At 44.6% G+C, this 72,089-nt stretch overlaps 1 protein-coding gene across 1 annotated transcript; it reads left to right on the top strand.

The window, feature by feature from the left end:
* The first annotated feature begins 12,884 nt into the window (after positions 1-12,884).
* Positions 12,885-65,024, top strand: DAGLA (diacylglycerol lipase alpha). Its single transcript, XM_066632775.1, has 19 exons — positions 12,885-12,979; positions 18,894-19,105; positions 21,230-21,331; positions 22,847-22,985; positions 28,705-28,792; positions 30,332-30,466; positions 34,439-34,516; positions 35,632-35,756; positions 38,864-39,020; positions 39,997-40,080; positions 40,231-40,308; positions 44,180-44,260; positions 46,772-46,914; positions 47,884-47,952; positions 51,438-51,510; positions 58,032-58,228; positions 60,944-61,073; positions 61,611-61,792; positions 62,009-65,024. Exons 1-19 carry the CDS (start codon positions 12,885-12,887, stop codon positions 62,934-62,936), a joined length of 3,096 nt encoding a protein of 1,031 aa, XP_066488872.1. The 3' UTR covers positions 62,937-65,024.
* Positions 65,025-72,089: the final 7,065 nt, after the last annotated feature.

The following is a 72,089-nucleotide window of genomic DNA, read 5'->3' as shown; positions in this document are numbered from 1 at the left end:
TCCTATGCTGCCTCCTCCCTCTTTAGGTATGACAGACATCTGTATGTGATCACCCCACTTTAGAAATAGATATTTCCAGTTCAGCATTTCCTCAAGACCCTTCCCACAAAGGACACATCAATTTAGGAAAAGCTGTAATAACCCATGAAGCAGTATGTGTCTTGGCTCTGCCACAGAGTTGAATAGCTTTTTGTGTTGCAACTCTTTTAAGCTTAAGTTTCCATTTGCATCAGGAGAAGAGTTTCATGCGGGCACTTTGGTTCCTCCTACAAATACCAGTAACAGCCACAGGCAAGGGAGTGATTGAGGCAACACACCACTTCATTTCACAGCTGCATCTCTTCAGAGTATATGCTGTGAGATTTGCCCAAGATTCAGAAAGAGAATCTTTTTTGTGAGCACCCATAGGCTAGAAAAACCCTCCCAAACAAACGGAAGGCATTTCCTAAAGATGAAATCACATCCTCTAAGGAAGAACAATCTCCAGATTGTGAAGATGCACATGGTGAGACAGAAAGAGCCCTATTCATAGGCTTTAAAATAGCAGCCTGAAGATTGACGATGTTTTGTACATATTCTAATTGCTGATTTCCGCTTGAGTTGGGTATAGTAGGTGCATGCCATCTGGTGTACTTGTGAATGCAGGCAAGAGTGCTGTGACTAGTCAGACTTTATAGTTGGCAGTGAGTATTTCTTATTTGACATGCTTGTGAGGTGGAACGAAGAGGGTTACAGAATGGACATTCCTTTGGATAAAAATTAGATCCAGACTAGTGAAGTATAACTTGCTGGGGCTAAGAAAAACATACAGTATTAATGCATTTCCAGCTTGCTGAGGGTACCACAACAGGTCCTAGATGTAGGCGTGCTCCTAATTACTATTTTTAATAAAGTACAGTCTGATTTTCTTCTTACAAATTCCAGTGAAGTGATAGTATTTACTTCCTTCTGAGCTGGTTTGATGTAAGGAGATTTTCCCAGATGTAAGCCTGAGGAGATGCTGGGCAAATAGATTTGGTGATAAACATGAGCCATGTGTTTCTTTTATGCATTCACTCTGTTCTCATAAAAACAGTACCTGGGAGAGTCTTTAACTGTGAAGAAAGTACAGATATAATGCTGGAGTACCTAGTAATGAAATATGGGCTGAAATATGTGTTAGTCTTAATTTAGACCTAGATCATTCTTTTCCTTCTCCAGTTCCAAATTAGTATTGGGATATATACCTCTAGGCTTGGACCCAAAGATGATAGAGTCTAAAAAACAATTTGTGATATGGCACAAGGATCTGCCACTCAAAAGGAAGAACTGAAAGATTCCACTAGGTATATCCAAGTACTTGTTTGGATCCAAGCCATATTGTGGAAATTCATGTCGAGACAGTTGAAATGAATTTTGCTTGTGGTGCTAATTGTCAAAAGATTTGTTTTGTAACACTGGAAAGACAGGCTCTCCCTACAGGAGACTGTCAATCTAATCAATTTATCAGTGAACAAGTTTACAGCATTCCAAAGGCAGCAGCATATCCGTCTTAAAAATGGTTGTAAAATTATATTGAACAATAAATAAATGAAGAAAGGACCATGCTGGAAAGGAGCTCTGAACCTCCCCCCCCCCCCGCATACTACCTCCCCATAGTCCATTGTTCCCACCATGCATTTCCTTTCCTGGCTCACTTCCAAAATTGGAAGAGAGAAACATACCATGCAGCATTAAGGAGCCAGGACAGATCAGCACCTCTATATGCAAATTTTTACTGCAAAAGTAAGCCCCGTCCCACACCCTGCTTTATATATGTGTAAGCTCCTCCTTCTTTCCAGGGAAGGCTTTCACAAGAGGGTTGCACCCCTCTGCTGTCTAGATACCTCTTCAACCTGAGGACAAAGGGGTTAGGATAATGGGTTGTGGGCTGAGCAAGAGGGACCCAACTTGGCCTCAGAATTCAGTGGTGGGAAGGGGATTGCCTTGCACTCCTTCCTCCTCTACCTGTCTTCTAGCTCCTTCCCTGGATGTGACCTGGTCTCCATCCCAGGAGAGCTGCTGCTGGGCAGCCTTTCATGTAGTTTCACTAGAGACTGCCTCAGCATTGGTCCTGTGCCTTTAGGTAGCACTGGGCCCTCACCTGGGGGATCCAGTCCTTCCTGGGTCATCTCTCCCTAGCCTCACTCCCTGCCTTACCTGGCCCTTTCCCATGGTTAAAAGGGCAATATGCCCCAGTGCGGAGAGACCTTCATCCTGTAATGAGCAGCTGAAGAGGAGGTTTTAGCCTCTTTGTGTGTCAAAAGCATGCTCCAGATCCTCTTCCTCAGCTGCTGTGTCTACTGCTATTTGCTGCTCCCCAGCCAGGGGTTTGATGGGGCATCTGAAGCACCTGGGGCATTGCAGTGAGTCTGTATGTATGTACAGTAAATGATGTCTCCTTTGTGTTGAGTTTGACTCTCTGACATTTGTAGTGGTTGGATGGTGTAACAAAAAAAGGAAATGATGCATGAAAATACATGAAAGTATTTTAAACCTTGCAGAACAGTTTTACCAGAACTTGCATAAAGGGTTATTGGAATTGGACAGTGAGACTGTCCTTCAGTGCTGCTAAGACGGTGATCAGGGAATATGAACATGTGTACAGTGTTCAGCTGTACCTCCAGGAAGTCATTAAAAGTAGAGGGTATTTTTTTTTAATTTAATTGTAAGAGTTAAAGGGTTTTTCTGAAGATATTTACCTGCAACCTCTTATAGAGTCATCTTGCTAGCACTTTCCCTTTTAAGTAATGTTGCTGGCCTTTCCTGGAGTTAGCAGGTTGTCCAATCATCATAGGATTGATAGAGTTGTAATGCCTTGAAATATGACACATACAGCACTTCTTACGTGTGGGTGGACATGGCAAATGCATCCGAAGAGTAGATCACTTAAAACCACAGATGTCCCTAGCATGCTGTCACTTTCCAGCTTTGAGTAACTGTTGGCACCACAAGGGAGCAGTGGTGTAGACACTTTGAGTTCATTTTCTGTGGTTTGTTTGGTGTGGGAGTATAAGAGGTTCTCTAAAAGAGGTTAAAGGCAGTGGCAGCAATAGAGGGTGAGTCTATCTGAGCACATGATGGAAGGATCCTCACTCGCTCTGGGTCCCCACCGATCGACATCCCTTGGCTGTCACAAGACTCACAGCTACCTAAAAGTCCATTTAAAAAAATCTAGAATCACATGGTGACTAAACTCAATGTGTGACTGCATAGCTAGATTTTTAAAATGGACTTTTAGGCTGCCATGAGTCCTCCAGGGCTCCTATTGGCAGCTGGGAATAGGGATGGAGGAGGGAGAGCTCTGGATGCATTTTCCTCCATCCCCATTTCCAGCTGCCAGAGCCCAATATACCTTGGAGCTGAACTTGCTTAAAAGTATGTCCTAATACAGCTACATATGCATGCAGCAACAGCCAGGGTTGTGTGTGAATTGTGCAGATCAGAATTAGTGATAGCACCAATCTGTTGGGGAGGAATGCTAAATCCAGCCTCTTCCCATTCCAACTGCGTCTTCTGAACTATGAATCGGATCTGTTAGCAGTGTTTGCTGTGAACAGTCCTGGCAACTGGATTGGGGATGTAACCGCATACACATACACCTTTGTGCACATGATTCCTTGGCCACCCAAGAATATGCATGCTAAAGCTTTTTTTATACACATCTGCAGATTAGCTGGATTGGGGTGAAAATGCTGCTACAAATCAAATGAGGATAGTGCTGTCTTCACTTATCTTATGTGTTGTCAGGCATTGCCCTGATAAACTTCCTAAATGGTTTGGATGAGTGTTACTTGTTCATATCTCTGTGCCCCAATATCCTCTCTCGTGAATACACAAATACCACCTGTTTATCCTTTCATATGCACCTTTTCAATAGACCTCACCTCATATAGTGTACTGATCATACTCATTCTTTATCTCTCTTTCACACCCACAGAAACACATGTGTGCACATACACACATACCGCATCACTTGTTCAGCTGCTGTACTTTGCAGACAAGTTGCAATGTTGAAAGATCCAATTTGGTGTGTTTTTTGTTTGCTGGTTATGTATTTCTCTTACAGGGAGCTTATTTTTGAGGCTATATGATTGCTTTTCTTGTCATTGGAAAGCAGTGATTGTAAACAGGTTATGCTAAAGAACCAGAGAAGAAGCAAAGGCTTAACTGCCTAGGAAGACACTACCAATGGTGTGCCTTCTTCTGCCACTTACGTGTGTTATTTATCATTTATTCATTTGATTTTATCATTGCGAACCCAGGTTGCAAAATGCAGTGCCACTGTTTCCAGTGCGTTAATTTTAACTAAATAATCTTCAGAGACAATACTTGGAGTAGAAGTTATCTGACATTAATCTTCTTTCCAGTTCTTTGTCTTTTCTGCCTCTCCCATTTCCAGTGATTTCTGTCCCTTATGTACTCTTCTTTGTTTGCTGCTCATCCTGGAGGGCACACCGTAAGCTCCTCGCATGTTAACAAAACAGTAGAAGAAGAGGTTCTGCTAGGCAGTGGGGTCGCTAGAGGGGTATGGGGGGTTTGGGCCATACCAGGTGGGAGTGGCACAAGGGGAATGACACAACTAACAGCCAAAATTGTTTAAATCTTGGTATTTTTGAATAATACCATCAAGTTACATATCATTCAATGCATAATTTCTTGCAGAATGCAATGAAACAAACCATGTTGAATGGATACTTCATCTCCATTCTATCAAAGGTTATAGCCAAAAACCCAACAGGAGTAGGGCAGTGGGGCTTCCTGGCATCATCACGCCCACCACTGGAGGTATTGCCCCACCCACTGCATGGGATGAGATCTGTCATAGGGATGACGCGCTGGCCTCCCGCATTGGGTGATGCAAACCCTAGTGACACCACTGCTACTAGGGAACTCATTCTAGCCATCTGTTTCAGTATTGTCTATTCTGGCTGCAGCTGTCCAAGGTATTGGCAGAGATCTTACTCCACTCTACTACCTGAGGCTGGAGATGCCAAGAAGAGGCTATCCATGTGCAAAGCACATATGCTACCACTGAGTTGTGTGAAATAGTTCTTGGTTCCAGGTTGTTTGGAGAGCACCATGAAGAACTGGCAGTAGTTTTAGGGCTGCATGAAAGTCATGTTGTGTGCCTGTGTTTCTGCTTTTCACTAAAAACAATTGAAGTTGTGTGTTATATGCAGGTATTATAGGGTTATATGCAGGTATACCAAAGCTTGTGTGGGTACAAATGTTATACCAATTGGGCTGTTTGAACTAATAATGTTGCAGCTTACTTTCTTCCTCATATTGTTGGAATTGAGTGTCTTTGGCTGGTATACTAAGCCTAGAGCTGCAGATTTTTAAAAAAAATCTAAAATAGTATTGAGTCAATTACTTTATATTCTTTGAAGCTAATGCTAGATTTAGTAGGGTACTGAACTCACAGGTTGATCTAAAATCTTTTATCACTGAGCACACTCCATTCTTGCTCTTTACATTACGCCTTCACCCTGCAAATATATATTGTAGAACATGCTCCTCCTCCATTTCTTGCCATGGGAAAGGATGCTTCATATGAACAGCCTTGTTACTCTTTGACCAAGAAGATGCCTACCCTGTGCTTGTGCAGTGGCCTCACCAGCGGGTGGGGGTGTGTGTGGACTGCACCAAATGGCACCATCAGTGAGGCAACACCAAAATGAATTTCTGCCAGCAAAGAGCTGCCTACCTGCCTAATCTGAGTGTGATCACAGATAGCAGCTCTGTGTCTTTCCTCCCTGCCAGCACTACATGGAGCTTCCCTCCTGTAGGAGACTCACCAGACATGGTTGGTCCAGTGGGCAGCGTGTGTGTGGGCATGAGCATCGAGAGGGCTACGGGTTGCTTCGCTCTACTGAGGATCATAGGCTCCTTCACCCTTCAGTAATTCCCAGCCATGGTGGGGCCTGTAATACATAAAAAAGGGAACCAGGAACACCGTCTGCTGCTTGCACGTTTGCCTTACTTTGAAAACAACAACAAAGGCCCTTTTTGCTGTGTGACCACAGCCATTTCTCAGCTCTTGTGCTATTTGGAAGCTTGCGGCAGGGGTCTGTCCATCATGGTCTGGTACCGGAGGAGGTCCACAGAAGTGAACCCAACTTACTGGGTGGCACCGACTCTCGTGACGCCACTGTGCTTGTGTCCCTTTGTTTCCAGAATGTCAGTGGCCTGAAGCCTTTCCTGTCTTTACTTCATGAATTGTGTCTCTGATGCAATCAATTGCAGAGGAAAAGATTTCTGTTACTTTGGAGGCTCCAGCGTTGCTCAGTTGTTCTCATTGTCCAGTGAGAGAGGTGAGGTGGCTGTCCTGCTGCACTTGATGTTTCAGAGCTTTCTCTGTCTCTATGTATTTCTCACAATGACTGACAGTGCTGCATGCTCTCACTCTCAATTTTTCTTTCCACAATTCATAAATAGCCTCTTGAGAGCTGGAAATGAGGTCACTTCCTTCTAGAGGGTAGTGAAGATGTGGAAAGGGATGAGAAAGTCACAACCCCCACTTAATTTGCTGGGAGCAACCCCAATTGAATAATTGGAGGTTCTGACCCAGAGGGAAAGAATTGCAATGATGATGATGTTGACTGGCTTTGTCAGCAGACAGTCACCAAGCTGTTGTTTCCTCTCCTGCTTGGGATTTTACGTGGCTATAGGGAGAGGATGTTGGTTCCTCCTTCGCTCATGAAGTCTACGTTCATGGACACAGATTTTCCCAAGAACGTTTTTTGGGACAGAAGAATGTTCTTCTACTGGACTCCATGCTGTGTAAGCATTTTTCATTCCCACCCTTTTCCTTTCTTTCTGACTCTGGGGATCCAGTTTATGTGACAATTTTTTTATTTTTTTAAACACATGGGCTTTCCCTCTGTGTAAACAGAAGCATTTCTGTAGTTTTATATGTAGCTCATGAATGAATAAAGATGCAAAGTCCTTCAAAACCTTTGGTTCTGTTCACTGTTTTTAGAAGTCAAGACATGTATCCTTAATCACTTAATAGGTTCGTTAACCTTTATTATTATTTAACCATACAGTTGTACACAAGGGTGGTTAGAGTGTGATAAAGTGCATTTTCCCAGCCTTTTAATGCTTGCAAAGTTGCATTAAATGAAAAATGCATGGGTGAATTGGGATTCTAATATGTATTAGTGATTGTGATTACAGTAGCAGTCATGCTGTTTTTTCCAGCTTAATTAATTCAGAGTTAAGAGTATACGATACTGGATGTGTGGCATGAGAGTACTCTTGCTGCCTTCTTCTTGGATTCATAATTGCAAGCTCTTTGAATTTTGGGGGCATTCATAAATTGTTCATAAATTTATGAGCAATAAAAGAATTCCTTGGACACCTCACATATAAAACATGAATAGTTGGTCTCTTCCAACTTTTGGATTAGCATGTCTTTTTATTGAGCTTTCTTGCTGCCTACATACAGGAGAACCAAATGCTTCTTCACTGACATGTGTAATTGCCTGTGTCAGTGGAACTGCTCTTATTCATTATGTTCACATTTAGTGTAGTAGTTTGTGGACAAAAACAGGAGTCATATAGTGAATATTATATTTGCTCAGATAGAAAAGGTGGCCTACCTCTAGGCTTCGTATTGCTCTTAAACATGAATCATACTAGCACTCTTATTTGCTATGAGGTCTCACTGCTGAAAGTGGTTCATTTTGTGTATGGCTGATTTGTGCTTGGATTTGTGTATCATCATATGGCAGATTATAGATTATAACTATTTGTGGAAGCCAGCAAAAGATAGTTAATACCTTCTGTATTTACACAGATATGCAGTAAGGTCTGAAAAAGTAAAATCTGATTGCTTGAAACTTGGGAAGGAAATGCAAGTGCACTTGCCTTTTTTAAAATTGTTTGTGTGTGAAAAGAGATAATACTATGTAGAGTGAGAATGAAAAATATTTCCAAGAATATTGACCAGAAGCAGTCTGGGTGGGTAATAATTGGCCGTGTTTTTTTATAACATTAGCAGCTTCATAGGTTAGGGATGTGATTCTCAGACTTCTTCATCAAGCGTTCTTCTAGTCAAAGATAAACCCTAAGAATGAGTAAAAGAGGACTGTCTTTATACCACTGTAATAAAGAGAATGTTAAAAGGATTTTTATTTCTGTTTTAGCTGAAGTAATCAGCTTAAGTAATTTCTGTTTTAGCTTAAGTAATCAACCCCTGAATGCATACCCATACCTTTTCTGGTATTTTAGCATCTTGAAACAGAGGAATTTAGAATTTTTTCTGACCTATTTTCAGATTAAAGTAGCCCCCCACGGCGTTTCTTCAGACATCCAGCTAAAAGGAAGCAATTGGCAATGAATTTCTTCCTTTCAGTTTATCTCCTGTCTCTGAGGATGAGAGCTTATGCCTCCATTCTTCTATTTGCTACCAATATGTACTGTCAGCATGAGTGCAATATACATGCATAGCCCTTAGTGGCGAGCAGTGAGGTCCAAGGCTGAGGAGGTGCAGTCCCAGAAATATGGAGGTGACTGATGACGTCAGGATTCTCTGATGTAACTTCATGCAAGTCCTTGTAGAATGGCAGTTAGAAGATTTCAGCTTTTCTAAATTTTTCAATCATTGTACTAACAGTATTTGAGTTGGAAGTTGGACTTAATACTAAAAAAAATGATTCTGATGATATCAGAAGTGTAAAATTGTGATAATATTGTAAGAGAAATTGTAGTGTTGCTGATTATTACTGGAGTGTTTTGAGAAACACATTCTTGTTGTACTGCATATAATAGTAATTAGCAGAGATGGGAACTAGAGTCAAGTGACTTGAGTGCGAGTCACAACAATGCATATTTTTCACTGACTCATACAAATTTGAGTCAAGCGTGTCAAAGACTGGCAAACCCTCAAGTCCGGGGCTCCTGACTTAGAGTCGCCAAGGGTTTGGGAGACATGAGTCATCCACAAACAGCTAGAAGTTGTTCTGCCGCTGCCTTGCATGAAAACCTCTTGCATTGATCCATAAGCCGGGCTTTGCACGCATGAGCAGCAGCGTCAGTAGCAGGGTATGTTATGTTCAGTGACAGGGCTGGGGGGTTGTGGAGCAAAATGGTTAACTTTTTTATTGTTTGTTTGAGCTTAAAACTTGCAGGGTCTCAGGCTGCAGAACTTGTAACAACTTTTGCAAAAGTATCGATTTTGGCTGGTTGGGGAGGGTCCTGCACATATACAGAACACAGGGGAGGGAGGTGCTTCTTCTTGTCTTCCGGACCATCTATTGGATGGAGGATTTGTCTCCAGAAGAGGAGGAACAGAGAAGGAGATGTTTTTCACCATAGGGACCAGTGGGTTTTGTAAGCAGGAGGGGCTGGAGGAGGTGGGAGGAAACTGGAGGGAGGCAGTTTGGTCAGCCCACCTGCCCATGCCCAGATCGCCTGTGTGTGTGCTTCTCTGCTACTGGCAGAGGGTTAGACTAGATGACCTTGTAAGTCCCTTCCAACTCTTTGATTATACGAGTGGGGCTATTGATTCTCCTTAACCTCTCAGCTACTTTTTATACCATTGATCTTGTTATCTCCCTTGTGGGTGGGACTGAGAGGCACCATTTTGTAGAGGTCCTTCCTAGAAAACTGTATCCCAAAGGTGTGTTGGGGAATTTTATCTGTGTCCCATGGCCTGTGGCCTATCAAGTATTATTGGGCTCTCTGTTATCCCCCATACTGATCAGTTCTCTATGAAACCACTGCAAAAGGCCATCTGAAGTTTTGACTGCATTGTCATTAGCATGTGGATGACATTCAGGTCATTTTCACCTACTTATCTTCCAGAGAGCCTATCTGGAGAATTCAGTCCTAATGTCTTTTATTCATATATTGGTTATGTTCAGACTGGACTACTGTAACATGCTTTACATGGGATTGCCTTTGAAGACCATTCAGAAACTTCAACTGGTCATCAGCCAGGTTGCTAATGAATCTGAGGTATTCAGAATATATCATGCAGACTTGTATCAATGACACTGGTTTACATTTAATAAGAACATAAGAAGAGCCCTGGTGGATCAGGCCAAAGGCCCATCTAGTCCAGCCTCCTGTATCTCACAATGGTCCACCAAATGCTTCAGGGAACACACAAGGCAATAAGACACAACCTGTGTTCTGGTGCCCTCGCCTGCATCTGGCACTCTCAGGTAGCCTACCTCTAAAACCAGGAGCGTGTGCATACCTATCATGACATGTAACCCACAATGAACTTTTCCTCAGAAATTTGTCTAATCCCCTCTTAAAAGCATCTCAACAAGATGCCATCCCTACTTACTGTGGCAAGGAGTTCCACAGATTAATTACAGGCTGGGTAAATAAATATTTTCTTTTGTCTGTTCTAACTCTCCCAACACTCAATTTTAGTGTATGTCCTCTGGTTCCAGTAGAATTAGACCATTGAAACAGCAATTTTTATAATCACAAATGGAGTGCAAAGGGGAATAGTTTCTGGCTTTTGCAAATTCTGATTAAGAGAGCCCCTGTAAATCTGTTGTAGTGGAGAAACTAAATAGCCTGGAGTACTAGCAACATCTGATCTACAGCCCAGTCCTGTCCCCCACTAGCGTGTAGGATTTAGGGTTGCCAGTGCAGCATCTGCCAAATCCTGAGTACCAGGGGACCAGGCTGACCAAGAGAGGTAAATAAACAAAACTTTTACTTGCCGCCTCTACTGCTATTTTTGTGGTGAGGACTGTCTGGGCCCCAATGGGACTGCTCATTGGGCAGATCTATGCCAGCTATTTTGTTAGTGTACAACTGTTAGGGCTAAGGCGGTGTGTTACACCGGAAGGGCAGCATCAGGTCAGTCAGATGTCACTGCTGCTGGGATCCACCCAGATTCACCCCACCACCAAAATACCTGGATCTGTGGCTGGTCTGTCAGGCATTGCTAATGGTTTGCAGCCTCCCAGCCTTTGCACCAGTGGCCACACTCTGCAGACTACCAGGAAGGCAGCTGTGATGGCATGGCAGATCACAGGATATACTGGCAGGCCTCGGGACCTGGATAGGGATAGAGTGGATAGGGATAGATAGGGATAGAGTGGATAGGGAGATGCTCTTTATACTCTCACGTAATACCAGAACCAGGGGACATCCACTAAAATTGAGTGTTGGGCGGGTTAGGACAGACAAAAGAAAATATTTCTTTACTCAGCGTGTGGTCGGTCTGTGGAACTCCTTGCCACAGGATGTGGTGCTGGCGTCTAGCCTAGATGCCTTTAAAAGGGGATTGGACAAGTTTCTGGAGGAAAAATCCATTATGGGGTACAAGCCATGATGTGTATGCGCAACCTCCTGATTTTAGAAATGGGCTATGTCAGAATGCCAGATGCAAGGGAGGGCACCAGGATGAGGTCTCTTGTTATCTGGTGTGCTCCCTGGGGCATTTGGTGAGCCGCTGTGAGATCCAGGAAGCTGGACTAGATGGGCCTATGGCCTGATCCAGTGGGGCTGTTCTTATGTGCTTATGACCCACTGTGTATCCAGTAGATAGGACTGGGCTGCTAGTAAATTTCATGTGCTGTCATGTGAAATTTCATGTACTGTGCCATTCACTCCCCCTCCCCTTTTTCAGGTGGCATGTGGACACTGGTGGTTATAAGGATTTATCCTTTCTTGTATTTGTAATATTTGTTTAAACTTAATAAAACACTTCCAAAATTTTAATAAAACTTAATAAACACTTCCAAAACTGTGTTTTTGATTGTTTGTGTATGTGGGGAGAGAATGTATGTTACTCCTTCTGGCCCCTTCAGTGTGTGTCTGTCAGTCATGCCAAAATGTGTGTCAGTCATGCTAAAATAGGTGTTTCAGCAGTACTAGTTATTCTTCTGGAGACTTGGACCTGGTGCCACTGGAACTAGTGTTAATGGCGATGTGAAAGCCAGGCCACTGCTGCAAATGTGCAGTGGCTCGTGCAGCTTCAGTTCTAGAGGCCTCTGTTAATGCCAGTAAGTTAGCAGTGGGAGTGTGTTGTGGGCAGGGAAAGAGCATTTTGGGGGAGGATCCAAGGGCAGGCAAGAGGCAAGGAGGAGGAGAGGGGATGCATCTCAGCAGTAACAGTGTGCACCAGATCTTATCCCTTTTTTGAATTCTCACTGCCTTTTCTCTCTCCTTGGATTCTAAGGAGACCCATAAACTATTAGGCATCAGGGGGATAAGTACATCAGGGGGTAAGTAAAACACGTTTTCTTTAACTCCTGCAGGCTATTCCATTGCCATCGCCACCACCATAGCATGCAGCGCATGCTCTATTGGTGCAGCTGCATTCTATAATGTGCAGGGGATACAGTTAGGCAATAATTTTAGCTCTTTGAGGGCACAATTGGAAATTCTTCAAAGCCAGTTTAATCAGAGTCATTGTCAGGACACAACAAATACTTGCATGTGCCCTAGATATTGATTGCTCTATATTATTGTTTTCAAATTGCTGAAAAGTTATCATGTATATGGCCCTTCGCCTGTGGGCATAGGTTGAGAAAGAGACTCAGAGAGCCAGTGTAGTGCAGTGTGCGGGGGGGAAAGGGGAGTTTGGGTTGAAATCCAGTTACTATCAGCCTAATTTACCACACCGAGAGGTTATGATAGGAAAATATGGGATCATTCACACATATGCTATTCTGAGCTTCTCAGAAGAAAGAAGCTGTGTTCCATGTATGGAAAAATCACAAGAAAAATAATTAAAAGGGTTCTGTCCTCATGGAAAAGCAAATGCAGTAACTGTGAAGATTGCCCCTCTTCTTGTGTTGGCTTGCAACAACTTTTTTGTCTGTTTTTTTGGTTCTGTTACAGAAGGTGAATATTGTGCCTGGTGATCCTCCTCAGACCCACTAGCCATGCCAGGGATTGTGGTGTTCCGTCGTCGCTGGTCTGTAGGAAGTGATGACCTTGTTTTGCCAGCCATCTTCCTCTTCCTCCTTCATACCACTTGGTAAGTGCAAGCATAGTGAAGAAGAAAGCTGTTACGACTCCACCAGAGAGCTACTTTTTGTTTGGTTTTATTTTGCTCCTTTTACTTTTAGTTATTGGTAGTGCCTCACCCCTCCTATAAAAAGTGTTGTTACAAATGCTGCACTTTTATATTATGTACTGCTAAGTGTTCAAAAATGCAAGAAAATGTGGGGAAAAGATATGAATATATAGTTGGTTCCCAGTAGATGTGTAGTGGGATGCTGATGCTCAAGTTAACTATAAAAGGCAGTAGCAAATAGCAAGGTTTTTAGCTTCCAGAAGATAGGTTTTTTTTGCACAAAGTAGTTATTCTGAACAGCCATTAGAACACTCCTTTACACACAGTCTAGACAGGCATCTCCTCATATCAGTTGATCCAGTACCTGCAGTTTCAGTTATTCACAGTTCAAAAATTCTCATCATTGCGCCCCCCCCCCCCATTCCACAAATGACTTACCTGCTTTTGATTCCAGCCTTTCTGTTGTTGTTCCTGGGCTCATGTGCTCCTTGCCAACTCTTTACTGATTCCAAAATGGAAGCAGAAAGCACTATGGAGGCAGGATGCTAAGCTCTTTGAACTCTGTGACAAGCAATGTGTTCTTTTCAGCCCTCTGCTTTGCTTTCTATGAGTGTTAAGTCCTTCCTGCTTCCATTTTAGAGTCAGCAAAGAGCTGGTGAGCCCAGGAATAGTGATCAGAATTCTGGAATCAAAAGCAGATAAGTCATTTGCACGATGGGGGGGGGAATCACCATGGGAGGGATTTTTGAACCACTTTTTAATATGTTCCCTTTTATCTGTGGTTTCCGTATCTGTGGGGGGTGCAGTGGATGTATCCTCTGTGGATACAGGAGCCCGGGATATGACGTGGATCAGACATGCATGTTCTTATAAGGCCCTCCAAATGGTCACATGACATAGGAGAAGAGGTGCTCCATTAGGTACACAAAGACCAAACCAGTAGGACATACAGTTGGGTTCTTAAAATGCATCTAGAGGCTAAACGAATTTAGGGCAGATCACCGCAGATGTGTTCCTGACAATCCATTCTCAGTGACAGTTTTCAACTGGAAGTACTGGAGAGCCCTGTATCCAAGGATCGCGTATCCACAGATTCAGTTATCCATGGATTGGGTCCCCCCCCCACGCGCCACCTCTGGAGATGAGGGGAGCTCTGCCTACCAGGGGTCCTCTGAGCTCAACAGAGGCTGTGAATGTCTGTTTGCGGCCTGTGTTGACTCATACTGAGCTCAGCAGTAGAAATAACACAACTTCTGGTTTCACGGAGAAACTGGAAGTGACATTTTTAATGCCTTATAAGGCATTGGGAGGCCCGGGAAAGCTTTCCATGAAACTGGAATTTGTGTTTTTCCTACTGTCAAGCTCAGTCTGAGCCTGGCAGAGACTGTGGAAGGATGTCAGCAGCCTCTGCTTAGCTCAGAAGCCCCTCCGGAGGGTAGGGGAGCTGGGCTTCCATCACCTCCAGAGGGTCGAGGCCATGGGGACCAGTGTTTGCCCAGATCTGAGGTTTCAGCTGTCTGCGGGGGGTTCTGGAACAGTTGTGCCCACAGATAAGGGGGCACACCTGTAACCAAAAGTATGGATGAGGGAAAGAACAGGCAGAATACTAATAACTTAGCAAATTTTTCTGCATAAATGTCTTTATATTTAACAATTGGGGGGTGTGGCTTAATGGAGGAAGATCTGTTTTGCACATGGGAGATACCACTTTCAGTTCCTGTCATCTCCAGGTAGGGCAGTGAACAATACCTGTCTGACAACCTGATGAGCCCTGCCAGTCAGTGCTGATAGTACAGGGGGCCCGCATATCCTCAGATCCTTTACCCGCAGTTTCAGGTATCTGCATATCAGGTCCACAGGCCGCCCTGCACCCCCTCTGGAGGTGAGGGGAGCTGGGCTCGCCTTGCCCCTGGAGTTTCTTCTGAGGCCTGTAGAGACTTCATGTGACCACCAGCTGCCACTGGGCTTCAGAATGGCCGAAAAGGCAAAATTACCGCAATTTCCAGTTTTACAATAAAACCATAAGTGACTTTTTAATGCCTTATAAACCCAGGCTTTCCCCAGGCCTCCTAATGCTTTTTAAGGCATTAAAGACATCACTTCCAGTTTCATTGTGAAACCAGAAGTTGCAATTTTTTTGCTGTGTTTTTTTTTTGACAATTCTAAGACCCACAGTGGCTGCGGAAGGTTGCATACGACCTCTGCAAGCCTACAGAGTGGAGGGTGTCCCTGCAGGTTATCCGCAGTTTCATTTAACCGCGGAAGGTTCCAGAACAGAACCCCCCGTGGATACTGGGGCATGCCTGTATTGAGTTAAACAGACCAATCATCTTTCTCAGTATAAGCAGCTTCTTCTGTTGGTACAGAATTAGGCCTTCTGTTCCTAGCACCCAAAATTCACGCACACACATAGCATATACACCATTTTTGTAGATATGGCACCTCATTTATCTACTACTCTCACAAGCTAGCTTATGTTTTCATGATATGACCTGCTGTGGTGAATGGAAGAACACTTTCACTTTGAAAATCATCGATACAGTAATAAGGAAAGAACACTCTGGCAATGTTCAGAACATAGTTCCTTTTATTGTTGATTTTTATTGTCTTTCTTTTCCACCAACATGGTTCCTTAGAACACCAAGGAGGTTTACAAAAACAATAAAATTTCAAAATCAACACCTCTTGCAGATCTTGGTACAAAGAGAGGCTTGTATGGGATAAGATAATTCAGAGGCAGCCTTGACCAAGATCATTTATTTTTGTTTATTTCAGCAGTTAGTATCCCTGTCACCCAGGTGCTTACCGAGATAGGTCCAGGCCAGCCAGGAGGCTGGAGAGCTGGCAGCCCTAGCTGCCTCAGAGCTGTGGTGCTGTGGCTCGGCACCTACTAGCCCACAGGGTGAGGTGCTGGCTGCAGGACGGCCTCCTGGCCATCCTAAATGCAGAAGCCTCAGCAATGCCCAGCTGGACCATTGAGCAACCCAGTCCTTGGGCTCTGGCTTGGGGGGGGGGTAGCGTGGGAAGCGTGAGCGACCCCTGGCCCTTACCCTTCCTATTCCTGTCCTGGAAGGGGCCGGGAAAGCCCCAGCTTGGGTGTCTGGCCCCTAGACCCTGGGGGGAGAGCTCGCTGGACTGCCAGGTGGGCTGCACACCCCAGGGGAAGAGGGGACCCCTAGAGCCCAGTCCCCAAGGGGTACCCCAGAGGCCATCAGGCCAGACCCCCAACCCTTGGAGGGACCCTTGGGACCCCACTACAGAGGGGTGCCCTGGCTGCCTTCTGCAACCTCCCCACCCCTTTAGGGAGAATCCCCAGAGACCAGGGACATAGGGGATCCCCAGTTCCTTCCCTCAGCCCCCTATCCCCACGCAGAAGAGACCCAGACCTGAGCCGCAGGGGCCCAGGGTGACAGCCGCTACCCTGCCAGATACACATGCCCAACAGTGCCACCTGAGGGTTGCCTTTTCACCAGCCAAGAGCACCACAGGCTGCCAAAGGAGGTTTAGCCCCTCTCCACTTCCCTGCTCAGAGACTGTGCCACAACTTGTGCTAAGGGCTATCATTCTGGGCCCTTGTGATGTGACATGGTCCCGATGAATGTAAAAGCACTAACCAGATTAAATTGCCTATGCAGACCTCTTTTACTCCTTGTCTCCTTCCCAGTTGGGGTAAGTCAGCTGCCGCCTGCTCTAGCAAGGTGGAAACCCCTGCCCCCTGAGCCAGTCCAGCGGATGAACATCACAATCCCACTTTATCAATCGCTTATCAAGGTGGCTTTGAAGGTTGAAATCAGAACTTCAAATTATGCTCTGAAACAAATTGGGAGCCAGTGCAGTTCTTTCTGCTCACACCCATTAATAAGTGCCTGGCTACATTTTGAACCAATTGCTATTTCTAGGACAGTTCCCTGTAAAAACAGTTCAGTAGTCCAGCCTGAAGGTTACCAAGGCATGAGTTGCAGTGACCTTGTTATATTTCTCAAGTGGGACTCCAGCCTATTGTGATAAATTGCACTCTCTATAGATATCATCTGAGTTTCTAGTAGTAGAGATGGGTCTAGAAGCATATCATGATTGCCACTGAATCCTTTAAAGTAGTGTTTCTCAAACTGTGGGTCGGGACCCACTAGGTGGGTCGCGAGCCAATTTCAGATGGGTCCTCATTCATGTCTATATTTCATTTTGAATATATTAAACTTTATGCTACCATGGTATGTGGCTGCATTTGGGGAAATGTCACAGATTTGTACGTTTAACAGACTACTATGAAGATGCTTTTAACAATAATAGTTAATAGGACTTATTCCTGGGTCAGTGTGGGTAGGATTGCAGCCCAGGATTATTAAAAATTATCCTGCTTGATGATGTCACCTCTGGTCATGACATCACTTCTGGTAGGTCCTGACAGATTCTCATTCTAAAAAAAGTGGGTCCTGGTGCTAAATGTGTGAGAACCACTGCTTCAATGAATGCAGCTCTGTTTAGAACAGGGAAACCATCAATATCCTATATTGATTGGGTTGGCCACCAGCAGCACTTCTGACTTAACTGGATTGAGTTTACATTTCTTCTCCATCATCATATTATTCAGTATAAACTGGTTTTAAGCTAATTTTGGGCACTCTGGGAATTTTAGATTTGTGAGGGCAATGAGCAGTCTCCTGGCCTTCCTGACAACTACCAGTCTCAGCATTCTAAGCAATGTACAAATATGAACGTGACTCGATAGTCAGTCATCATTCTCTTCCCTTTATATACCAAAGAGGGGCAGTGCAGTGGAGGGGAGTTTTTTGAATCATACTAGGCTTTGGAGCAGATAAAACCAGGACCTCTACTGCTTCTGCTTGCTACAAAACTAAATGTGAAGTGTGGGTTCTTTGCAGTTCACAGAGAATTTGGAAGGCGAATATTTTAGTGGTTGAGCATTTTCTCAAAGGGCCTGGGAGCCCAGTAAGAAAATTTGTGGAGGCCAGGCTACCAACTGTATTATCTTTGCAATACTGATACACTCTCAGATACCATACGTATGACTTTACATATGTTAGGAAGTATAGTAAATACCATTTTGGCATTGGAGCATTATAATTATTTTGAGGTAAGATTACAATAGTGCGTGTCTATTGCATTTCCTTCTGCCCTCTGTTGACTACTGAAAGTGTATACAGGAGTTCTTTCCATTTCCAATCCTCCTGCTGATGATGGATAGATCTATATAAAAGTATTGCAGCCTCCTTTTTTTTCCTTTGTGTTTGCAGAGAAATAGAGTATATTCTGGGATACCATCCAGAAACCTGAGTGTAGGTGGAAAAAATTGATCATTAGAAAGCCACCAGCATTTTACTATTTACAATCTTATCACAGGAGTACTGTACTTAAATGTATACCACAAATAAATAGATGACATTAGTATAACACAGCTTTCCCTTTGGCTACATGTGGTTCTTGCCAACAGTCTCAGAAACCTACAGCCACCTGCATACAGTAGGCCTGGTGGCTTACACTAGATACTCTGTCATATTCACTTCACAAGCAACAGCCAAATAAGTTGTGAATGTAATATTAAAAGTGCTGTGACACCTTAGGGGCTAAATGGTTTGTCAGGGAATGAGTTTTCACAGGCAAGAATTTGTTTAATTTAGATGCACTGACTATTTATACAACTAATTATTTATTTGTACAATGCTTCAAATTTAAAAATATGTACTTACCTGCTCAGAGACTTACAATCCAAATATTGCCAAGACACAATGCAATTGTTTTCTCATTTTTAATGCTGTTTGGTAACTTATGTGTTATCTCAAGGTTTCTCATGGAAATGACATTCAACAAAAAACTGCTCTGCTTTCAGTAATTGTATGTGTTTTGTGCATGACAGGTTCATAATCCTTTCTGTGGTGCTCTTTGGACTGGCATACAATCCCAATGAGACGTGTTCTCTTAACCTTGTGGACCATGGCAGAGGCTATCTGGGTATTTTGCTCAGCTGCATGATCGCAGAAGTCGCAATTATCTGGCTCAGCATGCGAGGCAGCATCCTGTACACAGAACCTCGGGATTCAATGCAGTATGTGCTGTATGTCAGACTAGGTAAGAGGAAGTGGCTAAAGGGGACTTTATAAATATTTGACAATGCAGCCATCTGCCACACTCGGAGGATTCTCTTTTCAGCACAGTAATAATCAGATAGACCCTAAAACCCCTTCCTTCAGACCCTCCTGCAAAATTTAAATACCTTTTTAAAATGCCCTAATGAGCATAGAGCCTTCTCTCTTGCAAGATGCAACACTATGCCCTCTGAGGTGCTTTATGATAGATTCAGAGGAACTCCTCTGGAGGCAAGAACCTGTGCTTGCTCCTTAGGTGTGGTAGAATCCTTACAACATGTGATTCTGTATTGTCCCCTTGACCTCCATTCAGCCTTTCTTGAGAGTCTCCTTGAGAGGAGGGTGGGTTGGGCTGACTGAAAAAAAAGTGGTTTATCCCTTTGGGGGATAATGAAAATCTCTCTGTGAAAGTGGCATCTCTATTGAATTCAGTTATTGAGAGAAGGAGGAAGCAGTTAAATACAAATGTTAAGTAAGGTTAGAATTTTATTTTTTTAATTGTTACTGGTTTGTGTGTGTGGTATGTATATTATGCCAATAAAGGGATGATGATGATGAATATACAGGTGAGCACTGCTTTGTGATACTCCGACCAACGACGGGCTGCATATGCAATGTCTCCACTGGTCCCTGCACACATCCCCCAAATCTCTGAAGCTGTGGGGAGCTCTACTCCCCTCGCCTCCGGACGCTTTTCTGAGCCTTGCAGAGATGCTGTCTCTTTAAAGCTCAAAATGCCCAAATCGCATGAGAGACATGACTTCAAGTTTCCCAAGAACCTGAAGTTATGTCTCTCGTGCAGTTTGGGCATCCTGAGCCTTGCAGAGGCAGTGCACAGACACACGCTGCCTCTGTGAGGCTCTAAAGAGCCTCCGGAGGCAAAAACCGGAAGTGTCTCTCTGGAGGCCATTCTGAGGTCCGTGGAGGCTGCACGCAGACTCCAAGCCGTCAGAGGAGCCTCCGGGGAATTGGCCTCCCAGGCTTTCAGGGGCCTTTCCGAGGCCCGTGGAGGCCACATGCAGCCTCCACAGACCTCTGAAAGGCCTCTGGAGGTCCTAAAAGGTCACTACCAGTGTTTGCCTGAAAACCGGAAGTGCCCTTTTAGGGCATCCGGAGGCCATTTTCAGGCCCATGGAGAATGTGTGCGGTCTCCACAGGCCTCAGAACAGTTCTGGATGCAACTGGAGGAAGACTCCGGTCGTGTTCAGAGCTGGGTGGACCCCAAATTTTGTGTAACTTGGTTTCATGTGAAATTCGGTATTCGTGTGGGTTCCCGGAACATACTTGGGTTGGTGTGCTGTGACTGGCTGCCAAGTGTAGCTTGTATCTTATCTAATCTTATGACTAGCTTTTTGAGCTGAGTTTTCCTTAACAAGTGCTTATCAATATTTAGTAAAATGAATCAGTATTCAGATGGACTATAGTGCAAAGAAAAATTGTATGTAAAAGTCTATGAGTTGTATCCAAATTCCACTTTCCATTCATGCAGTCCAGGGCTAATGCAGTTTTTACTGATTTCTCCTTCCCTCCTCAGCCCCCTGCACCTACAAAAAATCTGTTTGAGGGTCCCCAAACAGAGAGGGCCAGTCTCATCTGGGAGGTCTCCTGAGGGACAGAGACGGAAGGGGAAATCAGTAAAATTGTATCGTTTCTCTTATACAGTATGAGGTGTAAGTGGCACAATTAGAAGGTGAGATTTGGATGCAGCCCGGTATATGTGCTTTTGCCTATATTAATGTATCTACAAATGTATCCATATTGTTAGGAGGTACCTACTTGTTCAGATGTTAAATGAGAAAGCGGGATAGATGGTGAGAGATTTCTGGATGCTTTCTTTGAGCATTATTTTTAATTGCTAAATTTCATTTTTTGAACCTTTTCTCCTGTGTAAAAGGGTTTATGTTTCACTGAGTTTGGAGAAAAAGCTGATTCTTGTTGGAGAAATAGCAGTTGGTAGTTTTCTCACTGTCTGAAAGCTACTGATAAGAAATTCTATGGTGGAACTGACAGAAACAGGACTTCTAGGCTGCTCGTCTCATCCTTTGAAATGAGTTGTACTTTTATTAGAATAATGCTGCTATTATACATTGTGTTTATATTGTTTCAGCCATCCTGGTGATTGAGTTTGTCTATGCTATTGTGGGCATTGTTTGGCTAACCCAGTACTACAGCTCCTGTAATGACGTTACTGCCAAGAGTGTCACTTTAGGTGCGTATATGAATCTACCCCCTACATGCACAAATGCCTTCCCTCCAGTGTTTTTAAATATACAATTAAAACTAATTTACAAACATAGTACAGTGTGCCCTCCTTATCCGTGGGCTGGGCATCTGCAGATTTTAGTAACCATGGATGCCAACCTGCAACTGGAGGGCCTTACAGACCTCCCAGATGCATCCGGAAGTGCCTTCCATTTGCATTTGGGAGGTCTTCTGAGGTACAGGGAGGCCACATGCCGTCCCGCACCTCAGAAGGCCTCCTGGAGGCTTCTAAAAGGCACTTAAGGTTTGTTGGCAGGGCCCTCCCCAGCAGATTTCATTATCTGTGTAATTCAATATCTGCAGGGGGTTCTGGAACAGATACCCCACGGATACTGTGGGCCCACTATATATACATATACATGCATTGGAAATACAGTCAAGCATCACTTAGTGATTTTCCAACCAGCGACGGGCCACATCTGACAGCTGCCACTGGACCTTGTCCCCTTACCCCCCCCCCCCAAGCCTCCAGGGGCTTTTCTGAGTCAGAGGCTCAGAATGGCTGAAATGCATGAAATGATGTGACTTCCGGTTTCCTCAGGAAATTGGAAGTGACTTTTTTTTGCCTTATAAAGCATTCGGAAGCCTGTGGAAGGGGGCTTGCCTTGGAGGCTTGGGAGGGAGGGGGACAGGTACCAGTGGCAGCTGTCGCCTCTGGGGGCTTTTCTGAGCCTTGCAGAGATAGCAGGTGTCCACATACCTGCCTCTGCAAGGCTCAGAATGACTGAAATGTGCAAAATGATGCGACTTCTGGTTTGCACAGGAAACTGGAAATGACTTTTCACCTTATAAGGCATTCAGAGGCCCACGGAAGCCCTGGACCCTTGAATACCTTATAAGGCAAAAAACATCACTTCAAACCGTAAGTCGCCTCTTTTCATGCATTTTGGCCATTCTGAGCCTCGCAGAGATAGCACGTGGATATGTGCTGCCCTGCAGGGCTCAGAAAAGCCCCCGGAGGTGAGGGGAGCACAGTTCCCCTTGGCTTTGAAGGCTTCGCTTAACATCAAGCATTGCTTGGCAACAAGGATGTGGGAACGTATCCCTGTTGTTAAGCAACACACAACTGTACTAATAGCTTGCTGTCCTTTTGCTAACCTGCTGCCTGAAAAGGTGTGGTACAGATTTTTACCAGGACTCTGAAATCCAACATAAGATGATCTAATCCTGACAAGACGATCTAATAGTTTGAAAATGGTGTTATTTATTTTACTCAGAAGCAAGCTCATTGTGTTCAGTAAGACTCACTTTGCTTTTGAGAGCCCTGACATTACTGTAGATATTAAACAGATTTTAAGTTGTCCTCCTCTGCATGCAGAATTTCTGAAGTGACCAGAAGCTTTATACAAGAATAGGTTTTAGAATATGTTGCTGAAAAATATGTTAGAAAGGAAAAATCCCAAATGGCCTGGTAAGTCGTATTTGCCATTCATAAATGAACTTTTCTGCTCTGTTTCACTAGGAATGGTCGTCTGCAACTGGGTCGTCATTCTGAGCGTTTGCATCACTGTCTTGTGCGTCTTTGACCCAACAGGACGGACCTTTGTCAAACTGCGAGCCACGAAGAGGAGACAACGTAACCTGAGGACATATAACCTGAGGTAAGGAAGCTGTGAACTCAAACAGCACTTCAAGGAGATATAGTCTGGAATGGTGTACCTTGTATTTATTCCTAACTGAGAAGTTATTTTTATTGGCTGGTTTCATAGCTAGGAACAAGGACTAAGCTCAGTTGGAAGATTCTCTCAGTATTTTTTTCAGCTCAACGTTGGGAAGTTTTGGGGGGTTGAAAACATTCATGCACATACAAACACACACACCCCACTTAGTGCAGCAGCCAGCATTTGACATGGCCAAAAAGATGCATAGATGAACAGGCCTTGCTGAGGGAGAATCAGCATGGCTTCTGTAAGGGTAAGTCTTGCCTCACAAACTTTATAGAATTCTTTGAAAAGGTCAGCAGGCATGTGGAGGCGGGAGAACCCATGGACATTATATATATCTGGACTTTCAGAAGGCGTTCAACACGGTCCCTCACCAAGGCTACTGAAAAAACTCCACAGTCAGGGAATTAGAGGGCAGGTCCTTTCATGGACGTTGAAGACCAGGAAACAAAGAGTGGGTGTCAGTGGGCAATTTTCACAGTGGAGAGAGGTGAAAAGCAGTGTGCCCCAAGGATCTGTCATGGGATCAGTGGTAAGGCCACACCTGGAGTATTGTGTCCAGTTCTGGTCACCACATCTCAAAAAGGATATAGTGGAAATGGAAACAGTGCAAAAGAGAGCGACTACTGGGCTGATTACTGGGCTGGGGCACCTCCCTTATGAGGAAAGGCTACAGCGTTTGGGCCTCTTCAGCCTAGAAAAGAGACGCCTGAGGGGGGGACATAATTGAGACATACAAAATTATGCAGGGGATGGACAGAGTGGATAGGGAGATGCTCTTTACACTCTCACATAACACCAGTACCAGGGGACATCCACTAAAATTGAGTGTTGGGAAAGTTAGGACAGACGAAAGAAAATATTTCTTTACTCAGCTTGTGATTGGTCTGTGGAACTCCTTGCCACAGGATGTGGTGATGGCATCTGGCCTGGATGCCTTTAAAAGGGGATTGGACAAGTTTCTGGAGAAAAATTCCATTACAGGTTACAAGCCATGATATGTATGTGCAACCTCCTGATTTTAGAAATGGGCTATATCAGAATGCCAGATGCAAAGGAGGGCACCAGGATGAGGTCTCTTGTTATCTGGTGTGCTCCCTGGGGCATTTGGTGTGCTGCTGTGAGATACAGGAAGTTGGACTAGATGGGCCTATGGCCTGATCCAGTGGGGCTGTTCTTATGTTCTTATGCTGTTTGGAAGCGTGCAAGCAGAACTTGAAGGTAATAGTCCTGCCCCACTGTTGTTCTTCCACAATTAGTATTCAGTAGCATTTTCTGCCTGATTCTGGAGATTTCATACAACTTTAACTAATTGGAACATAAGTACCTAAGAAGAACCCTGCTGGGTCAGGCTAAAGGCCCATCTTGTCTAGCATCATTTTTCCCGCAGTAGCCAGTTAGATCTCTCTGGAAAGCCCAGAAGCAGGAGAGAAAGACCTTCTTCTCTCCATTAATTGCTCCTCTGCAGCTGGTATTCAAAGGAATACTGCCGCTGAACCTAGAGGTATTTTATGACCATCATGACTAGCAGCCATTAATAGAACTGTTCTCAATGACATGTAATGAGGGTGGCTCTTTAGAGGGAAAAACGGAAAAGCCTTCATACATTTTTGGATTGGTACCATTCTTCTCTAAATCCAGACCCAGTAACTGGACATAATCTGTTTTATGCAGAAACATATCTTTCAGTTGATGTACATTTCCCTTAGTTAGCTTCTCAGGTGCCCTGTTTTCACGTTCAAATGTGATGTGCACATAGCCCTCCATGAATAATGTTTAAAGGTGTTTTTAAACTATTTTTATTTTATTATCACCGAAAAACACCTATAGTAATGTCTCATTGGAGTAAAAAGGATAATGACCTTTGAAAATACTAAGTTGTGTCCACTTGTCAATAGTACACAAGAGAGACTTGGAAAACAACTTACTTTTCATTTCAGAGTGTTAGTGTGATATTGGGAACCATGAGATGGGCAGCCCAATCCTGAGCTGCCCTATACCCAAGGCTGCAGTGGCCTAGAAATGGCTGCAGCTGCATCTTGTGACCTTTCGGACAGCCACAGGTAGCTCCCAAAGCCTCCTCAAGGGAAGGCGACATTTGTCCCCTTCTCCTGAGTAAGAGAAGTGACTCCACAATGGGGCTACTCGACTCTGTGCCCGTTAAATAGCTGGCGCAGAGTAAAGAAGCCCTGTGTCATGCTGGGAGGCCCAACGCAGGGCTTTGGATCCAGTGGAGTTGAGTTCCACCAGTCTTGAACCCCTTCCATCCCACTCCCTCCTTCCACCTTTGCCCCATCCCAGAACACCGCCCACCCCCTCTCACCTCTCCACCACCCAGCACTTTGCATGGTGAACAGGGCAGTGGCCAGCCGGCCTCTTACCAGTGCCTGCCTGGCACGGGCTCGCACCGAGCCTACTCCAGCGCTGGGCCAGAACTGACTGCCACAAGTGTGCCTTAAGGCACATTTGCGACAGTCTGCGCTATCGGTGACCTAGCATGAGTCAGGTAGGATTGTGCCTTCAGCCTTCATCTAATATATCAGATTGTCTGCTTTCACTGTACAGGTGTGTCCCTTATCCTGCAGGGGTTCCAGAACCCTATGTGGATAGCTAGAACCATGAATACAGGTGAATACCCCTGTGGTCTGGGGCTCGTCATCCCCCCACCTGGAGTCAAGGGGAGCTCTGTTCCCCTCAGCACTAGAAGGGAGTCTGAGCTCAGCCTCCGCAGGGCTCAGACTGAGCTCTCTAATAGAAAAAAATGCAACTTCTGGTTTCACGGAGAAACCAGAAGTGATGTTTTAAATGCCTTATAAGCCCTCCAGGGCTTCCCCAGACATCCTGATGCCATAGAAGGCATTAAAATGTCACTTCCGGTTTCTCCATGCAGTTGTGTTCTTTCTATTATAGAGCTCAGTCTGAGCCTAGCAGAGGAGGGGACAGATGGCCCTGGCTCTGCTGAGCACCGACTCCCCTCTGGAGGCTAAGCAAGGCTAAGGGAGTGCAGTTCCCCTTCCTCCGGAGGGGGCATACACGGGGGGGCCCAAGACCTGATCTGGATATCAGGTGGATATGATGGCCCCCTGTATTTCATTTGTCAGCTCTGTTTATCTGAGGGTTTGGCCCCTGAGAACTTGACTCAATGAGAGTGCCAAGCCCACATCTGGAGGGCCTCAAGGACCTCACAGACGGCAACCAAAATGCCTTCCGATCAAGTCCAGAAGGCACTTCAGATTTTTGGTGAACCTGGAAGTGCCTTTTGGAACCTCTGGAAGCCCTTTTGAGGCCCAAGGAAGCAGCGTGCGGCCTTCCCACATCTCAGAACACCTCCTGGATTCAACCAGAAGGCACTTCCAATCATGTCCGGGAGGTCCTGGGAGGCCCTAATGCATATTTCATTATCCATGGAAATCAATGTTCGTGGGAGGTCCTGGAATAGATTGGTTTAATCGTTCAGATTTTAATAGGCTATGCAGCAGATTTATGTATGTAATTAATTAGAGGTTTTTGTTGACCAGGTATTCCTGCCAGTGCGAAAGCTGGGCTGGAATAGGGAGGGGATGGATCCCAGCAGCAGCAACTTGCACCAGGATCTTATTCCCTCTTTTAGAACCCTCCCCACCCTTTTTCTCTCCTTGAACTTTTGCCAGCAAAATGGCTGATGAAGGTCTGAGGAGACCATAGGCAATTGGGCATCGACATGATGCCTTTAAAATCTTATGAGCTTAAGAGTCAAGCCCATACCTATGGTGGAAAGGGGCTTGAAAGGGCTGCCAACTCCTAAGATTATTACAGGCTCCTTCTCTGAAATGTTCACCTTTTATATATGTTTAGTAAATTAGTAAATCTTATTTATATAAGTAAATCTCTAACTCATATATACTTGTAGAGAAATTGGGTAAACTATGCTGGCAGAATTTCTACCCAGTAGTTCAGTAAGAAGTAAATTTGTTCCCAGTGATCACAGTTGAGGCCAATGAGTGTAAAGTTTTTGGGGTTGTTGATGAGCATTTGTGGGTCTGGCACTTTGAAAATGGTATTAAAACTTAGTTATAACATGAAATCAATTTAGATATGAGACCAATTTTATTAAGATTTTGGCATTTTATGTTCATTTATGTTGTCCACTTGAACAGTGTACTTCTAGCCCTCCCGTGATGATATTTCTGGCAAGTAGTGATGGGTGAGCCACCTGTGAATGTAGGGGTTTAGCCTCCCATGGCTTAATATGCCCAGTGGAGCAGGCAGCTAATTGCTTATCTCAATAACCCACTCCAGCAGCCCCCCCCCCACTCGTCTGCACGCCTTCAAGGCGGGCACAAAATAGGTGAACCTCCTCTCCATCTTTATCCCACCATACAGAGATTAGCATACAGGTGTGGAGACACTGCCAACTTATTTAAATCATTTGAGCAAATGTGACCCATTTAATACACATGCAGGCTAATTCAAAGTAGAAGAAAATGTTATTAATTAAAGCGAAGCATAACACCTCCAAAGGAAAACACCACTACCATTGCCAAATGACAAGAGAGTCTTCTAGGGTGTTTCCAGGGAGTCAGCATTCAAGACAGCACAAGAAAAACAATAACCTAGCTCAATCTAATTTATTTTGAAAATTAAAACTAACTACTCATCCAAATTACCAGTGCTGGCAGACATCCATTTGAGCAGCATACTTCACGGCAGTTGCCAAATTGATTGAAGAACCCCAAGGGGTGTAGGTCCAAAGACCTCGCTCTCCGGAATGCCCATACTGATCCCTTTTTTATAGCAAAACCTCCTTGACCCAAGAGGGATCAAAACTAATCAATTATACCGTATTCTGCTAAGTCAGTTGCACCCTATGATCTTAACCAATCCAATATCATGTCATGTACAAAGCGGCATCTGCTAATTTTAAATCATCACACCTGTAGCTCATTTTTTTTCTTTCTACACTTCTTATCTGCTCACTCTCAAGGTCTCTGCAGAGCCTCACTGAATCGTTTACACAGCATTTAAAGGCATATTAACACCTTATTAATTTCTTCACCATATAATTGCTTCAAAAGCTTACTTTATGTCCCCTACTCACATAAAGATGTTTAGTTATTATTTCAGCAGATCACTGCACTCTTTTCTCAATATTGCCATAGTCATTTTTCCCATTAAAATCTGAATAACTAACCACCTCTGTGACACCACCCTGCCTGTCTGTGAGTGCTTCAGAATTTGTTCTATTTTGTGAGCTTTCATAGAAAACTGGTCCCCTTTTCCCCAAACATATTTACACTTGGAGAGGAGAGACAGGATTGTTAGGAGAGCTGGCTGATGATGGCAGAAGCCGTGTAGATCTGATCCTAAAAGTCTAAGCCTAAGCATACCCTGGAGTGACGATTACTGCTGGGATACATCTTTCAGAACCATGTATGTAGCTATGCATACAGTTGATTTGATTTGAAATAACTCTCACCCTTTTTGAACATTGAGTGAGTGGGTCTTAGCATAGATAAGAATCAAAGGCTGTTCACTTATTTATCACTTGTGACAGTTAATCTCCATATGAGTACTCTAGGTGCTAATGCTGTCTTTGTGTGTCTATTGGTTTCTTCTTCTGATTCACAATTGTGCACCTGCTGTCCATGTGTAAACTTTCCATTTCTTCTTATTTGAGGCACCGTTTGGAGGAGGGACAGGCTAGCAGTTGGACTCGGCGGCTCAAGGTTTTCCTTTGCTGCACACGAACAAAAGATTCCCAGTCGGTAAGTAGCAAGCTGTATACAGAGCTCCCTAATGTTAACCATGGTACCTGCGAGCTTGCCCACAACATGCCCATTTGCATGCCTACCTAAAACATGGGGAGAGGGTACATGGTGAGAGGGAACACTGCTCTACTGAGATCTGTTGGGATCTCCTGTATGTTTCTGCTGCACCCATGGTATGAGTGGATCACGCCATGTGTATGGCATCTATTACAAAGGCTTGGTGTAGATAAAATGCTCTCTCATGCTTAACCATAGTTAAAGGATTGATAGTGTTAGGCCTGCATTGGGTGAAAGAGAAATGCAAGAAAGAAGCTCTTCATTCAACTGCAAGAGTTAAAAAATCCTTTTAGAATTCGTAAAAGCATCTAAATTGGCAATAACCCCTAAAACTATTTGTAGCCTTTGTGCATTCAAATGATCATGTGCAAGAGTTAGAACATGCATAGATACTTTCACACATTCTCTCCTGAATGTGAGTAGGGGTTGGGAGTAGGAGGCACAATCCTGCTCCCCTCTATAGTGCTTTGAATGTGTGAAAGGAGCTATTGAGTTGGCTAATTGATAGCAGTCTCTCATTTTTCATTTTGGAATACCTGAAGAAATGATTAGTGAATTAACCCCAGATTAATTTAATTATTTTCAAATGTGAAGTATTTTGAAGAATTTCCTAAGGGACCAGACAAAGTAAAGGTATTATATAACACAGTCGGAGATGAAAATCAGAGTAGTCATTAACATGATAAACTCATGCAGACATTTGGAAGAGCCACAACCTAATCAGGGCTCTCATGAACATAGTATTTAACAATTCTGTTGTCTGTTTACTGAAGAAAATATTGTAACTTGGGTGTCCAAGGTAGGCATGATTGCCATATAAAGTATGGAGCCACCTTAAATATAACATTCTATTTCCCTTTGGACTTCTAGAGGTTGGGGAGAAATGGTTGTCTCCACTGTGTCCTGCTTGCAACATCCCAGTCTCACCAAGCTGTCTATTCTTGGAGACAGAAAACTGACTTTGATAGATCTTTTGGCCAATGTCATGTAGTGAATGGAGTGTTCAACTTTAATCAAGGAGACCAGGTTCAAGCAGGGTACAATTTGTTTATCACAAATTAAGAGTTTACTCTTAGCTGGCATCTGTAATGATACAGAGCAGGAGTATCAAACTTAAAGCCTGTGGGCCAGTTACAACCTTCGATGCTCTTTATCTAGCCCTGAGCTCTTCCAGTGTCGCCATCAACACCAAAGCAACTTTCTCTTGGGCTTTCTCCAACATCAGTAATTACAAACTTCTGACGCTGAGGCTCAGTGCCAACTGGCACTGGCCCAGCACTGGAACTCCCTCCTCTCCCAGTGCCACAAATGTGCTTTACAGCTTGTTTGCAACACCCAGTGCCGGCAGTACAGTTGTACTGCTGGCACTGAAGCCCATAGAATTGGGCTCCAAGTTCTTGGCACTAGACCCAATGACTGATACCTACTCGCTATCTTTTGCTTGTCATAAAAATTTATCACCCTTCTTGGATTTTTCAGGATGCCTACTCTGAAATTGCATATCTCTTTGCTGAGTTTTTCCGAGACCTTGACATAGTCCCATCTGATATCATAGCAGGTCTGGTACTTCTGCGGCAACGGCAGAGAGCAAAACGCAGTGCAGTGCTGGATGAAGTGAGTATCCTGATCGCCCAATTACAAGCAGGGAGATCGGAGTTTGTATGGCCTGGCCGGAACACGCGAGCCCCTTCCCCTGCGAGGGGATGGTGGAGGGCTGTTGCTGGGGGGAGCAGAGGTATTTTAAGGACACAGCAACAGCCCCCCTTCCTTCTTTGCTCGTGGAGACCGAGCAGACCTGACCCCATCCAGCCACTTTGGACTCAGGACCAGTGCAACTTCCAAGGAGTCCTCCTGCGCTGGATCCCACGTGCCGCATGTTTGATCTGTAAGGTGGGGATGGGGGTTTCGACAGGCTCTGCCCACGGAAAGGATCAGGTACATTCCAGGCACACTTTCCTGAGAGTAAGCCCCATGGGTGGACTTGCTTTTGAGCAGACATGCTTGGAGTGTGCGCTCAGTCCCTGGCCTGGTGGGCAGGGGGCAGGCTGCCGCCTTCCAGCTCAGAGCCAGGTCTCCCTGCTGGCCTTGTTGGGGTCTCCAGCGCATGTGGTACTCGCAGCTCCTGCTGCTGCTTCCTCGGAAGGTGCCCACAGGGGTTGCTGGAGAGGGGCGCCATGATCACGCGGCTGCTCCAGGGCTCCTGCCTGCCCAGGTGGCATGTTGCAGTGCGCTCCATGTGGGAGCAGGCTCTGCATGGCGCGGAGCCCTTCCAAAGGCGCAGGCGCGTGGAATGCTGTCTGGGTACTTTTAAGGTCACTTTTATGTGAATCTGGCCTTAAATTACCTATTTTGGAGGTTACCAAATCCTTTTTTTAAAAATTCCACATATGTGCTGCATGTATAAATATCATTATCACAGCAACAAACACACATCAGTGATTACAAACATAAAAGTTCCTTTAGGTAACAGTTGCTTACTATGATAGGAAAAAAACATAATGTTGACAAAAGAAAATTGAGTAGAAATTAATAGAAGTTTCTCAATTTAACATAAATGAATTATTTGCTTTTTCCTTGCCTTCTTTCCCTCTTTGCACAAAGCCTATTAACTTACAGCCCAATCTTGAGCCCAGGGCTGCAGCAATGCTGATAATGGCTGCTGCTGCATCCTGCGCGCTTCACAGGCACCGCCGGCAACTTATCGGGAGAAGGGAACTTTTGTCTCCTTCCCCTGGGTAAGCCGAGTAGCCCCACAATGGGGCTACTCAATTCCACGCTGACCGTTAGGTCGGCATAGAATTTTGAGCCTCCAGGTCAGGCTAGCAGCCTGAATCGGAGGCTCAGGATCTGGTGGAGCAAAGCTCCAGTGGTCCCACCTCCCTTCTTCCCCACTTCCTCCCCCTGGAATGCCTCCTCCCTGAGTGGCGGAGCTCCAGCGTTTGCCCAGCAGTAGTCCAGCGCCGACTAGCACTGGGCTACCACCAGCAGTGAGCCAGCGCGCCAGGCTCAGGATTGGGCTCTTAGCCATTACAGTGGAATTCCATATCAGTTCCATCCTTTCAGTTACTGGGGATGGTAGATATTCTGTAATACTTTGCATACAAAACGCAGGACAGCTTTCATTATAAATGCAAATAATTCAAAATTTTCTCAATCATAATACAATTTTATTATAATAAATAATAATGGAAAAATATTAGGGTATTATACTGTTTTGAACTCTTTGTTATTTCTGCTTAATTAAAATGTTTGTTTTTCTTCAAAACCTTTTTGTTAGAGGGCAGCTCCAGAGATCAACAGATCTTTCAATTACCTTATTCCTGAGATTATACCAGAAACCACGCTTAGAGCCCAATCCTGTGCTTGGCAGCACGACTCCACATCACCGAGCACTGTCGCAAACGTGCCATAAGGCATTTTTGCGAGGCTCACCACCGGACTCCCGCCTGTGGTAACCTTGTGCTGGCCAGTGCTGGGCTAGCCCGGGGCAGTTGCCCAGCTTTTGCGGCTCGGCGATCTCCCGGACCGCCGAGCTGCGGTACGGTAAGCGGGGATGGGGGCGGGGAGGAGGCGTTCCAGGGAGGGGGGAGGCCAGCAGGGGGCAGAGAGAGGGCAGGCTGGAGGCGTGCCGGGGGGAGGGAGGGAGGTGGGTCCGCGGAGCTCCGCTCCACGGGATCCAAGGCGCTCGTGTAGGGCGCGGAGCCCTACACAAGTGCCTATATGTTACAACCAACCAAATTGGCAGTAAAGTGAGTAGCCCCATTGCGGGGCTGCTTACCTTACTCGGGGGGAAGGGGGCGAAAGTCCCCTCCTCCCGAGGTGCCTCCAACAGTAGCCTGGGAGGCGCAGGATCCAGCGGCAGCCCCCCTCGGTACCGCCAAGCCTGGGTGCCCAGGGCAGCTCAGGATTGGCTGTCAGTGAACTATAATAATAAACATATTTCTTTTTTTAAAATGTCATTTTTGTTTTAAGTGATAGAGGGTCCAATCCTATCTAATATTTAGCGCCGATACAGCCACAATACAACCCTGAACATTTGTTCCCTTACCTTGTGGAGGCCTCCATGACTGCCCCTCTTCCACAAGATGCAGTGGGTGTCCTATTGGCACAACTGCATCAGCACTGTAAAGTTGGTTAGGATTGGGCCCTGAATTTTGTAACAGTTCAATGACATGGTTAAGGTTAAATTCACAAACATTTTGGTGTTAGAATACGGAAACAATCATGAGTTTTAGGGATCACTAGCTTTTTTTTAGGTGTCATACTTTCACCTATTCCCCAGAACAAAGCTTTAGGGCCCAATCCTAATCAGTGCACACAGGCTCACCGCTGGTGCGGAGTGTCGCAAACGTCCCATAAGGCACATTTGTGAGCCCTAGCACTGGTGCTCTGCTGGTGCTTGCCAAGCGCTGGCCAACACTGGGTTAGCACTGGTGGAGCACCGAAGCCCTGCCCCTTGGCAGTCGCGCGGACCCCTGAACAGTGGAGGGAGGCGGGGTGGGGGCGTGGAGGGAGGCGGGGTGGGGGCGTGGGGGGAGGCAGGGAGAGGGCGGAGAAGAGGCATGCCAGGGGGAGGGAGCAGGGTGGGGGGGAGGCGGGAATGGTAGACCTTCATTCCACCGAATCCAGAGCCTCCATGTCTGGCTGGCTGCCCAGTATGGAGGCTCTTCATTCTACACCAACCTTCAGGCATAGTCCCCTTCTCGGGAGGATGAGGCGGCGGCTACCTGGAGTGCACTGGATGCAGCTGTAGCCCCATGCACTGGTTCAGCTCAGGATTGGGCTGCCCAACATCAGCTGTCAAGAGAAGTTATTTCTTAACTTTCTATTCTCTAAATAGTTTTGTCCTGGACTGCCACTTTTGGCAAACATGTAGAGTGATATCCTCCACTGAGTACAGTAGTGGCAGATGCTTCAAGTGATTAGAGAGAATAATGTTTATTAAGGGGTATAGCATGCCAACTAATTACCCTTATATCTCATCAGATGGTTCCTTATATGGAACCACCTTATATGGAAAGGCGGGATGCTTTTGTATCCCGCCTTTCTCCCTTCAGGAACCCAAGGCGACTTACAACAATAAAAATTACAAAAACACAATTAAAAAAAAATTAAAACTCTGCACAATCAGTAGGATCTTAAAAAAGAAGCAATTGGACATTAAAAGAATAAAAAGAGCAACAGCAGCAATTTTATAAAAGCCCCAAGATGTTAAAAAAGATGTTTAAATAGAAGTTAAAAGATGTTAAGAAGGCCGAGCAACAATATGCAGCAACTCTATGCAACGCTGTAGGATAGGTCACAAATTCTACTGATGCAAAGGTAGTGGGAGCATGAAAAGAGAGACAAGATTCAGTAACAACTAGGGATTTTTTTTTTTTTTAGTTTTCCAGCATTAAAGATAAGTAAAAAAAACCCAGTAGAGCCAAAACTGAAGAGGAGTTGAAAGAACAAAGAAGAAAAGATTGTGAAACTTGTTTCCAGTTGCAAGATAAAGGGAGCTTCACTTCTGTTGTGTGCAAACCTATACAATACATTTCAATGACATCTCATTCTAATATATATATATATATGTGTGATTTACAGGCAAATAATGATATTCTAGCCTTTTTGTCGGGAATGCCAGTAACCAGAAACACCAAATATCTGGATTTGAAAAACTCAGTAAGTCATCAGTTCTTAATTCTAGCTTGGCACATTTGCGAAGTATACTGGAGTGAGTGAATAATATTCAGGGGTCAGTGTAGCACTGCAGTGGCAAACTCGTGATATTCCCTTCCATGAACTGAAAGCTTTTGCAGAAAGGAAAGGAAGATCTTGAAGGAGTTTGCTGTTCTATTTCTGTTGTCCTGGTGCCAGTAAGACCTCCTGTGGTAGCAATTATTTGTAGAAGTGAGTGGCTGATCTGTCATTTGAACTTCCTCTCTGAAATTTTACTTCTTTATTAGGGTATGTCCTCATCATACCCATTTTGAGTTATGAAAGCAAGAGTATTTCTGTGGGTATACCATGTATGTCCATCTGTTCATGACTTCTCAGCCTTTTATTGAAAAGCATAAGGACCTTTCTGTATTTAACAGTACACTCTGTGTGTGTGAGAGAGAGAGAGAGAGAGAGAAAGAGAGAGAGAGAGAATATTAAAATCTCTTTGACTTATGGCAAATCCTTAGGTCGTCAGGCAGCAAAAAGTCTCTAGCTGCAGATCATTCTTGGCTAAAGAAGTGGGAGGGAAGTCACTAACTAAGATCCCAATCTTGAGGTTTCTAGCGCCGGTGGTATGAGTGTACTGCCGGCACTGGGTGTTGCAAATGTGCTGTAAAGCTCGTTTACAGCATCTGGAGAGCAGGGAGCACCAGCACCAGTCAGCTCTAAGCCTCAGCGCCAGAAAGAGGACAACATGGAGCCACCAGGATAACATCAGCGGGTGTCAGTACAGCTTTTTGGGGCAATGGGAGGTGCTCCAGGACAGGGGGAGAGTGGGGGGAGGGCAGGACAGGGGAGGGACCGGCCTGGGAGGAGGGTAGGACTAGTGGAAGCCTCCTCTGCTGGATTCTGTCCCCTGTGTTGGGTCTTTCTCCAGGGAGACTTCTGGCAGTCTTCCTGGCCTGCCTGGATACAGCAGTAGCCATTTTGGTGCTGGTGCACCCGGCAGCACCGGGGCTGAAAGGATTGCGCTGTGAGAGGGGTTTTTTGTTACTGCTTGGGACCTGATGAAACGGTGAGATGGAGACTTCTCTAACGATGCCACCAAAATACTGATTGTTTCTTGTTTCTTTCAGCAAGAGATGCTACGATACAAAGAGGTCTGTTATTATATGCTTTTTGCATTGGCTGCTTATGGCTGGCCCATGTACTTAATGAGGAAGCCTACCTGTGGACTCTGTCGCCTGGCCAGATCCTGCTCGTAAGTGTTCATCTGTGCTATCTTGGTTGTCTTCTGTTTTATTCTCTTTATCCATTTCTTTCTTTCTCTCTCTCTCTCTCCCCTCATTCATTTTTATTGCATCTTGGTTTCCTTAGCATATCCTGAATCTGTATTCTCTTTCTTCTAAGTCTCTCTTACTCCAGTATCATTTTTGCAATACACTTTTCTTTTTAGAAGGTTTCCTTGCTTTGCAGCAAGTCCCTGGTCCCCTGCAAGCCTCTGGCTCACTCAACCGAATGTGCCCAGAACTATGCTCCAGTTGCATCTGGAGTGTGTTCTGAGGGCCAGGAAGGCCATGCACCTCTCCTTAGAATGCCTACTGAAGGCCTAAAAGCATCACTTCCTGGTTTTCCTGAAAAACTAGAAGTGACTTTTTGGGCAGTCTGAAGTCATTGGGCTTTCTTTCTAATGTATTTATTTACATTTTATATTTAAAATTTATTTATTTTTCCAGCCCACGACACCATGCCAGATATTTGATGTGGCTCTCTGGCCTAAAAGTTTAGAGACCCTTGCTTTAAGGGACGGGGAAAGGGAGAGGCAGTGACACAATCCCCAGGATTGCTTCGCTAAGGGGGATGAGGGGGGTGCTTTTACTCACTGTGGGCTTGGGCAAGTGCGTGCGCAGGGCCTTTTATAGTGTGAAGGTGACGTGAGACGTGATGCCTGCTGGTCTCTTCTTTCTTGTCCATGGGCTGGGCTGGGCTCACCTCCATTTGGCTCGGCTCCCCTCCCCTCCCCTCCTGCAACCTGAGCCAGGGGAGGGCGGGAGAGAGAGAGATCCCGAGGGAGGGGAGCCCAGCCCAGCTCACAGCACATCTCCCTCCCGAGGGAGGGAGGGCTGGTTGGCTGGCCGGCCAGGCAGGCAGGCAGGCAGCAGCAGCAGCACATGGGCAGGCAGATAGGCATGCAGCTGGGCAAGCAGGCAGGCAGCCCAAGCAAACGAAGGAGGGAAGGAGGGAGGGCGAGGGGGCAGGTGAGCAGGCGGGTTTATGTGTGTGAAAGTGTGGAAGATCCCCCCTCCATTTGTGTGTGTGTGAATGAATCATAAACTGGCATGAAGATCCCCCCCCCTTATTAGGGTGAATGGGATCATAAACTGGCATGAAGATTCCCCCCCCTTATTAGGGTGAATGGGATCATAAACTGGCATGAAGATCCCCCCTTATTAGGGTGAATGGGATCATAAACTGGCATGAAGATTCCCCCCCTCTTATTAGGGTGAATGGAATCATAAACTGGATTGAATTCATTCATTCATTTTCTGTCTCTAATATATTCATTTATGTAAATTTATTCAAATTTGAAATGTAAATTTTTTTCGGCCCCTGACACAGTGTCAGAGAGATGTTGTGGCCCTCCTGCCAAAACTTTGAGCACCCCTGCTTTAAGTAATCATGCATAAGATTGTGTTTTCAATCTGTTTTTGAAGGACCATGAAGACCTGGAATACCAATTCGAGAGTTGTGAAGCATAAAAGCCAAGGGATGGTTTTCACATTTCTAGATATAAATTTAGTAATTGGAAGTAATTGACACTACCTTCTGTCTTTCCAGAATACTAATTTGAACAGTCATTATACAGCATCTATAAAGGAATATCAAAAGATACTTGGGTGGCAGGGCCAGAACGTACTCAAGCTGAGTGCTCGGACTAGATGCTATTCCTCCTAAATAGTAAATTTGAAGGCACTTGGGTAACCAATGCTCCAAGACCTACTTTACTTTTGTTGATTATATGGAAGAAGTCTGAGATTTTTAGAACAGTTTATTCTCCCAGCAGGTCAAGGCTTAAGAGAAGTTCTTTAGGTGTATAGAGAGCAAAACACAGATATTAATGTGCTCCTTTTTCATCATTAGTTGCTCTGTGACTCCCCCTTGTGGTTATAATATATTTAACATGCTATTCTTAGGGCCAGACTAAATATGAGGTGGGAGAAATATATTCAGGTTCCCCAGCTGGGGAGAGGATTTGGGTAAGGGTCACAGCTCTGGGAGAAGGGAACTTAATTCTTTCCTCCCTTCCTCCCTGAGCATTTCCGCTAAGTTTGGAGAATGAAAAAGATCACCCTTTTGAATCCAAATCCCTTCACACGTACAGCTACTTCTAATCAAAAGAAAGAATGTCATCTCCTTCCCTGAGAGAGAGACACTGGAACAGTGGCTCAATTCAGACAACATAATCTTGAACCACTAAACCATGGAGGATCAGGAATGTACCGTGGACTCATGTACTCACCTCTTTCTCCTGTTCTGTGCGCAGATTCCTTCCTCCCTTCCCTTGTTTCTTGTTTGCAAACTATGGTTAGTGTTAACCAGAAATTGCTTCCAAACCTTAATTTACAATCCCATTTCAAGCTGTGGTTGAAAATATGGTTTGGAAGTAATTCCTGGTTAGTGCTAGCCATAGATTGCTCAATTCAGAAGTCATAACAATGGGTATAGAAATTAGGAAAAGGAGGACAAACCTGTGTGCAAGAGAGAGGAAGAAGGCGCCTGAAATGCATAGTATGTTCCTAATCTGCCAAACCATGTTTTAGAGCAGGGTTTCTCAACCTTGTGTGTGTATGCATGTGTGTATGGTCATGGCTCTGTTCTGAGCTTCATTTACCCCTGGCCTCCTCATAGCCACTGTTAATTGCAGTGCACCATCCTGCACTGATGATCCAGCTTGACAACTCCTGCAACAGAGAAGGAGCTTGTGTCAGAAAGCCATTCCCTCTCACCCAGTGATACAACAGGGCAATGTATGAACGTTAAGTCTATAACACAAATAAATTGCACTAGATCAGCATCCTGTGAGTCTGTCCATGGGTGTCAACGTGCTCCTCACCCACCCAGGACAGCCTCTTTGTCCCAGCAATCCTTGCTAGATGCCCCTTTGTCCCACCTGGGGGGCCGCCACATCTGTAGACATCACACCCCATTAGAAATGCTATTTGGTCCCCTGGTGTTCTATTTTTCCATGTGCCTCTCTAGAAGTATTGTGTGGTCCTGGAAGGGGGGGATGGTCCATAATGATTATATTCTCATTCTTTAATATTTCTTTGTTTTATCATGGTAATTACTTATACCTTTTCTTTAAAGATGCTGCTGCCTCTGTCCTTCTCGGCCCCGCTATGCTCCTGGTGTCACTATTGAGGAAGATAACTGCTGTGGTTGCAATGCTATTGCCATCCGTCGCCACTTCCTTGATGAAAATATGACTTCTGTCGACATTGTGTACACCTCCTGTCATGATGCGGTAAGAGTTGTAGGAGAGCTCATTCTTACTGGGAAATATTTCTGAGGTAGTTCAGAACACTACACAAAGGTAATAGAACTGTAGAAACCTTTTTAAGATCTTCCAGTGAGTCTGAAGTAATTACCAGCCATGGTGTAGTGGTAAATGTTGAATTGCAGGAGCTCATCATGTCAGCCCTCATAGCCACCTAGTGTACAATAAAAGAATCAACTTTAAATTTCTTCATTAGAAACAAAGTTTCTAAATCTCCAATCCCATGCATGCTGCCCACTGAAGGTGCAACCTCCTGCGCATAGGATTGTACTGTTGGAGTGGATTGCAATCATTAAAACAAATGTATAAACATTTAAATGTGGGATTAAAAAATATTCCATATAAATAAAACAGACATAAGATGCAATCCCATGCGTGCTAGAAAGAAATTCCATTTCTACTACCTGTGCCTTCCAGGGCCCCTCTTCCAATTAAATGAAGTAAATAAATGCCCACTTCATTTCCTAGGGGGCATGATAATCAGTCTTCTCCCCTCCTTCTATCCATCTATCTTTTACCTCTCCTGCCTGTCCACCCATCTGTACCTGCTGCCTTGTTTATCATCCATCTGCATCTGGGAGCACAGTAGACTGGTCCTTGTGCCTCTAGGCAAATTTCTCAGTTTGCTTTGCTGAACCTAATATTCTCAGCTCAGGTCCTTTGGAAACGAGTTTTAAAGGCCGCTCCTGAGCACCTACATTCCTGGCATAGAAGGACTTGGCAACTGCACTCTACCCCAAGCTCACTTAACTGCACCCTTGACCACCAGTAGTTTTACAAGTAAATCCTTTCAATTAGATCCTTGTGCAGGGTGGAGCTGGGTGGAGAGTGTTCTCCTCTGAGTGTCCATCTGTGAGCTGGCTGTTTCGCTTTCATATTGGGAGTGAAAAAAATACTTCACTTTAGGCAAGACTATTGTATCATGATACTGCATTTATTTCAGGTCTATGAAACTCCCTTCTATGTGGCTGTAGATCATGAGAAGAAGAAAGTGGTCATCAGTATCCGAGGAACTTTGTCTCCAAAGGTATCCTGGAGTCCTGCTATGTTCACTCACCTTTGAGCATCTGCCATTTCATGCTCTGTTCCTAGGAATCTGCAACATCACTGACAGTTGTAACAATGACTCATGTAATTTTGTAGTTTAGCCCTGATCCCCCTTCTCTCTACCCTCCAGGATGCTCTGACTGATCTTACTGGAGATGCTGAGCGACTCCCAGTAGAGGGTCACCATGGAACCTGGCTTGGACACAAGGTATTCAGAACACTCTTGTAATTTCAATTAAACTATAATTTGTCATCCCCCCCCTCTCTCTATTCACCTTGAAAGGTGAATTTCATCCGGAAAGGTAATGATTAAAATGATTCTTGATCTTTGCATGAGAGGCACAACATGATTGAACATAATTGCAACCTGTTACTACTTAAAAGCTAGAAAAGTTCCTGAAGTCACGATTGTTAACATTGCTAGTCAGATAAAAGAACTGGCAAGTAAGGAACTAGTACCTGATAAGCACATATGACTGTTGGGCTGTGAAACACAGTTCCTCTGACCATCTAATGCAGGGGTCTTCCAACTGTGACTCAAGGGCCACACCTGGCCTGCCAGAAATTTTTACCTGGTCCACGGCATGGTGTCGGGGAAGCCTTAACATTCCATCCCACATTAACCTGCTGATGCACTGGGTAACTGCAAAGCCTTGTGCCTAGGAGATGCTTCCATAGAAGATCGCCCCAGAAGACTCTACACCTGTGGAATTCCCTTAAGCATCATCCTGGCCCAAGGCTCTGCAGTTACTCAGCGCATCAGTAGGTTTCTGCAGGCTGAAACATTCAACGCTTCCCCACCACCATGCTCATCCACCTATTCTCCCAGCAGGTTCTCCCAGCCAGAGTCTGGCTGGTGCTCACCCTCATTCTAAGAAAGTGCTACACCTCACTTAGTCCCCAGAGAAGAAAGCCCAGCCCCAGCAGCAGCAGAGGAGGAAGAGTAGTCAATGATCACGCACTTTGTTCAGTGAAGAGAAATTCTCCTATGCCTTTGACTCAAAGCCTTTGAGTAGACTTTGGCAGGTCAGCTTTGAGCCTCGCGCATCGACCGGGAGGCAGCAAAAGCGAGGGAGAGAGAGGGTGGTGAAGCTGCAGCTTATATGGCAAAAAAAATCAAGCTGTGGGCAGATGTCCTGACATTGTTGTTTTATTCATTTCCCATGTAACAAAAAAGTTAACAAACCTCATTGGGTAGCAAAATACCAGCAACCTCCTGATGTGTCCACTCAGGAAGGTGGCAGTATGTATGGGGTGAGGTGGAAAGGTTGGTATTTATAAAATCATATTGTATGCTATTTACAAGATCCAAGTAAAACTTAAGCATTCATTTGAATTTTATTATTTATTTATTTATTTTATGTGAGATGGGAGTTTTTTCAGTCCTCAAACATGTGTAAAGTATGCAATATAACCTTTGTACTGAAAGGAGACCCCTGATCTAATGGAAAACTAGATTCTAATGGAAATGGGGGAAAAGCCAATGTACCTATAAGCTGCTGCACTAGGAAATATGTTTCTGATGGAGCAGAATGTTCACTATTACAGCAGTTCCCAAACTGTGGGTCCATGGCCAACCAATGGGTCACAACCCAATTTTTGGTAGGTCGCAAAACTGACTAGGTTATGTGCATCTAGGGTTAAACAACCTGCTGTTTGCAGGGAGCACTGCTGCCCAATTACCATTATAGCCACAGAGGCTTGAGAGGCTGGTAAAGTGAAACTTTTTTTTAGGTGGATCCCGATGCTAAAACATTTGGGAACCACTGAAAGCAGTTGTTCTCAAACTGGTGGGTCGCAACCCACCAGCTTGTGTAAAACTTCCCCCATCCCTTCAGGGGTGGCGGAAGGGGGGAGGCAGCGACGCAATCTCTAGGATCACGTCACTAAGGGTGGTGAAGGGGGTGCTCTTACACACAGATGGCCAGAATGAGGTACAAGAGCTGCGGGGAGTCCCACACAGTCCACTGCAGGGCTCCCTGATGCTTGGAATGTTCAACCAGAGCAATTGAAAAGCACTTCTGTTTTCCAGGAGGTGCTTTTCAATGGCTCCATTTGAATGTTCTGAGCATCGTGGAGCCCTGCAGAGGGCTGTGTGGGACTCCCTGCATCTCCTGGACCTTGTGCTGGCAATCTATGAGTAAAAGCACCACCCTTAGCTGCTCTCGGCCCTCTCCTGCAAAGACTTACTTAGGTAGTAAATCTCCCTCAAAATCTGAGAATCACTGGATTGAAGGCGTTAACAGTTGTGTTGGATTACATAAAAGATACTTCCAGTGGGAACAGTGAAATAAACCTGTTGATAATAGCTACCTTTAAAATAGCCAGTAGGTGAAAGGACAGCCACTGAATATTAGAGGAAGACTGGATGTACCAGCATGGAATGCTCTCTTTATGGTGAAAACAACACACACAATTAGATTTAAAGGTGGGAGAAAATAATTTTCTTTAATTAGAAAAAGGAAATTGGTTTGTTACCTTTTGGAATGTCAAATGTTGTCCAAACATTTTTTTAAGATGTATTATATTTTTGATTGTGGTCATATGAATTACTATAGAACAATGGTTCTCAAACTTTTTAACACTGGGACCCACTTTTTAGAATGACAATCTGTCAGAACCCACTGGAATTGATGTCATTAACCTGGAAGTGATCTCATGACCAGAAGTGACATCATCAAGGAAAATTTTTACCACCCCCTAGGGCCATACAACAAAATCAAATCAATTAATTATTTAAGTACATAAATTAAAAGTTTGCCATAAGTTTAAGTTTAAAAATTTATTTAAAATAAAGAACAACCTGCCAAGTACTTTCCCATCTGTTTAAAAAAAAATTTCCCAAACAGCCCAAAGGCTGCAATCATATCCACACTTACCCAGGAGTAAGCCCCATTAACCTCTTCCAGGCTTCTCCTGGCTGCCAGAACATACCTGAACTGCCCTAACCTCTGAGTGACCCGCATATAAGACAGGGAGACAATCTGTGCTAGATTTATTGGTATTAATTTCTCACCTAGGCGAGTAGAATATCTCTGGTAGTTAGAATGTCAGCTCACTTTTGTAAATACACATCTGCTGAATGCACTCATTCACAATGGTGTACCAGGGTGGTAGTGGTCTGGGAACCCATGTTCCCATGTGGCATTGGGGGGTAGGGGTGGCACTTCCCCACCTGATCTCTTTGAGTTCGCGCTGTGCAACCCCATGCTGCCTACACCCACTGCCTCCCCCACCCCCAAGGTGTTCTGAGGGCTGGAGAGGCCACATGTGGTCTTCTAAGGCCTCCAGAGTGTCTTCAAACATCACCTCCGGTTTTCAGCTATAAACCAGAAGAGATGTTTGAAGACACTCAGGAGGCCTTAGAAGAACTGGGAAGGCTGCGTGTGGCCTCTCCAACCCTCAGAACACCTCCAGAGGGGATGCATCAGGTTTGGGGTGGCACCTCTGAAGATGTGCTCCTAGGCATCACAGTGGCTCAGACCGCCACTGCTCCTTCAAATGTCCTGTAGGATGTTTCCTCCATTTTAGCATTTGGTATCAATATGTCAGCCAGTGCCTTCCTGTGTCTTGATGATTGATTCCATTTGGTAACTATATTCCAATATAAGGTTATGAGCATTTCCACCTTTCCTCTTTAGTCTGCAAAAAGCTCATCAGTCATCACATACTGTGCATGTAACCTGACTGAAGCTATTTTCATCATTACACTTTAACCTGTGGAATTGCTAAGTACTGTATAACTTGCAGTCCGAATTGTAAGCTCACCATTAAACAAATACATTCAGATTTCAGGACACTGTCATTTCTTCTTACAATTTGGTGACATATTGGTAGATAGGTCCTGGAATAATAGACTTAATCTCTATGTTTCTAAACACATTGCATTATAAGAAATCCCACATAAATCAAATTGATTAACTCCCATTTAAATTTTTTAGTAATGAACTTGTAAGTCTTTATTGTGGAATGAAATATTGAAGGGTTCTTGGTCACTTCAGTTATGCTGTATGTGCTTATGTTGACTGCACTACTCTGCCAAAGTACCTTTTCCCCTTATTCTTGCTATCTTCTCTTAGGGGATGGTGTTGTCTGCTGAGTACATCAAAAAGAAACTGGAGCAGGAGATGGTGCTTTCTCAGGCCTTTGGGCGTGATTTGGTGAGTTTTTACTTTTGCACAATGTGGTCAAGAAGTCAGGTTCTTATTTGCATCAATGTTTCCCTGGTTAATTTGGAAAGTTCTGTCTGAATTACTAGAACTGCACTCACAACCAAGTCCTATGGGCTGCTTTATTACAGTGGGACAGAGTCTCGCAGTCATAAGTGGTTTTGCAATGCTGCATGCAATGCACTACTGGCAAACCATTCTGAGCTGCCACTGGAAAGTGGACAGCATCAGAGGAGCATTGCCACAACTACCAGACCAGGCTGGTGCCAGTATGTTGGTGTGGGGAGGGGGCATGTCATGGGAGAGCAGTAGAGTTACTGGACAGTTCAGGAGGCAGGAGGAGGGGACCTGGCAGGAGGGGATGGATCTCAGCAGCAAACTTGCATACCGAATCCGGTACCCCTCAGTTTGGCCCTCACTGCCTGCTTAGGGCCCAATTATCATGAATATGTACAGTTTAGGCCTAGGTTAGCATGTGAAACCTGAACCAAACTAAGTCAGTAACGGAGAAGTGGCTAACAGTTCCTAGCTGCAGGAATGTGAGTAAACAAACAACAAGAATTACAACCCATTGGAATGTTTAACACCTCAGTAGACTGAGGGACAGCTGATCAAGCTGAATGGAATGCAGCCAGCCCCACTCTGAGAAGGTTCTGTCCTCAAGTTTCTGATTGGACAGTCTAAATAAGTATGAAGTCACCTCAGTACTATTAGCATAAGAAGTATAATAATGAGTGCCCCAAGGGGTGTGTCCATTCCTTCTTGGGCAGAGTTTTTGGGTGCAAGATCCTGCACACTGGAGCTCCATTGTCCACCATGGGCATCTGGCCTCACAGGTAGCCTGGAGCTAAAATATCTACAAGAGTAACTGACCTAGGTGAGAGTTAGGGATTAATAGAGATCGCCAGCTAGCTTTATTATTTTATTGCTGATGTGTTTCCTAGATGTTTATGCCTCTAGCATTTGCTGCCTTATGTAACCTTATGTACTTAATAAACTAAAATCTCTATTACCAAGTTGTTTCATTGTCTTTTGGGGACAAAGGTTCAGAATCCTGCCTAGCCGTTCAGCAAGCTACCAAGTACTCATTGAGGTCTAGTAACTTGAGGACTGAAGCTTTAATTGGAGAAAGAGCTCAGTGCCTGCAAGGGATAGAGTTAAGCCTAGAGGGTCTCAGTGTCCCTGGACTGAGGCACTGGCACATACAGGGTGGTGGCAGTACTACTGGACAGGGGGGCCTTGAGGGCTTTAGGGTTCGAGAACCAAGAACTCTGAGCACCCCAAACCTTCCTAAGTTTGCGACATCAATCCTATCCAATTTTCCAGTTTCAAATTTCCAAATTTCCAGAAAATTTATCATCCAATTTTCCAGGGCCGGTGCAGCAGTGCCACTGGGGCGTGCGCTGCATTCTTTGGTTGGGGTGGCAGTCACAGAGGCCTCCTCAAGGTAAGGGAACATTTGTTCCTTTACCTCCAGGCTGCATTGCAGCTGCACCAGTACTGGAAAGTTGGATAGGTTTGGGCCCCCACTCAGCTATAGAGCTGGCTTAGTCTGACAATAGGGAACAAACAGAATGCCACAGGATGTGGTGATGGCACCTTGCCTAGATTGGACAGATTTATGAAAGAAAAGTCCATCACAAGTTACAGGTCACAATGACTGTATGTATCCTCTGAGTTTTAGAGGTGGCCCATATCTGAATGCCAGTTGCAAGTGAATGGGAACAGGATACAGATATCTGCTTGTCTTGTTTGCTCCCTGAAGCATTTGATGGGTCACTGTGAGATACAAGAAACTGAACTAGATGGGCCTTGGTCAGATTCAGCAAGGCTCTTCTTATGGGCAGGAGGTCTGGTCTATCAAACGGAGAGTACAGCCTCCGTTTGCCTGAAGATAACATCTGCAGGTCGCTAGTTCGAGGCCACCGTCACCGTGAATGGTGAGACCTTGAAGCAGCTGACAAGCTGAGCCAAGTTATTCCACCTGCTCTTCGGTGTGAGTGAAGAAGCGTCTTGGCTGCCCTCCATGTGAGAGATGAAGGAGCTGCTTGTCAGCTTGCATGGGAGGAAACTGGAGGCCAGAATGTGATACCAGATCAGAAAGATCAATCAGAAATGTTGTGGTTCTTGGAAGATAGAACCTTTCAATTGTAAAAATCTCTACGGGGATTTAGAACAGCCTGCCTTTGTAAACCGCCTTGAATAAAGTCTGAGGAGAAATCTGACGACCAAGAAAGGCAGTATATAAATACCTGTATCATCATCATCATCAGTGAGGACCCTGTCTTGAAAGATACAAACAGAGGATCAGGCCAATAAAAACCACATTTCTACAAGATATTGGCTGTAGTTTTTGGATATCTTGGGGTGCCAGAATACATAGAAGGTGACAATAGATTAGTGTGGATGGAGTGTGCGTAGCAAAGACATTGCCTGTTTGTATTAGCTAATTGAAGAACAATTGCCAGATCCTGCAAAACCTAATTGGTTTTTGTTTTTCAGGGCAGAGGAACAAAACACTATGGTCTAATTGTTGTTGGCCACTCTCTTGGGGCAGGCACAGCTGCTATTCTGTCCTTTCTGCTTCGCCCGCAGTACCCAACTCTGAAGTGCTATGCCTACTCTCCCCCAGGTGGGCTTTTGAGGTAGGTACAGGTCCATCATTTTCATCTGTGTATTTTGGATCAGCGGATTTGACTCAACAGGGATGGCCACAGCCATCCACACTGAGTCACTTTTAAAAAACAGTCCCTTTAAATGGCTTCTGATCCGGAAATGGCTTCCAGGAGCACAGATATAAACTTGTGTAGTTAGAACAGGAAGTATTGATTTCTCTGTCAGGTATAGAAATTTATGGGATCTATCTCCAGTGTTTATGATTGTATGTTTTGATTTTATTATATTGTTTTTTTAATTTTATTGTATTATTATATTATTACTTTTATAATGTGTTTTTTTAAGATAAGGTGAGCTGCTTTGAAGGTATTTATGCATAAAGGCAGTAAATAAATAAATGTTCAATGTATTCTCTGAATCAGAAATATCCAATTTCCAGACATTGAAGACTGGCACAGTGTCTGTTCTTTAAAGCCATCTTTAGATGTAGATGTAGAACTTTAACATCTGTTCCATTGTTTCTCAAAGTCACAGGGAGTTTGAGATCGGAGGAAAGTCTTGATGGGGTCTGGGGAATTGCAACCACACCATTGGAACAATCGTGCCGCCACTGGGGACGGAGGGGCTTTTACTTACTAAAGTGATTTGCTAAAGTTAGTTACTAAAACATTTGATACAGCAGAAGTGGAATGAAACCACTCTCTCCTGGTCACAAAGACTGACAAAGCATAATTAGAACAATTCATCTTAAAAGCCAGGAGGGACAAACCCACATGAATAACTTATTTAAATAAATAATAAACATGAGCCTCCTAGAGGAGAGCATTCTAGAGCTTAGGAAAAATTCCTGTCCCATTAGCTTACTAGTCAGACTTCAATAAGTGCAGGTATGAATACAGAGCCTCTCTACACATGGTCTTAAGGGGTGGGCAGAACATGAATTGTACCTTTCTCCTCGTGAAAGCCCACCAGCTTCTTCTTTTCTCTTTCTCTTCTAGTGAGGATGCTATGGAATACTCCAAAGAGTTTGTGACTGCTGTTGTGCTGGGCAAGGATCTAGTCCCCAGGCAAGTCAAGAAATCTGTAACTAATTTCAGTGTTTCCTCATTTTATACCAAAGCTATCAGTCTGTTGTCTGAAAGTTCCCAGTTCACATCTGTCTCATTGTCCCACTTACCAATCCTCATGTGCTTCTTGCTTGTCCCTCTCTTCCTAGTTACCTGTTTTGCTGTATCTTTTACTTGGACCCATACATTGATGTATCACATACCTGTATATTGGCATATCCCTTCCTTATCTCTTAGTTGCCTGTATGACTGAAAAAGGTGAATATTCTGATTCCACAATTATGTTTATTGTGGTATCTGACATATCTGTACCATCTCGGTTATCTGTGTTGTCATTTACACATTTGTACTTTCTCCCAGGTCACCTCTCCTGAGTCATCTTACATCTGTGAACTGTCTCCTGGCTATGCCTTCTGTGTCATCTCCCATCTGTGCACTGTATCTTGAGCTATGAGTGTTGTCACCTCACACCTGTCTAGCATCTTTGTATTATGTGAGCAGTGTCATCTTACACTTGCGTACTGTGTATTGATTTATGCACACTGTGTCATTTGTTGCTTACTTATGTGCTGTTTCATCTCACACTGTCTCAGGCTTGCGTACAATTTTCTTGGCTATTTTTATTTCTTGGCTACTTTTAACATTTCACCCGTTTTATAATTTCTTTGGCCTCTCAAGATCGTTGTTGTAAACCACTGTATTTTTAATCCATAGAAGTTCTAGTACTTCAAATTAATCTCAAGTGGTTGATTGGGAAATTGGTATGTGAATGTATCATTGCAGATTACAATTGAAAGACTCCAAGCAACACAAATGTGTAGGATCCTCTTAGCATAAAGTTCATGAATGGTTGACTCCTAAATCTTTACTATCCTTGTGAAAAACTAGTGTAGTGGAGATTTTGTCCAAGCAGGATCCCATCGACTTGTGGCTAATCAGTCATATCTGTATGCTTCAGTCTCTGTGTGGAGGTGGAGAAATCCACACATATTACCTACGTCACTGTTTCTCAAACTGTGGGTTGGGACCCATTAGGTGGGTCAAGAGCCAATTTCAGGTGGGTTCCCATTTATTTCAATATTTTGTTTTAGTATATTAGACTTGGTGCCAACATGGTATGTAACTGGGGAGATCTGTACTTTTAACAGGCTACAATGGATATGCTTTTAACAATGATAGTGAATGGGGTTTACTGCTGGGTGAGTGTGGATAGGATTGCAGCCTAGGAATGCTAAAAAATTCCTGCTTGATTATGTCACTTCTGGCTATGACATCACTTTCAGGTTAATGACTTCATATCCAGTGTGTCCTATCAGATCGTCTTTCTAAAAAGTGGCTAAAAAGTTTGAGAACCACTGACCTATGTATTTCTGTAGTGCAATTTTAATTTTTTTTGGATTAAAAATGCCGAGATATTATTTTATATGAAAACAGTCTCAGTTGTGTGTCTGTGGTATAACTCTGATGACCTGGTTAGTGGCACTTCACACATCTGTATTCTCCTTTGATTCATTTGTTTTACTATGATGAGGGATTCAGAATCTGAATCACTTTATTACTTTGGCTAGTATATCGGTTTAACTGTGAACTGTCACATTTGTTTTTTCTGATTGGTTTCTGTGCAATCAAATGTAGTGGAATTTTGTGCATACACAAAGCAAACCTTTAAAGTTTCCAACTTGGTCGAGCATTTTGCCCCTGCTCAACTGGACAAGGATGTGTGCCTCAAGTTACTTTTCAGCTACCACTGAGGCAGCTTAATGAGGAATGCTTCTCTTTATCTTTCCTCCCTCACAGAATTCTAGCAGCTTTAACCTCAGTTTTCAACTTTATTCTCTATCTTTGTATTGGCGATTGTTAGTTTTCCCAAAAAGTAAAACTTTTTTTTTTTAGTTAGTAGTAGGTCATTTAGCCCTGCCATGTTTCCCTTGCAGAGGAAGGGGCATTCCTTACAGTACGGGAAGCTCCCCCCCCCCACTCGCATCACCTGGAGGTAGGGTCCATTGGAACCATTAGTCTCCTCAGTGCGAGGGATGACAGTTGCCTCAATCCAACCCTATCTTACTGAAGGGAGGTGATCCACTGCAAGCCTGCAAGCCATTTTTAAAGTAGTTTTCAAGTTTTCCTACCTTGTCTCCTTGTACTCCTTTTCCCCTCCTGTAGCTAGGGTGAAGACAGTGTAGCTAGGGTCAGACAGTGCACAAACTCTTCAAATAATTGCTGGGATTGAGATGATGCTCACAAGGGGTGCCACAAACTCCCTAAGTCCCACTGGTACTGTGGCTCTCCCTAAAAAGAAGGCAAAATACCATTCTAAAACTAAGGGCGCAATCCAAACTGTGCCCTATGCTGGCCCAAGTCCCTTGGCCTAGGAGGCCATAAAGCATGTTTGCGCCTCCTCAAGGGGAAACAAATTTATTTCGGTGCATGCGCAGATTTCCACAATGTTCATAAAGATGACCACTAAAAGACCTTACTTACAGGTAAGCAACATGTAGCACACCTGCTCATATCTTTCTAACAGACTGTTTTTAGTACAGCATCTTTCACATTTGTATGTACAGTGGTGCCTCACAAGATGAATGCCTTGCACAACGAAAAACTCGCAAGACGAAAGCATTTTGCGATTTTTTGGTGACTCGCAAGACGAATTTTAATTACCGTGCTTCACAAGATGAATTTTTTTTTTGTGCTTCATGCCAGTTTTTGCTCACATTCACCCTAAGGAAGGGGGGGATCTTCATTACAGTTTATGCTCACATTCACCCTAAGGAAGGGGGAGGATCTTCATGCCTGTTTGTGCTCACATTCACCCTAAGGAAGGGGGAGGATTTTCATGCCAGTTTATGCTCACATTCACCCTAAGGAAGGGGGGATCTTCATGCCAGTTTATGCTCACATTCACCCTAAGGAAGGGGGAGGATCTTCATGCCAGTTTATGCTCATATTCACCCTAAGGAAGGGGGAGGAAGACAGCGAAGAAAGTGATGTCAGTGATTGTGAGCAAATGAGCTTCATAAATTCTGAATCTGGCGATGGTGAGTTCTTGGGGTTTCCAGAAAACTAGAGTACTCAAACCTTTAAGTCTCTCCATTTGTTAATGACAGTGATAATGGTTCTTAATGCCACTGTTGACTGCTGTTCACTTTACATGGAGCGAAAAATACAGTATGCCTTTAAAGAGCACTTAATAAACACTTTGTAAACCAAATTTGACTTTGTTCTGACTTTTTTTGCCCATAGGAATGCGTTAATTAAATTTCAATGCATTCCTATGGGAAACTGCGCTTCGCAAGATGAAATTTTCGCAATACGAAACGACTCGCGGAACGAATTAATTTCGTCTTGTGAGGCACCACTGTACTTTCCTTATAATGTACCGTCGAATAAATTTTCTCTCATCCCACTTCTCTTTGGTTTCCTGTTTTATGATTCTCATAATAGTTATACCTGCATCATTGCATCTGATATTCTTTGTCACTCAGGATTGGCCTCTCACAGCTGGAGGGATTTCGTCGGCAGCTTCTTGATGTTCTCCAGAGAAGTAATAAACCAAAGGTAAGAAGACTTCAAATCTAGCTGAAATGAAATTATTTCTATTATATACATTCCCAGAATTGCTGAAATACAGATGGTGTATTTGATCATTTAGTGAGTCATCTCACATTAACATCACAGTTAGTTGTGACATTTTGTCACAGTAAGTTGTGTTCTGGTGTTCTCCCTTGTCTAGCCTTTTGCTTTGTCTTCTCCCTTTTGGCCACTACTCCTGGTTTCAAGTTGTTCAAAACTTAGCTGAACCTGTTTTTCAGCTGTTTCACATATTATCTCAATTGATCCTTGTGCAATTGCACTAATATGCCATCAGTGTGTCAAGAAGTCTTCTGAGGGCTATCACACTGTGCTTAAAAAAGGTTTAACATAGGCTAGGAAAGAGATAGATATACAAACTCTAGAACTATTTTTCTCTGGGCAGTGCAATTGCTCTGGCAAAAGTCTGACTCAATGGAAGTATGAATTAAATACAGGACTTTGGGAAGAAAATGAACTTAAAAGAACAAGGTACTATTATGACGGCAGTAAAATTTCACATTTATTTATTTTTCACATTTTTATACCGCCCTTCCTCCAAAGAGCTCAGGGCGGTCTACACAGCTGCTCCCCTCCTTTTGTCCTCACAACAACCCTGTGAGGTAGGTGAGGCTGAGAGAAAGTGACTAGCCCAAGGTCACCCAGGAAGCTTCATGGCTGAGGGGGGATTTGAACCTGGATCTTCCAGGTCTACCTCCCAAACCACTATACCACCCTGGTTCTCATATGCACATGTGATGTGCAAAACTATTCTCCACCGCCACCAGTTTACTCAAGCAGGTCAGTTCCCTCTCCTTCCCCCTGCTCCATGTTTTGTTCTTGGTTTATTTCCAACTGCCATATCAAAGTCTTGTGGTCCTTGGGGATCACTGAGACACTCAGTCCACATACAATTGTCTTTTTGCTGGGGGAGAGAGACCTTCTTTTTCTTTTAATGTACAAATGTACTTGCACACCCAGGCAGTCTCAGAGTATGTAGAAACTACTACCTTAGTTTGGAGTGGCCCAGTTTTTTCTGAGTTTGCTAGCAGAAACTGACAAGAGCAGACTCACAATGAAATGTTGCAGTATGCACATCCTGTGGGTAAGTTCCACTGGCTCACAGGGTTAAATTGCAGGGGCTAGGTTGGAGATTTGAATGGGCAGCCTTACTTTACTCTCAACCTCTCTCTCTTTTCTTCTGTTTCAAATCATCATAGCTCCATTCAAATCTGTGTTCTCAGTCTGTCTCCCCAATCCACCCTTCCCTTAAAATGCTGGTCGAATGTATACTTGAAACTGAAATGGTACCGGAAAGTTCTTCCCCGTCCCTGCCTCTCCTCCAGCAAGAAGAGCGTAACACCTCTCTAAAAATCTTGACTATGTCCTTTTAATCTTCTTACTCCCTATGAAACAATACATTTTGGAATTTTTTTGCCTCTTTGAGGTTTTGGTTTTTTGAAAGGTCATAATTTCTGAAATTATGAAATTCTGTAGGTCAGTATTACTACTGTTTTTGTTTAATATTATGTACCGCCTTTCAACAAAAAGTTCACAAAGCAGTTTACTGAGAAAATCAAATATATAGTTCACTGTCCCAATGAGCTCACAATATAAAAAGATACAGAAGAAACACCAATAAACAACCACTAGAGAAGACACTGTGCTGGGGCGAATAGCAATAGTTAAAGTTCAATGCTATCCCCTGCCGACCCATAGCATGCAGTACTGCTGCCGGACTGCTTGCTGCATGCTGTTGGGGGAGGGGGGGCAGGACCAGAAGGCACAAGAGAGGTAAGTAAACCTTTTTCTTAACTACCTCCCATCAGGCTGCCTGGCCTCAAATGGGCCTTCTTGTACACCAGCTATTTTGCTGGTGTAAGTCAGAGGAGACTCGGGTATTGTTCGGGGCAAGGAAGGGGGGGTAAGATCTTATTGTGCATTGCTGCTGCTGAGATCCTCCCCCAAACCACCCCGTCTGCCCACTCTCCACCCCGAACCGCACTTACCACCAACCTACCTGCTCTGTCAGGGTGACAGAGCCTCCAGCCTTTTGTGCTGGCAGCCCCAAAGAACACAACAGTGGCACAGCTTTCATATCGGCATCCTGGGATTTACAGTGGCAGATCACAATATACGAGGGTCGCCCAGAAAGTAATGCACCACATTTTTTTTCTTCAACAATTATTTATTGAACACAATGAAACTTACACACAAGAAAGAATGATGTTTCTTCTACACTCCCTATTTTTCCACGTAATCTATGGCCTTCCTCCAGCGAGACACAAGGGCATGTATGCCCTGTCGGTACCACTCCATGTTCTGGTCACAAAGCCATTTCTGCACTGTGCGAATCACCTCTTCGTCATCCTCAAAATGTCTTCCGCGAATGGCATCCTTTAATGGCCCAAACAAGTGGAAGTCTGAGGGAGCTAGGTCAGGGCTGTAGGGTGGATGGGGTAACACAGTCCAACCCTGTTTAGTGATGTGTTCCGAAGTCCTCAAACTTGTGTGAGGCCGAGCGTTATCATGTTGAATCAAACATTCACCTGGGTTGTTATGGGGCCGAAGTCGCTGGAAGCGCTTCTTGAGTTTGGTTAATGTCTTCACATAAGCTTCAGAATTAATGGTGCTGCCTCTTGGCATCACATCAATGAGTATGATGCCCTCACAGTCCCAAAACACAGTGATCATGACCTTATCGGCGGAAGCAGTTGCTTTGAATTTTTTCTTCTGTGGAGATTGAGGATGACGCCATTCCATCGACTGTCGTTTTGTTTCGGGCTCAAAATGGTGAACCCAGGTTTCATCACCTGTCACAATCCTGGACAAGAATGCTTCCCCCTCATCTTCAAAACGTTTCAGCAACTCAGAAGAAATGTTTTTTCTGAGAGATTTGTGGTCCACCGTAAGACAGCGCGGAACCCATCATGCACACACTTTTGAGTAATCAAGAGCACGGATGATTGCATCCACACTTCCTTTGCTGATTGACAGCTTCAGCGCTAACTGCCTAGTCGTTATGCGTCGGTCCTCGCAAATGAGCACATCAGCAAGCTGCATCTTGTCAGGTGTGACAGCCGTGGATGGCCGCCCCGAATGCTGCAAATCTTGGAGCTCTGCCGAACCGCCTTCTAATGGCCTCACCCTCTTTGCCCAGCGACTTACCGTACTTCTGTCGACTGCAGATTCTCCATAAACTGTACACAAACGTTTGTGAATGTTCCCAACAGTTTCTTTCTCCGCAGTGAGAAATTCAATGACGACACGCTGCTTGTAACGTACATCACTTACAGATGCCATTTCGAAACACTGCTGCAGCTACGCTATCTGTCTAAGAAACCAAAAATTTGTGTGCACACTCCTGAAAATTCAAATAATGTATATCTAAAGTTTCGCATTCGTACCATTACTGTAGGCTGAGAAAAAAAAATGTGGTGCATTACTTTCTGGGCGACCCTCGTATTATGGTGCAGTGTTTCTCAAACTGTTTGTTGGGACCCACTAAGTGGATTGTGAGCCAATTTCAGGTGCGTCCCCATTCATTTCAATATTTTAATTTTTAGTATATTAGACTTGATGCTACCACGGTTTGTGACTGCATTTGGGGAAATGTTACAGATCTGTACTTTGAACAGGCTACTCTGTATATGCTTTTAACAATGATAGTCAATGGGACTTACTCCCGGGGAAGTGTGGGTAGGATTGCAGCCTAGGATTGTTAAAAAATTTCCTAGGATTGTTAAAAATTTTAAAAATTTGTTAAAAAATTTTCCAGACGTCATTTCTGGTCATGACATTACTTCCGGTGGGTTCGGACAGATTCTCATTCTACGTGTAAAAAGTGGGTCCCAGCGCTAAAAGTTTGAGAACCGCTGCAATATAGGATTGGGCCATTATTCTCTCCCTGCCAAATATAAGAGGAGCAACACTTATAGTGCGTCTTTGCCAAATAGGAGGGCACGTATCCAAAACTTATCTCTGCTTTGTGGTAGTCCCTTTTTGGCTACAACCCTATTGGCTCAAGAGTAGGGATTTGGGAAAATACAGGGAATGATGATGACATAAGAACAGCCCCACTGGATCAGGCCATAGGCCAGTCTAGTCCAGCTTCCTGTATCTCACAGCGGCCCACCAAATGCCCCAGGGAGCACACCAGATAACAAGAGACCTCATTCTGCTGCCGTCCCTTGCATCTGGCACTCTGACATAGCCCATTTCTAAAATCAAGAGGTTGCACATACACATCATGGCTTGTAACCTATAATGGAATTTTCCTCCAGAAACTTGTCCAATCCCCTTTTAAAGGCGTCCAGGCCAGACGCCATCACCATATCCTGTGGCAAGGAGTTCCACAGACCAACCACACGCTGAGTAAAGAAATATTTTCTTTTGTCTGTTCTAACTCTTTCAACACTCAATTTTAGCAGATGTCCCCTGGTTCTGGTGTTATGTGAGAGTGTAAAGAGCATCTCTCTATCCACTCTGTCCATCCCCTGCATAATTTTGTATGTCTCAATCGTCCCCCCCTCAGACGCTTCGTTTTGAGGCTGAAGAGGCCCAAACGCTGTAGCCTTTCCTCATAAGGAAGGTGCCCCAGCCCAGTAATCATCTTAGTCACTCTCTTTTGCACCTTTTCCATTTCCACTATGTCTTTTTTGAGATGCGGCGACCAGAACTGGACACAATACTCCAGGTGTGGCCTTACCATCGATTTGTACAATGGTATTATAATATTAGCAGTTTTGTTCTCAATACCTTTTCTAATGATCCCAAGCATAGAATTGACCTTCTTCACTGCCACCACACATTGAGTCGACACTTTCATCGACCTGTCCACCACCACCCCAAGATCTCTCTCCTGATCTGTCACAGACAGCTCAGAACCCATCAGCCTATATCTAAAGTTTTGATTTTTTGCCCCAGTGTGCATGACCTTACACTTACTGACATTGAAGCGCATCTGCCATTTTGCTGCCCATTCTGCCAGTCCGGAGAGATCCTTCTGGAGCTCCTCACAATCACTTCTGGTCTTCACCACTCAGAAAAGTTTGGTGTCGTCTGAAAACTTAGCCACCTCACTGCTCAACCCTGTCTCCAGGTCATTTATGTAGAAGTTGAAGAGCACCGGTCCCAGGACAGATCCTTGGGGCACACTGCTTTTCACCTCTCTCCATTGTGAAAATTGCCCATTGACACCCACTCTCTGTTTCCTGGTCTTCAACCAGTTCTCAATCCATGAGAGGACCTGTCCTCTGATTCCCTGACTGGAGTTTTTTCAGTAGCCTTTGGTGAGGGACTGTGTTGAACACCTTCTGAAAGTCCAGATATATAATGTCTACGGGTTCTCCCGCATCCACATGCCTGTTGACCTTTTCAAAGAATTCTATAAGGTTCGTGAGGCTATTCTAGGTATTCTAGATATAATATATATCAGACCTCAAGAGCCAAAGAAGCTTACATTCTGCCATTCTGGGTTTCTCATTGTGTTTTCTGTAGAGACTGCATGCTCTCAACTTTGTTGTTAAGCAGATGTCCTCTCCAGATCCTCCATACTGAATGTTAATCACTTCCTACTGGACAACTATAATCTTTTCTTCCTTATAATGACACATGCCCAAACCTTGGTCCAATTTGTACTATAATTAAAAGGTGATTGACTCAAAAACTACCTGACTCAAGGCATCACTAGCTACACTTGAAATTAGACTCTTTTCTCTTATAAGATTCCAAAATCCCCCACTCCTGCAAATTTGATTATTTTTAAGGGGGGAAAATGAAAAAATGTGTGATGTCTTTTCTGAATCACAAATATAAAATGAGTGGACATTGTGCATATTTTAAACTACAGTTCCTCTCTGTGCTTCCATTTAAACCAGGGGTGTCCAAATTTTCTGGCAGTAGGGCCACATCATCTCTCTGACACTGTGCTGGGGCCTAGGGGAAAAAAAAGAATTAATTACATTTAAAAATTTGAATAACTTTACATAATTGAATATTTTAGAAACGGAAATTATATGAATGAATGAAGTTCTGAATGAATGAAGGAATGGATGGTAGCTCAAAACCTATAAAAGTCTTTGTGCAAAGCAAGACTGGCCTTTCCTTTCCTGCGACTGCTGCTTCAGACGTGAAACGGCAAGCAGCAGAGGGAGCCCTCAGCCCACAGCTCACTCTAGAGGTCAGTCGGACCTCTGGAGAGTAGTCACATTGGGCCAGCGCGGGCTCCAGAAAGTCTCTGGAGGGTCAGAGGGTCATTGGAGACCAGGCCGGCTTTGGGGTCCCCGAGGGTTGCAAATGGCCCCCAGGCCGGGGTTTGTGCACCCCTGATTTAAAAAATACCAAAAACATATGAATGCGAAGTGAATGTCACAAGTTTGAAATTAAATTGCTCCTGCTTTTTCTGCTCCTTCTTATTTTCCCATCTGTTCCATGCTTTTGTTCTGTTGTTTCTCTTTTGCACTTAATGGCATTATCTCAAAGTCCTTCTTTTATCTTCCCTTACACAGTGGAGAATAATTGTGGGTGCAACAAAATGTATACCCAAGTCTGAGCTCCCTGAAGAACCTGAAGTGAATTCAGTGACAAGTAGCCGCCTTTGGACCCATCCCAGTGATTTAACCATTGCCTTGTCAGCCAGCACACCACTCTACCCTCCTGGGCGTATCATCCATGTGGTTCACAATCATCCTGATGAGCAGTGCTGGTAGGTGACTGTGATATCCATAGTGGGACCCTGCCTTCCCCCTGGGTGGTCTGGCTCTAATGGGTAGAGTGGACGCAGTGCAGATGACTTACCCCTCCTTAGGATGGACCACAGAGAGCACTTGCTTGCTTGAGAGAGGCGGTTTATTCAGGTAAGTGACTTCACATTCATTTGGCCTCTTGTTGCACCACAAAGGGCCTGGCTCAAAGTCCACAAGTCAACATGGGTTTCACCTAGGTAGGTACCTCTGCCCAGGCAGGGTTGCTGGTGTTCTGTGGTGTCCTGTGAAGAGGCTCATGGCTGTCTGGAGGCCTTCTGGGGGATGGGGTTGTGGCCTCACAGGCTGGCTGGATTCAGGTAAGCAGGTATGCTCTTGCACCCCCTTAACTGCAGGGCAAGGTGGTCCCCAGGGGTCACTCCACGCCCAGGGGTACTGCTGTTGCCTTCCCTGGGTGTCTTTGCCCTTCTCTCCTTGCCCCTCCTGGGGCCAGGATCTGCACAGAGGGACGGATTCCACCCCTCCAAGCTAACCGATAGGCTGATTAAGGGTAGTGGGATTGTTGTAGCTTTCCCTGGCTGTCTGCCAGGAGCCCAGGCCCAAGAACAAGCAACTTCTCCCTCTGCATGCTGGGTTCCTTATCAACTCAGCAGCCAGCTCAGCTGGCCCCACACTTTTCGGCCATGTGATCAGCCTGAAATCTCCTGAGATCTCACACCGTACTCCCAGGGAGACCTCCAGCCTGGGAGTTGGATCAATACTCATGTTGCTCCCCTACTCTCGAGGAACCCCCTATTCCTGAGGAGCCCCTTGCTCCCAAAAATGTCTGAGTTGTCGGGGCCAGGCCCGGGCAATAGTAATGCTGGGAATAGTGATGGGCAGATTTCTATTTCTAAGCTTTCTCAGTGAGCATCCAGAAAAACATTGCCTGTTTTCAAAGAGTTCTCCCCCATCGTGTAATGCTGGTGTATCTTCTGATGGTGCGAAATATATTCTTATTAGAGTTGCCCACTGAGAATTTTAGCTTCACCTTATCAACCATGGTGGAGAGTGGGCTGGAAATTCAACCTCTCCCCCCCCCCAAACAAGAGAAGTGACTTACCCAAATAAAGAGGATACCCAACAAATGAAAGACTGTTTGTTTGGTTGTCTGTTCAAGGAATTCAGAGTAATCAATGGGAGTTTTGTCAAGAGTAATGGCCCAATCCATTACAAGTGTTCTGGTGGGGTAAACAACTTTATGGATATCACAAACATGACAGCACCAGCGAGTGTGGCCTGGCTGCTGCCATAAGTGGCAGGTCCACGCAACGACAGGAAGCGGAGGCCCACCACTGCCAATACATTTGTGCAGGAGTCAGGAAGGAAGGGGGGAGGGGTGAAACAGGGCAAGAAGTTGGCAGAACGGAGAGGTGATGGGCGCAGATTGAAGGGTAGATTGGGCCTAAGAAGGGGACAGGTTCAGTGGCAGTGGTGCCCACTAAATCCTAATCCCTTTCCTGGGCCTGAGCCCTCTTCATGGGTCAACATGGACTTGTGCCAGCTATAGAGCTGTTTCAGGTCCAAGTTGACCCATGGCAGCTGCTGGAGCTTACCCCAGGACAAGGGAACAAATGTCTCTTTACCCCGAGGAGGTTTCAGCGGGCTGAAACTCCCTTGCAGGATATAGTGGAAGCCGCATTGGGGCTGCTGCATTGCAGTGCAGGGGGTTACATAGGATTGGGCTGCCCATCTTTAACATTAAAGAATCTCAGTACATATGTCAACAAAACAGCTGACTTTTGGGCACATGTTGAATGCCGACTACATGTGTGCAAGATCTTACTTTGCATTCCAAGTCAGAGAAACTCTCAGGGAAATGGTGCTTGATTTTGAATACAGCTGAGCATTTTTTTTTGGATGGGCAAGTGCGTTTGCTGAATCAGGTACTTTTGGAAACATCTGTAACTGGAAATGGTCACACCTAGAATATAACGTCGAAAGGAGATCTGATGAAACCTATTGTATTTTTACCCTTAGCTTAGTCATTCCTGCATAATATACTATTTAGTGAGTAAAATCTATAATGGGAAAGAGATGAGTGGTTAGAGATAACTTGCAGCCCAATCCTGAGCTGCCTGGGGCGCCCAGCTCCGCAGCACCAAGAAGGGCTGTTGCTGGATCCTGCACCTCCCGGGCTACTGTGGGAGGCACCTCGGGAGGAGGGGACTTTTGTCCCCTTCCCCCCGAGTAAGGTAAGCAGCCCTGCAAAGGCACGCAGCCCTACACGAGTGCCTTGGATCCTGCGGAGCAGAGCTCCTCGGACCGCCTCCCATCCTTCCCCCAGGCATGCCTCCCCCCACCCTCTCCGGGAGACTGCCAAGCTGCGGAAGCTGGGCGACTTCCCCTCACTAGCCCAACATCAGCCGGCACTGGGTTAGCGCAGGCGGGAGTCTGGCGGTGAGCCTTGCAAATGTGCCTTATGGCACGTTTGCAACAGTGCTCAGCGGCACGGAGCCATGCCACCGAGCACAGGACTGGGCTCTGAATGAGTTTTAAATCCAGTGGGTATAAGCTGTCTTTTAAATTCTGTCATTTTATTGCATACTTTGAGTGACAACATAGGTAATTCATTTTTTGTCGTCATCCCAACTACCATGTGTTCTTGGGGATGTAATTTCTTCCTATATGGTTAGCTTCCTTCCTTATGACTGTACCTCTTTTGACTTCTTTTCCAGCTGCTGTGATCAGGAGGAACCCACTTACTTTGCCATTTGGGGAGACAACAAAGCATTTAATGAAGTGATCATTTCCCCAGCAATGCTACATGAACACCTCCCATATGTAGTCATGGAAGGTCTTAACAAGGTAATGCTGGGCATCTGGTTTTGGGGTACCAGGAGAAACAGAAGAATCATAAAGGCCATGCTTAACACTTTGATGTGAATCATTTGGTTTGGCAAATGAGACTACAAGAAGGGATAATGTTGTCTGTAACTCATAATGCAGTAGATTGCATATCTAGAACTTTAAAACAGTTTAAGGTGGAGAGCTGCCCTTTCCAACGCTTTGTTAATACTGTGTTAATATTCAGTTGGATTCTCGTGTCACTTTTATAAATCAGGCCACAAATTACACTTGCTCTAGGAGAAATCAGTGGCTTGCACACACAGCCATGATGGGGACTTCTGACTTTTTTTACCCTTGAAGCAACAGACACCAGGACCTCTATGTGCCTTGTCAGGACCAACTTTTGAAACTGCAGTGTGTTTCAAAAGTGATTTGCAGTTGTTGAATATGGGGAGGTGAAAGAAGGGAGGGACAACCATCATTTGAGGAAACAAGTCCACAGCTGTGGTGAATGTCGATAGTTAAAACTGTTCTGCACTCATTTACTCTGCACAGGTGTTGGAGAATTACAACAAGGGCAAAACAGCCTTGCTTTCTGCAGCCAAGGTGATGGTGAGTCCTACAGAGGTGGACCTCAATCCGGAGTTAATCTTCCAAAATCAGCCCCTACCTAGTAGACCTTCTGTGCAGATTGGAATTGGAGACATAGCTGCAGACAGAAGGAACAGCAGCACAAAGTAAGGATATGGCTCTGATTTCCTAGAAACGTCTACCAAAGGCATCTTGCAGTCTTATTTCTTCCTGCTGGTATTTTGTTACTGCTGTGGTGTTGGTGGATATTGTGGTGTCATAAATGAGGAATTGTGTCTACAGTTCACTCTTCTGTGGTTTGTTCCAGAAGCTGATGGTGTCACCTTGCACTAGTCTCATATGTTTGTATTCTCCTTTTGCAGGAGTAAGGCTCACTCTGAAATCAGTTTGGAAGGGTTTTATGAGACCAAGCTTCTGTCTCCAGTGCAGAAGGATCCCGTGGAGCTCTTGCTTCTAGACACCAAGGAGCGCCTATCAGTAGAACTGCAGGACCGGCGTGCTCCTCTTGCTACCATGGAGAGCTTATCTGATAATGAATCCATCTACAGCTTTGATTCAAGGCGCTCCTCTGGTTTCCGTAGCATTCGCGGCTCGCCTAGTCTCCATGCAGTCATGGAGAAAGATGAGACTCACTGTTTTTATATTGACCCAGCAATTCCTGAGGAGAATCCCTCCCTCAGCTCACGGACAGAGCTGCTTGCTGCTGACAGCCTCTCCAAACACTCTCAGGAGACTCAGCCTCCTGAAGCTCTGCACAACAGTGGTGGCACCACTCCTCAGCGGCGATGTAGTGATGAAGGGGCTGGCAGTGATACAGACCGTGTTTCCATCACTCCCCGGGAGGAACTGACCCTCCAGAATGGGCGACTCAGTGATGCCCCCAGTCCACAAGTGCTGGAGTTTGCAGAGTTTATAGACAGCCTCTTTAACCTGGACAGCAAAAGCAGCTCCTTCCAGGACATCTATTGCATGATGGTATCAGACAGCACCAATGATTTCACTGAGATGCCCAAGTCTGTCAGTGATCAGGAGATCCTGATAAGAGCACAGTATGAGCCCAACTTAGTCCCAAAACCCCCCCGGCTATTTGCAGGCTCAACAGATCCTTCCTCAGGCATATCTGTTTCTCCTTCTTTTCCTCTGAGTTCTTCTGGAGAGCTTATGGACATCACTCCTACAGGCATGAGTAGCCAGGAATGCCTGGCCACTGACAAAATCCGGACTTCCACTCCCACTGGTAATGTGACCAGCCCTGCCAAACAAGAGGAACTTGTGATCTCAGCCCTCTAGTATAGGAGAGAACTAGGTGAGGCTCGACTAGCCAATCCCATACACTGAATTATGGGATAGCATTTGGAGGAGCTGGTCACTGGGCAGATTAGAGTTGAGGAAGATGCATAGGGAAGGGTGGCATCCCTTCCTAGTAGGTGCTACATTAAAGGCACCTCAGTGGATGTCAGCATGAAGGATGCCACACCTTGAATCACGGTCTTTAGTTAGGGAGCAAATCACTGCCTAACACAGCCTACTGCTTTTTGAGGGCCTTGTTCACTGAAGTTAGATGGTTGGTTTCCCTACCTCAGCGTATCTGATTAAATAAGGAGGCAGATTCCCTGTCTTTCCTGCTGAAATTAGGAAGTGACTGTCCACAGGCTAGAAGACCAGAGTTACAGAAGTGAAGGGGCCAGACAGTGCCCCTGTACTTACACCAGAATTAAGGAAATTATGACTTTGGGCCCTATTGCACTACTGTACCATGTTTGACCCAAGCATCATTGTAAAGGTGTTTTTGTTTGTTTGTTCTTTCAATCAGACACACTTTCCTGTTTAAAGCCATTAAGGTTGTGTTCCACTGAGGAATGTAGCCAACCACCCCTGACCCTGGCTGGATGTAGTGAGAATTGGAATGGAGCTGTGTGTTTTGCTCCTCCGATTAGCTCTGTATTCAGAGATAACCAGACGGCTTCTGGGAAGACACCAAATGCATGTCGTGATGCGGTGAAGGTCATTGCTGCATCTCCTCACCCATGGAGGGGTGAGAGGTCTCTTGCAGTCTTACCCACCATGCCACAGTTCCCCCTAACCACTATGAACTAGAGCATTCCTGCCCTGTCTGACAAGGTTCTTGTCTCTGTTTGCATGAATTGATTGGGTTAAACTAGCTTTTGCTATTCAAGAGGCTGGCCAATGCTGCCCTGCATTGTTTCCCAAGTCCTTGTGATCCCTGAAGCCACCATGTTCCCATTTCCAGTCCTTCATTTGCCTGCAGTGTCATGGCAGACCAGTGCTGGTCTGTCCCTGAGTTCAGGGAAAAGATGAACTTTTATAGTATGTTGAAGTTTCACATATGTTTACAGAGCTACTAAGTATGTGGGGAGGTATTTATTAAGCAAATGTGGAATCTCTACCTGTGTGAATGGAATGTTATCTCTCTACCTTCCTAGCCCTCAGTGTGGGCCTTGAGGCAACTGTGGGTTGGGTAGCAATTATTATTTTTTCTTGTTTTTTGAAGTCGTCCAGAAGTGGGGATGGACTGATAGGATTTATCCTGTATGTATGCATCCTTTCACTCACTCTAATATCAGGAGCTTATCAACATCACCCAACAACAGCTCATGAAACTGCATCTCAACCCCTAGTCCAACAACTTGGTGCTCAGGACTGGGATATTTGCTAGTAATGATGCCATGATGGCTGCTTAAAATTACAGGTATTTTCCAGTGGTGAAAGTAGGACTGAAAAAAATATTTACATTATAACAGAACAAGATCTCTTTCTACAATTCTATATACAACATACAGTCTTTGGGCTGTACACAACATGTTAGCCATGTATTGTACCCAGCTAGGTACTTATTTGATCAATCCCCTGGGGTTTTTTCCAGGCCTCTAAGTGGGCTGCTAAGCAGAGACATCACGGTGATCTCTATGCACAGTGAGTGAGTCATGTTATGTGTGGTTTAGGGGCTGTATGTTATGGAAATCTACCAGAACAAGAGAATTTCCACTTTTCTAGGTGACGTATAGTACAGTCCTGTGCATATATCCCCAGAAGTAAATCGTACTTTATTCAGTGAAGCTAACACCCCAGCAAGTGTGTTTCAGGTTGTGTCAAGGAGACTGTCAACTCAAGTTGTTGCCTTGCATCTGTTACAGACTGTGACATGCTTGTGCAAGCTTCATTGGGAGCAAGTCTCCTTTGAACTATGCAGGAGTTTCATCTGGGTAAATATGCAAGGGAAAGCTGCAAATATATGGGTGTAAAACAATTCACTCATGTTGCATTAATGTAAATGATATTACAACATCCGGGGTATTAGTGAATAGATTTAAAATGCTGGTTTTCAGTGTGACAATATAAAGGTTAATTTTCCTTCTTTTTTTTCTTTTTTACCTTGAAGTGATTATGCATTGAAAATACAGATGTTTTAATTTATAAACTCCTACAGTTTAAAAATATTATAATTACAATTATTATTGTTAAGGATTGATATAATCTGTCTTCATAGTTTAATTTTTTTTCAGAGATCAGGAAGAATGACTGGACATCATTTTAAAGTTCATGTGTATTTTCTTGAAGAATTAGTTACTGCTGTTATAGTCACTACAAAAGCAGTGGTTTTGGGCTCACTTTGATGATCCCAAGGCAGCTTTTAAGCAGAGCTAGATTGACAAAATCTTGTCTTTCGCTGAAAGTACAGTGGGAGAATGTGGGAGGATTGAGGCCAAGTCAGAAAACTGTTATCAGTTTTTTGGGAAATGAACTGCAGAGTTTATGCTGAAATTGGGGGAGGTGGGAGGTGTTGCCATTTTAGGTTGAAGGTACTTGTGGCAGGTTAGACTCACTAAACTGGGCAAGCTGCTTGAAGGTCTGATGTAACATAGGCAGTCTGTTAACTGTGTGACAGTGCTGCCCCGAAAACTGAGCCGTGTCCCAGTGCTAATGCTTACATCACTTACAGAGCGCTTTAAACTTCAAAGCACTTTACAAATAAATAGGAATGAATCTTCCCTACTTTGGGGGTGAGGTCATAGGAGTGTGTGTCTGGGGGGAGGGGCAGGTGTGTGTATGCACTTGATGCTTGTGCAGCAAATCTACTGTATTAGATGGAGGCAGTGCTGTCCTGGAAAATCTACTGAGACTATGTGGTTTGCCTTAGGAAGATATTTTAAGCTTGGACTGCCAGATTCAGAGATATTAGGCAGTTGAAGCAGTTTTGCTTGGAGAAGGTTTTAATTTGTTACTTTAGTGGTGGTCAGATTGTGAATGATGGATCAAGCTATTGCACTACAATGTTGTGCCTGACTCAAGCACCATTAATTACATTGTCAGTTCATGAGGTGTTTGTGGTTACTTTCCTTTTTAAAGCTCTTTTATTGTATCCTAAGATAGTGTTTAATGCTCTCTCCCTTGTCAATGCTAGCAGGAATCAGGCTGTCAGATATTATCGTTGTATTTTGTAACTTTTGGGCTTTTGCCAAAAAGAAGAAAATGCACAAATTCTGGTGACTCATATGCCAACACTGCCTAAAAGAGACTAGAGTAAAACTTGAGTTTATTTGTGATGCAAGCAAATCAACATTCCATCCTAGAATCTTTTTTGTTCTACTGTATTTATTATTTTCTTATGAAACTGGGCATCCCAGCACTTGCAAGTCCATGAAGCACACTATTGCTCAGCAAATGCACATTGAATTTTTTAGCATATCTACATCCATTCCAGTTATTGGGAACAACTAGAAAATGACATACTACTGACATACTACACATTGACTTGTCTATTAAGTTTAATGCCTAAAGAAAGACATTGCTACCTCTTCACTCACACTGCACACTGCTGTTCACCATATCTGTGCTCCCTCTGCTCTATTGGGCTAGTCTTCAGATTCTTCTACCTAAGTTTAAAAAGCCCTTCACAGCCTGGTTTCTGAGTTCTATAAAGTTGCTGTGTGCCTCTTCCTGCTCACTCACAGCCCAAACCTAAAGGCTAGATGCAGTAGTGCCAAAGTGGCTACTGCTGCATCCTGTGGAACCGCAGTAGCCACCAGAGGTCTCAGTGGAAGGTGACTTTCGACCCCTTCCCCAGGGAAAGTCCCAAAACTTGCAACAGGGCTTCTCAAGTCTGCGCTGGCTATTTTGAGAGACTCGTGTTGGGCCAGAAGGCCTGACACGGAGTTCACGATCCAGCAGAACAGAGCTCTACCAGTCCCGCCCCGGTTCCTCCCCCGCCCTGCCTCCCCCACCCCAAAACGCCTCCTATCCACCCCTGAAGCCCTCACCACAGCCCGGAGCTCTTATCTAGCTCTAGGCGATGCCCAGTCAGTGCTGCACTGAGTGCCGACTGGTGCTGCAGCAGCACTGACTTGGCGCAGGGTGTCACAGGTGTGCTTTATGGCATGTTTGTGACACCCAGCGCTGAAGGTCAGCACCGGCACTGGCCCAGCTCAGGATTTGGCCCTCAGTGTCTTTGATTTTTGTATTATCTGGAATCTCATTATGTCGTTTGATCAGTGTTAGGAGTGCTTCTGAAGCAAAAACCAATAGCTAAGCAGTTCTTAGTTACCGTCCATTACTCACCCATCATCACTGGGCCAGCAGATACTTGGTGGAGTGGCACAATTCTGGTAAAGTTTAGGAGCAGAAAAGAATGAGTAATTTATGCTCACACACTGGATTTTGTGCACTTTAAAAATGGGAATGTAGGATCACTAGCCCCATATGTATGCTGATGCAGATTTGCCAAAGATACCCTCACAAAGGATATATCCTAACTGGGCACTTTATGATTTAACGAGTCATAGCACTTCTGTAGCGCATGTCCATTATTAGATTTCAGTTAATCATAGAGGGATGTAATCCATGAGAACATACAAAAGACACATCAGACTTCAGCCTTTGAAGCAGGTATGTTTTAGGCCAACACTTTCTGCAGCTCAGAAGCCTCCTTGCTGTGATTGTGATAGCAGGGAAGCAAATGAAGAGCATTTCCATTCTTTTTAGAAAGAAAAGCACTTTAAGACTTTTGCAGATATACAAATTAGTTGTGTTGGCCTCCTGTACACTTTTGGGCTCAAATGTAAAGCTACATAAATCATTCAAAAAGCTGCATAAATCAGATGTAAAGCTGCATAAATCAGTGCATTGATTTAGGAAGTTGGGGGCTTACATCAGAGCCTCAAGTAATTGCTTTGCGTCTGTTCTTAAACATATAGTGGCCCTTCTGTGATTTCTCTTCAGCTACTTTGGCACTTCGATTTTGACATTGATTCTGCCAAAGTACTCATTCCTCTTCCATTACCTTCATTCTCATCTATCTTCTTTTTCTCCATATGGCTCAGTTGATAGTAAAAGATTCCAGGTCTTTGATTGCAGTATTTCATCCTTTTTAGCGTTAGAGGCATTTTATTGTTTCAAACGTTTGCTTTTTCATGCTTCAGTATTTTCCACATTTTTAAACTCGAATCTTTGCAGGCAGTCTTCCTCCATGGGAGTGCTTTTGTTGCAGAGCTACTTTGTTTTCCAAGTTCCCAAAATACAGTGTTCTGCAGTGTGAAGATATGTCACTCCTCCTAGCCCATACAACCACAGTGATTGTACTTGCCATGTGGATTGTGATGGCACTTTTCCATGCATTGAATTCTTGTGCTATCACCCAATGCCCAACTGTACTTTTGGAACACTCAGAAGAGCTACTGTCAAAACTAAAAGTAAAACAAAGCTACCTCCTAAACCTCCATAATATTCTGCCATTTCAGAACCTCTTGATTTTGTTTTTTTAAAATCCTGTTCTATATTTACCCCACTTGCAAAGACAGTAGTAGTAGTAGAGTTTTCCTGTGCATGTCTACTCAGAAGAGAGTTCAATGAAACTTACTTCCAGGTAAGTGTGCAGCCTAAAGCCCTCATCTAGTCTGTTTACATAAAAAGAGTGGTAGATAGCAGCTTGGATGGCCCTCCATCTGTTATGTGGGGATTCTGTGTTTCTGATGCTGAATGGGAACTAGTATGCTCATTGTTCTATAAATGTTTAAAAACCATTTATCTGGAAAGACCTCTAGATTCTCATGAGGTTTTTCTACAAAAAAGATAATTAGGCTTTCTCTAGTCACTTATTTGTGAAACCTAGTAAAAAGTATTTAGCTAAATACTTGACTAAATAAATGACTTGTTCTTTTTATGCCTCCCTATATTATGTGAAACAGAACGCAATCCTGAACTGCTCTTTGGTTGGTGCAAATCCCTTGCACCGGCCCTGGAATGTTGCAAATGTGCCACGAGGCATGTTTGCTCCTCCAGGAAGGTCGGCTGGGCCAATGTGTGGGCGCTTTCTGGCCCACGGAGGCCACATCCAGCCTCTGCACCAGCCTGAGCCGGTAAGGTTACGCCGGCCTGGGGAGACCAGCACAGCAGTTTGGGAATGGTCGGGGAGGGCATATTGGGGTGAGGCATGCAAGCCAGTGGGCGAACTGGGCTTGGGAGGGGGGTGGGACTGGCCACAAGTGCTTAGGCCAGATCCTAACTCTCCTGCTGAGCAGCCTGGCATTACACCGATCTGCTCAGATCTGCGACAGCGATTTTGGTGGCAAAGATCCCAGTAGCCCCATTGCGATGGCTGGAGCATTACTCAGGACAAAGGGACATAAGTCCCCTTACTCCAAGTTGTGCTCCTTTCACCTCCTAACCTGCACTGAATATGGCACAAGCCAGTTGGCCTGTCTGTTCTAGTCACGTTTGGATTGGGCTGACAGTTCTTTAGCACCCCAGTACTTTCAGTTTTGAAAATATTCTTGCACAATTTTAAAAAAATATTTTAAATATTTTGAAATATTTTTACACTTTTTGCCTTTGCTTCAGGTGAATCAATTCAGCTCCTTAAGTTTTTTGGTGTATTTTCCAGCTCTTAAACCCTCTGTTTGGATAGCCTTCCCCTTCATTCTACCCAGTTTTCCATTACCCTTTGGAGATTAAGGAGATTAGATGTAGAGATTAGAAATGGAACTGCTTCTGCTTGCTGCTTATCAATCCAAAAATCATGTAAGCTTTTTTTTTTTAAAAAAAAATCTTAATGGTAGATTGGGACCATGCTTTCATGCCAGCCCTTCTCAGTTAGTCTTTGTGGGTGTTATTCCCTTGACACACAGAAGTGCATAGTCTACACACACATTCTTGTGTAGTTTGTGAGATGAAAATTAAAATCTGGCACAGAGTTGTGCTTTCTGAGAATCTGTTTTCATCTATTAAGTTTCTGGCTTAAACAGAGACAACAGAAAAAGTGCCAAAACTTGGATTGTGTGATAACACAAATATTGGAATAGAAATGAGTTGTGCATTGAATGTAAATTTTAAGCTCACCTTTTAAAATTGATTTTGACTGCTGGGTTTCCTTGACACAAAAGTTGGATTCTTTACTAAAGACTAGAACCAGCCCAGACCGTAACATGAAAATAAATTCCTAGATGTCTGACCTTGCCTGTTCTTGACTTTATTCAATTTTGGTGGAATAGGCACGCTTCAAGAAGTATTCCCAGTTGTTCTGTATTAAGATCTGACCTCATTGTTTCATGGCCCAATACAATTTGGATGCTGCACCAACGTTGTACGGACGCCAGCATGCCTGTCATATCCTAAGCCCATCCTAGCAATGCCATACCAATGCTAGTGTAATGGACCAGATGTCCTGGCAAAGCAACACTGGCTCAGCCCTTCTCAGTAACACCCCCAGCATCCATGTGCGTGAAGTCCTGATAGCAGTGAGTCATTGCCGTGACATCTATGCGTCACCTGTGACATCATCTGGGTATCAGAGTGTCATTAATGTGATGTCCATGTGTCATCTTTGTGATGTCCAAGAACCAATCACTACATAAGCCTCAACACTGGCAGCCAGAGGAGGGCTACCAAGGTAAACTGAACAGAGGGTGGGGGCAGCAGCAGAACCAATGAGTGGCCAGTGCTGGGAAACACCCCCACTCCAACCACTAGGCACCATTTTAACCATGGAGAAATGCCTAAGAACATCACATAAACAACATGACACAGGGTCCAATCCTATCCAAGATTCCAATGCTGGTACAATTGTACCACTGGGGCATGAGTGGCATTGTTTTGTGTGAGTGACCAGAAACACTCCTTGCAAGGACACAGAGAAGGAAGCAGGACTAGAACCCATATTGGCCATTCCACAAAACAGCTTTCTAATCACCCAGCTGCAATAGGAGACAGACTAAAAGTACCTCATCCTGCATTTTAACACCTTGCATTACCACAGACAGGTACACCTGACTGGGAGGCTGTAGCATGTGGTCCTATCAGAGGGAGCACTACATGGGCAAATCACTGGACTAACGTGACACAGGGCGTCTATTGCAGCAGCCCACCCAGCTAGCGTACCACACCCACACACATGCCACATCCTTTCCTTCATCACTAGCACCTGCCAGTATGGCTGTCAGTATGCTTCCCCACTGTCCCCTGCCACTGCCCACCATAGACCAAGGCAGCAAAGAACAGGAGGCTCGTGATCACTGAGCCCAACATAAGAACAGCCCCACTGGATCAGGCCATAGGCCCATCTAGTCCAGCTTCCTGTATTTCACAGCGGCCCACCAAATGCCCCAGGGAGCACACTAGATAACAAGAGACCTGCATCCTGGTGCCCTCCCTTGCATCTGACATAACCCATTTCTAAAATCAGGAGGTTGCACATACACATCATGGCTTGTAACCTGTAATGGATTTTGCCTCCAGAAACTTGTCCAATCCCCTTTTAAAGGCTTCCAGGCTAGACGCCATCACCACATCCTGTGGCAAGGAGTTCCACAGACCGACCACACGCTGAGTAAAGAAATATTTTCTTTTGTCCTAACTCTCCCAACACTCAATTTTAGTGGATGTCCCCTGGTTCTGGTGTTATGTGAGAGTGTAAAGAGCATCTCCCTATCCACTCTGTCCATCCCCTGCATAATTTTGTATGTCTCAATCATGTCCCCCCTCAGGCGTCTCTTTTCTAGGCTGAAGAGGCCCAAACACTGTAGCCTTTCCTCATAAGGAAGGTGCCTCAGCCCCGTAATCATCTTAGTCGCTCCCTTTTGCACCTTTTCCATTTCCACTATGTCTTTTTTGAGATGTGGCGACCAGAACTGGACACAATACTCCAGGTGTGGCCTTACCATCGATTTGTACAACGGCATTATAATATTAGCCGTTTTATTCTCAGTACCCTTCCTAATGATCCCAAGCATAGAATTGGCCTTCTTCACTGCCGCCGCACATTGGGTCGACACTTTCATCGACCTGTCCACCACCACCCCAAGATCTCTCTCCTGATCTGTCACAGACGGCTCAGAACCCATCAGCCTATATGTGAAGTTTTGATTTTTTGCCCCAATGTGCATGACTTTACACTTACTGACATTGAAGCGCATCTGCCATTTTGCTGCCCAT

Source organism: Tiliqua scincoides, chromosome 1, assembly GCF_035046505.1.
Source record: "Tiliqua scincoides isolate rTilSci1 chromosome 1, rTilSci1.hap2, whole genome shotgun sequence".
NCBI classification, from domain to species: Eukaryota; Metazoa; Chordata; class Lepidosauria; order Squamata; family Scincidae; genus Tiliqua; species Tiliqua scincoides.
Note: the sequence above shows the minus strand (reverse complement) of the source record. Positions and strands in the feature narration are given on the sequence as shown.

What these genes read in the sequence shown, in the direction of transcription:
- DAGLA (XM_066632775.1), top strand. Translation starts at nt 12,885, where the DNA reads ATGCCAGGGATTGTGGTGTTCCGTCGTCGCTGGTCTGTAGGAAGTGAT. An exon ending in ATCTGGATTTGAAAAACTCA is followed by an intron (nt 34,517 to 35,631) that starts GTAAGTCATCAG and finishes TGTTTCTTTCAG; the next exon opens with CAAGAGATGCTACGATACAA. An exon ending in CCCCCAGGTGGGCTTTTGAG is followed by an intron (nt 46,915 to 47,883) that starts GTAGGTACAGGT and finishes TTTCTCTTCTAG; the next exon opens with TGAGGATGCTATGGAATACT.